Below are 54238 nucleotides of genomic sequence, written 5' to 3' on the forward strand. Positions count from 1 at the left end.
GTGGGTGGGGTTGGGTTAGATACACTTCTGAATCTAAGATACCTACTGGCCATAGAAGCGACTTCCGAGCGTGGAGTAGCATTTTACTATTTAGGGGGGGAAGGGAAAGATATTTAAGATTGTAAGATATCAGATCATTGTTATACTCATAAACGATTCCTGTTATTGTAATGTGAGGGAGAACAAACTCTAAAGAGCAAGGGAAAAAAAAAAAAATCTCTAGCATGCTCAGCGCAGACTCCTCTGAATAACCTCTTAAGGCCTAGACCCTGTCGAAATGCCCTCTCCTAATATTTGCTCATAGACCATACCATGGCACAGCCAATCTACTTCGCGCACTTTCTCCAGCTCTTCAGTCAACTTGCCAACCTCGTTAACAAACTCGGGCATTCCTGCACCGGCCAAGCACTGGCTGGCCGTCGTCGTGGTTCGAATCCTCTCGGCCGCACTTGAAGCACTAAGGCGAGAGAGAATATGGGCGCGCAAACGGGAAAGAATGAGCCGCGCAACAGGGTCTGTGAAGCTGGCCGCACCAACTTCACCTCTATCGGAGTTCACCGGGTTTTGTGCCACCGCTATCTCTCGTACGGGCGCGTCCGTATGAATCTCAACCGTCGTCTGTGTTGCCGCAGATGGAGAAACAGCAGCGCACGCCTTGGCGACCGGCGCCAGTACCCGCCGGATGGTCGCCGCAAGTTGAGCGCTGGCATTAGAAGGCATTGGGTGTGTTGACTCCAGAATCGACTTTACTCGATTAGGTTCAATATCACCAAAATGCAGAGACATAATACGATCCGCTTCAGCCTTCCATTGTGATCGCACGTCACGCTTGAGTAAATTCTTAGCTGCCAGTAAAATAGACGCAGTCGCCACAATTTTGAATGCTTGCGCGTGCAGTCTCTCTAGTCGTTGGCGGTCCAGCTCTAAGGTCTCAGGAACTAGGTCATCACACACGGGTGCATTGCTCAGAACAAGATCCACGAGACCTTGAGCATAAATCTTCGAGGGAGGCGGCTGAGGTTCCCCGTTGATATTCTCCGGATCACGCTTCCGGATCTCATCTACAATGATTTTGTGATGTGTTCGCCAGAAGCGCCTTGCTTTCCTCAGGCTCAAGGATCCGTCACGAAGGCCCTTCTCGAAGGTTCTCTGCTCATACCCAGGCGCCTCTTGGATAAGTTGGGGGGCAGCAAGTTGGATCATAAAGTTCGTATGGTCGAGGGACAGCAAGTCGATTATCCCCATCAGCCTCGCCAGACGATCAATCGCATCTCCTGAAGTATCTTCCGTAAAAGCCTTGACTATAGGATCTCGGTACGGAGCACAAAGCTTCGGTAGGATGGTGTTCATGAAGTTGAAGAAGCTAGCGTAAGAGAAAGCACCAACATTACATTGATTCTCAACCAGCTTTGGGTCTAGCACTTCGCTAATCAGCACATGAAGCGAGTTACCCGGGCGGAGCGAACGTAGTAATCGATCCTGAATTACTGTGGCCATAGCTACTGTCCAGTTCGTACCTAGCCCAGCGTCCACATCTTTGCGCATCATATCACACATGTGATTCATAATTTGTTTACGCGGCTCCGTATACTGTGTCTCTTCAATCTTGAATTCCTTGTTGATGAGAAGTTCATGCACTAACGCACGGTTTTCTGGGAGTGCAGTCAAGATTCTTGTGAAGCGTTCATGCGGGGAGATCCGCTGCCTGTCCAACTCCCGCAAAACAGTACCCTCCACATTGTTAAAAGTGTCGCTAATAGGAGACGCAACACTCTCCGTGAGCGTTTCGGTCGATGAAGGCGTGACCTCTGCCGACCGTGGAATGGCCTGCCTGGAGGCAGTACGTTTCGTCTCGCGCTTAGCCTTCTTCAAAGCATCTCGCACCATCTGCATTGCTCTTTCCGAGCCGGCTAGGCGCTTCAGCCGGGCGAGAAGCAGGATCTGATTTTGCCTGATGCCCTGACGATAATCATCTGCCACACCACCAGCTCGATCATTCTTGACCGTTTGCCAGATTAACTCCAGCTCAACAAATTGAGCCAGCATGATTTCGATCAGAACGCTAGAGTCATGAGTCTTCCAAGCATGGAAGGCAGAAAAGAAGACATTGTAAGCCTCACACACTGTCTGAAGCTCTGTAGAATTGGCCGGCGTCAAGCGGCAGCCAGATAAAAGCAGTGGCATGGCTTGCTCAAACGCTAGAATGAGTTCACGAGCCTTCGCAATCAAATCCTGCTCCTGTTCACCGTTGCTGCTCAGCACTTCAGCGGGATGAGTTACGATTAAATAACTGCTGAGAAACGTGCGCACAGCGCCCCTTCCGCCCATTGTACCACTTTCCATATCTTGTAGTCCACAAAGTCGAAGCACACGAGCTGTTACGGTCAGGACTTTATTCTCCGAAAGCAGGGCTCCAACATCCTCAAAATCCATGTGCTGAATGCGGTTGGTTGTCAAATCTAGCGTTCGAAACTCCTGTATAATCCTCCTGGTATGATAGGTTCTCCATATTCGCTGGATAGTCCTCGCGGCTGCATCATGCGTAAGTGGGCTGCTAACCACCTTGCCCATCTTTTTCTCTTCGCTAGTAGGTAAGCTGCTTGTGCGGTGGCGTCGATGATTTTGCTGATAGAGTGCACGCCGCTTCTCGGCCTCTGCAAACTTCTCTGCCATTTCCAAGCGAAGCCTGGCGTGCTCTGCAGCTTTCCTCTCCCGGTTATCTTCAGCCTTCTTCTTCGCGCGACGAACTTCTTCTTCACACTTGGCGGTGATCTCCGCCAATAGTCGCTCCCGAGCCTGCTGAGCAGCCAGGGCTCTCTCTTCCCTTTGCAAATTCCTGGATGCAGCTTTACTAAGGGCAGCGCGAAGCCTTACCTTCTCTGCATGCAGAGCACGGTCTGCGAGCCTCGCTTTCCGGCTCTCAAGAATGGAAGTTCGCCGGAGATGTTGCGCGATATTATCGGTGGGAGATATGCCATGAGATGAAGCGCTCGAGTGGTGTGAGTGTAAAGATGAGATCGAACTTCGACGAGAGGAGGCAGCAGAGGAGCGTCGAAGCACATTCGGCTTTCGAGAGAAGCGGGCGGCGAGGCGGGTGGGTAAGTTTAGTGGTGGTGCTTGCTCCCCTGGCAGCATTTCTATGTCTGCTTCCTTCACAGAATCCGCAGTACCTGCAGCACCTGGGAGCTGAACCTCAATATCTGAGTTGCGGCGGATCATGATCTTCGAGAAAAATGAGGCTATGCTGCTCGCATCCAAGGCAACGGGCGGTTGTCGGTAGCAGGGACCAGAATATATAGAAGAGTGACGTAAAGTATAAGCCTTGATCGACAGAAACAGATACTACTCTCTCAAGGTGGCACCTAAAAAAGGAACTCAGGGCGAATTTCGTGAACCTGGGTCTGCAGAGAGATGTATCTCGTTCAGAAGGGGGCGTGAAGGTCAAAGAGCTGGGGGTGGAAGTGACTGGAACGTACTTCGTGGTAGACGATGGTGAGGGTTCACAAAATATGTAGAAGAGAGATAGAGAGAGGGAGGTGAAGGCACCCATTCATTCATATCGCAGAAACAAAGTTGTTATCTAATCTCATTCTGAAGAAGGCCATCGAAGAATGCTGCCTGAGTAATGCAGGCCGCAAGCAGGTGGTTGGCTTAGGTAAGCATTGGTAGCTGTCGACTACAGTCAGACGAATGACGCTACTAGCACATGGTCAGAGTGGAAGGCGATAGATTTCATGTTTCTTCTGGGCCAAAAGACCTTGACCAGCGAATGAGCGACTCAAACATTGTCGAATACCCATTGCCTGAGAATGCCGCAGCTCTAGAGGCTGACCAATGATAGTTATATGTAAGATGTTCGAGGTAATTTGTACTACTAGTTAGGTAGTCGTTGATTCCTACTGTGTATGGTTGGTTAGTTAAAAGTTAGTCACCTATGTATTGTTAGTCAACTAGGTACTCCGTATAACTATTGAACTACAGTGGGGGGCAATTACTACCTAGGTACTAGGTAGTATCTAGAACACCCGTTTATAGATTAGCGTTAATTTGGTAGACCGCCTACACTTCTACTATAGTAAGCGGGACGGAGGCACACACTCGAATCACATGTATATTTTGGAGCTCAGGTCGACGTAGTACCTAGGATGTCAACGCTAAACCATAAATGGGTGTTCCAAGTGGATTAACCTTGGAACTTGAATTCCCTCCCACTGTATGTAACTTAGTTCAAACTAACACACGCAGAGATTAAACAAGTTGGTACTGTCTACTACTCTCTAGTATGTAATAGTATACAAACAAGAAGCGTTGTTCTTATTGATATATATAGGTGTATATAAAGATTTCCAGTGCTGAAGTTGTGTGGTTTCAGTGATAGGCACAACAATGTCTTTATTCAAGCCCTAGTCGCATATATGATCATTTTCAACCCACATCTATACACAATCTCTCAGACATGCTAGTTCCTGTCCATGTAGCGTTACCGTAGATTTTTTGGTAAATTTGTGAATGTCCCATCATAAGCTCATACGAGTCCAACGCTGTTCTCCCGGCTGATAAAGGGAGTTTTCAAGCACCAAAAATTGTTTGTGCAGACAAGCCCCGGGACACTTTATAGAACTGCTATACATGTTCATCGACACTAACGTGAGGAAGGGAGAAAAAGAAAGAAGCACTACTCTACCGTCATACAATTCAACCTATTACTAAAAGCGAATGGGGTAGTAATGGTGTGTGAGAGAAGACTGGCTATTTTCATCGTCGTCACCTATGACCAAAGATATCTATCTTCTCATCATCATCATCATCTTCCTCTTCATTGTTTTCCTCTGAGTTGCTGCACCATGACCGCTCATCATCATCCTCTTCGTCGTTGGCTTCTGAGGTTCCATCTACCGACTCAGTCCCTCGACTAAGAAATCCATACCTGTATTTGAATTTCGCACCCCAAAAGCGGATTTCCCCGTTACTCTCATTTTCATTCTCCTGGGGAGCCTGGCCATTAGAAAATGACGTTGACTTTCGTCTCTCAGAGCCACGATCGGGGGGTATGCCGAAATAGTTACTGATCACTGGGGAAACAGCACGGCCACGACTGATGCTGTAGGAGAACCGCCCACTTGGCTCAGTTGATACCGGGGCGTTGGGTGGTGCGTTTGAGTATAGATCTTGGCCAGAGTTGGTGTCAAGTCTCGACGTTGTTAATACTGGGAGCGCAATATTGCCCGCGCCTTGAGATGATGACCTTGTTCGGGATGCTATGAACTCTTCTCTCGCATAATCATCCTCCGCTGAAGCCAGTACGTCTCCGTTCAATAATCGAATTTGAGCAGTGTTGTATGATTCGCACCTGGCTCGTTAGTCCGCATCAAACTGGATCATCCTAATAAGCTTACATATCACACCTCAGTCCCAGCCAGTGGTACTTAACGACAGACTTTGCACCACAATCGTTACAGTAAATTAAAGCCTTTGTGTCATTGAATTCAGCCGGCATAGGTTGACTTTGGATCGTACGGTCCAGGTTTCGAAAGGTAGACTCCATATTCGTAATGGTCTTGCTGCATATCGGACAGCGATATGAACTCTTTGAATACTCGGAAAGACACTTTTGGTGTATGCTGTGACCACACCGCATGAAGACGACGGTCTCAGGAGAAGTAAACATGTAGTCCCCACAGATAGGGCAATCACACTGCGTCGAGCGCTCAATGCATCGATGCGTATTCTCGATCGAGATAGGCAGGCAGACGCAACAGGTCTAACATTGTTTATTAGCAATTGCCGATGAGCGTGATTTCCCTTTCATTGGGTCATTGTACCCTACCTTGCAGTGAAAAAAGTCTTTACCTAATCCTTGGCCGATTCGACAGATTCCGCAGTCATTGCAATGGTAGATACTTTTGCTAGTGTCGTTGTCCCAGAGCTTGCAGATGTTGCAATAGTACTGCGAAGATTGTTCCCCGCATTGCCTACAAAACTGCGTGGCAGGTTGAGCATGCCCACATAGCATGCATAGCATGTTTTCTGTTTTTGGCCGATCGAGGTGATGGTCTTCTGCCTCGTCGTGGCAAAACCGACAAGTATACCATTTTTTGCAGGCGTAGCATTGTAGTTTGACGTTCCTTTTATAATGTTGACAACCTAAACAAGCCTCTTCGAATTCCTCAGCATCCGTATCATCAAGATCTTCAGGAGGTAGTTCTAATTCATCTCTGGGGGAAAAAGTTGGTTTCAAATCTTCAGCTGTCAGACAATACTGATTTTCCTGATGTGCGATCGAAGCTGTGGCAGGTGGGGTTAGGCATTGTTGGTCAAATGATTGACTGCTCCAGCCGTAATCTGGACTGACAGGTCGATCCGGGCTTCGGAGCCTGGATAGTGACGGCATCATTCTTATCGTCTGGTTACCCAGATTACTTCGAGAGGCATTATAGTTTTCTGTCATTAACTCGTGGATCATACGTGCTTGCTCCATGTTACTGTAGTTTAAATCCCGGATGGCATGAATCTTTTTCCTCAAGGCACCCATTCCATCATCTTCTGGAAGCGAAGACTGTCCACCCGTATCAACTAGGTCAAGATGACTGTGGGATACTCGCTGGGCCTCCCGCAAGGTTGAGCTTGTCTGTTGAGAGGCATCTTGTGTAGAGATAGCAACAGGGGTGGACTGCCGTGGTTCCGTCAAATCGATCCCATGCATGATAACCGCATCATTGTCTGAAACTCCAGAACCGTTGTTGTCGGTGATCTGCCTAGTACGGTGCGACAGAGGAGATATTTCGGTTTCGTGGTTCTGATCGTTGAAACCAGTCGGCCAAAGCGTAACGGACGAGGGGCTATCTTCGGAGGCAACATTTTCACCATAAGCCCCTATACTAGGATGTATTTCTTGCTCTGAATATGACATAACACCTCTCGCGATGTTATCGCAGTCGTCTTCACCACTGTCTGAAGAGCACCGATCATAGATGCTCGAGGCTTGAGTAGCAGGCGGGCCGGATTCCTCAGTCTGCTGTGACAGACGACGGGCTTGCCGAACGACGGGTTCGATCAGCAAAGAAGTGATGAGCCCGCTCATGAAGGGCCGGAGGCAACATTTGATTGAGAATAAAACATAGGCTGTATTGATCTTTTAAAATGCAGAATTCCGGAATTTATGTTGCAATCTCAAGGAATAAATATCCTGCGAAAGTGCCGGAATAAGGAAGGCAAAGCATGTGACAATTAGAAGCCGGGATCGACCGCTGATTTGTTGCATGACTACGAGTCCCAGATCGTTCTCATGGCGGAACCCCGTAAATCTTAGCTTAATTCCCTGCTGTTGGTTCCAAATGAGAATTACCTTTTCTGTGATGGTTATGGCTTGGTAGTAGCCCTTACTACTTGTGGCTACTTCATAACTACTTAAAAGCTTACCATTATGTGCTGCCATTTCTAGTTTACAGTAATGTCGTCTTCCAGGTTTAGCCCACGGAATTAGCCCATCACCGTAAGGAGTACTCATGGTATTTAGGGAAAGCCAAGTGAGAGACGGGAAAAAGGGGAGGAATAACTAAGGTAGGCATTAACACTTCTCTACTGTACATAATCATATATTGTATTCAACAGGGGTCATCACTAATGTGTTTTCAAGTCGAAAGACGCAGACTGTAGATGCAATACATCTCTGTTGGACCAGAACTCCTCCGACTTTCCAGAATCACACAATCAAGTGCGACTTTAACCAGTGGTTAGAACGAATAGTAACATTATCCCTTATTATTTGAGGCATGTCCCTAAGCTCTCATTCAGAAGCATTAATGTCAGATTAAATTGCTCATTGGCATCTCTGCGTAGACTGGACTCTTTTTGGTCAATCCCTAGCCCTTTCAATCTTCACAAGTTAGAGGTAGCACTGTCGCAGTCCTTTCATTCTCTCCATATGTCACCTACAATCGCAAATCCTTTCTTACTTGGGGTTGCTCCCAGTACCTGACCATCATCAAATTCTTCACGATCTTATGTTCCACGCCCGCGGTGTCGGCAGCTCGCTGGAGGAAGCGTAGAGTGTTGGCTATTCTGTGTGGATCGAAATCATGACGAGAAGATGAGCGAAACGAGGATCGCAAAGTTCGGAGAAGAACATGGCGCGATGGCGTAGAATAATTAATCACCCGCAGTCCTTGCCGGTAAAGGTGACGGTAGGCCTGAATGACAGCTCGCTGATCCACATGGGCGGTACTACTCATGGTGTTTAAGGTTGTAGTGAATGCTCAAATGACCGCAATGTTCATGGCTATGGGTGACAGTCTCAAGGGAACAACATTCTCTGGGAGCCAGAAAATGTCCTAATATCTGGAGAAAGAAGCTGGAGCGGCGCTCAGTTAACAACTAGTCTAGCCGAAATAGGTAGGCGCCTCCCGCGCGTTAGGCCGCAAATGATCGGCTGGTTGCGACCCTCCGCATCTTTCTTTCTATCTGTATGATGGTCCGCGGCGCGGCACTGCAAGCATAGCTTCATCAATTTGTCCACTTTCCTTCCTCCCTTTTCTTCCATTTGAACGATTGTGAAGCAGAGACCGCACCGGACGGTTATAATATCCAGCCCTATCTTTCCCTCTAGAGCTGCTCGTGTTTTGTGTAGAGATGAATCACTAACTGGCTTTACCAAGCTATGGCACGCTACTGATTGCTCTTTCTTCTCCCGAGCTACATGGTCAGCTCGTCGAGCTCACCTGGAGTTTATGCACTGCGTGCTTGAGGAGATACTGTTATAATGAAATCTTGTCTTCTGTAGTGACTTGAAGACCAGACATCCACCTCATGGCCCGAGTATTTCGAAGGCCCGCTTCGGCCCTTGCCAGGCGTGCTTCAAGTAGGGCTGCTCAAAGGGCCGCCCGGAAGCATAAGGTGATCATGGAGTCCGTTACACAGGAGAAGAAAAAACTTCGGAGTGTTGTATGTTATTGTATCGCTAGCTTTGCTCGGGACGATCTTGACAATCATGGCAGATATCTTTTGAAGCAAAGGCCCCCCTTGGTTATACCTTCATTCCCGCAGGCAACCCTCAGCTCACCTCTGCATGCAAGGAAATATGCCGGAAAGATGGTCTCAAGGTTTTTGCTGTCACGGTAGGCCAATAGACGTTTCTCCACTCCCCCCCTGGGTCGCCGCTCCGTTTTTACTAGGCCTTTAGCACTTCTCTTCTCTAATTCTTAATCTTACCTAACAGACAACTCCACATATGCACACCCATAATCTTTCGCAGCATGTGCACAGGATTGGGTATCATTTTCCAAGTGCTATTGTTGCGACTGTTTGTATGGATTTAAGTCTCTATCTTACGCCAACAGGCAAGGCAATGCCATTCCAAAGCATTGGCTATACACAAACTCGCATACGCACTAACTCGGAGTCTTCTCAAACAACCATTAATACTGAGGCCCGGGACGTGTTGAAGGATCTCTTCCCTAATATACCAGACAACGATCTGAACCAGATCATCAAGACTGCGTTTCAAAAAGTATGTGAAACATTTCTGCACCAGCTAAAAGCAGGCGCGAGATAATCGTACTAAATCAACGGAAGGGTCAACGCAAAGTGGGCACGGCAGTTGAGCTACCCCTCGCTCGCCGAGCGCAACTAGCAGTTGTGGCCCATATTCGACATGTGTATACTGATTACGATCGTCTTCTCAAAACCACCTCATTCCATGAGGCTAGAAGTATTGTTGAAGAACCTACCTTAGCGAAATTGGTGGAATGGAGAGGCGATGATGAAAACGGGAAAACAGTCCTAGAGGACGTCTTCCGTGAAGTCATTGTTATTTCTGATGATGAAGATAGTGATACTGAAGGTGACATACCTCAGACTATGGATCGGGACTACAGTATAGAGATCGTTTCGAGCCATCCACATGCAGAAGACCTTCAGACGAAGCCAGTCTACTACGCAAACTCCACCCATCGAGAACATCACCTGGAATTCTCGGATGAGGAGGCCCCGCCGGGTTTTCATTTCATTCGAATAGCTCCTAAGAAGCCCAAAATTGACCGCCGCGGCTTCAACAGATACCAGGCCTGGGATCGCGCCATCCACCGGTATAGGAATGCAGCCAATGGGACTGACCAACGCAAGCTTCATGCCGGCTCTACTAATCAGGGAAGACCTACATATGCTGCGCAGCAGCCTTGGCAGGATACCTTCGGGGTTAATAGGGACCCTGCTCCAGCCCAAGCCGTTCTTCATCGGCAACTTTCCGCAACATCATACGGGAACGCGATAACTGAGCCGAACATATTAGCTATCGACCCTGTGGTAGAACGCCGTGTAAGTTCTCAAGGCACTAGTTTTTCACTTAATATAACTATTCTTGTCAGTTAAGTATTAAAACGACGTCTTGCTAATTTTAGAGAAGCCATATGAGGTATATCCTATAACCCGATCACCTCGTCAAAGAGAGGCGGTGCCCAAAGTGGTGCAGGCTCCAGAGTCTTTTGGGGCTAAGAATCTACTCCATCAAGGTGACCCACCAAATGCCCCTGTCTTCGTTAGTGGCCCTAAGAAGGTTCTTGGGAATAATGGGAACCAACGTGGATCTCAGAGACCTTCAGGCCCCATTCAAGGCAGAGCAAACGTTAACCCACAGGACTGTGCCTTACCTTCTATTGAATCTCCTTTGTCACCGGAAAACAATACCCTGGACAATGGCCTGTTAGACCACATTCCCGGAAGGATGTCGGGAGGGTGCTCTATTCGCCCACTAACACCACGTCGTCTCCCATACAAGAATACCCAACGCCCATCACTTGAAGATAGGGTGCAAGATCAACTACCTAGAAGAAGGTGTGTGGCTTACTACGAACCTGTCAATGTCGACAGGGGCCATTCTCACAACGCTCGTACCAGCAATCCGGCGAATGCTTTCACGGGGGAACGGTATATGGCCTTAGGATATCCACCGAGACAATCTCCTGCTCAGGGTAATCTCCATATTCGTAAAAGATATCTTGCACCGTTTAATCCTATTCCTCAATCAGAGCTCCAGCTAAGGAAAGTCCAAGTGTCCAATTTATCTGCCACCCGTCTTGATCTTGAACCAGGGGCCGTGCTCCCGGAAGATTATGAATCTGCAGGAGGCCAGTCGCTACCTCATAACCAATCACTTGAAACTCGCAGGCAGTGGAGGTCTCAAGGACAGCTCCACGCTTTGCCAGAAGCCGGAACTGCGTTTCCGACGACGCATTGCTCTGATAGAGCTGTTCTTGGGTGGTCTTCTAACCTTAGTGAACAGAGGATTTGCCGTCAAGATCATTACACCAATGAGAGCAGGAGACCATTCAATGTATCAGAATCTCATAAGTCTACCCGAGGGCACACTAACGATCACAGTCTCATGGAGTTTGGAAAGGCCCAAATGCGGAGGCACTATGCTGATGATTTTGTTCGTACTATTGATTCGCAGGCCCCAATTCCAATGGAGTACCCGCCACAACATCACCTTTATAGGAACCATTCCCGGGAGCCCCTTATGCAGCGGACCTATGTTCAACTCCCTCATCATCCTTCCTGCAACACTACTGTGCCGGGTAATATCAGCTCAAGACAGCCTTCTGTTCGAGGTCCACTGCATTCGCGGGTGGCATCTGCAGCCCAATCCTATGCTACGATGGCAAATCCGGACATGAGATGCCATGATGCTGGGTTGGTCGAGTCTACAGCCACAGAGCGACCATTCCAGGATTCGCATAGTTTTTCACGGTATGGTTTTGACTACAGCAGTCTGTTTACGAAGTCCTCTCTACACGTGCCCTTCGTTTCTCAACTCATCTACCCTTCTTTCGATGCCACGAGCACGTTGGCTGACCTTTCTTCCAGGCGAATATGTGAACAACACTCACACACGCAATACACACGAGAACTAGCCTACCCTACCTATGTGAGGAGAGGCGATCGATCTCAACCGTGCCACTCAGTGCCTGAAGGTAGAACAGTTGTTATTGTGGATTAGATGGGTGAGCTGGTCTGTTTATGAGCGCTCTGTTGCATTGAATTCTACGGAGCTAGTCTCTAGTGTAGACCCCTGCATGGATACTGTACATACATATGATATCATAAGCATAATACCCAAATGTGTGCCACTTGACATCGTGATGATTAACTACTCCCATGATAATAAACATGTCTGCACTTGAGTATTCAGGTCTATTAGGTACCCTTAGGGCGACCGAAGGTAAGCCGCTTGCATTCGCCTCCTCAGAAGGGAGTAAGAGAAAGATTTAGATTGTGAGAAGCAGAGGTTTTATGAGCAGCTCTGTAGTGAATATCTCAAGAGAGACTAGATCAAAGAATTTCCTGCCTCAGTAGCAACATATGCCTGTTTGCTATCCATCGATTCATTGACCTGAATTCTTTTAAAGTGTGGCCACATGTCGACAAAGAGTTCTATTCAGACAGCCATCGTTTGCCCATCTGCTTCTCCGGCAGTGACTGTCTTCCCAGTCTTCTTGATAGTAGCCAAGACAATATCATACGACACAGACGGTTCTGTCACGACGGTGGCAGTTTGAGAATCCAGGCTGACGTCGAAAGATTTGACACCTAACAATAAAAGAGTTAGTGAGCTGCGAGTTGTCTATATATTCATATATTGCTCGGTAGGTCTTCCATTGTCGTGGTCAACTGTTTACGTATCACCAGTATACCAAGAAGTATTTTTCTTTTCTTTTTTTGGTCCTTTTTTCTTCCCTCCCTCTCCATATTTGCCTTCTCCTCTTGGTCTATTTCTGCATAATTTGGGGGTTCCAGTTGAGGTTCAGGGGATGCTGGGAAGGAAGGGAAAAGGAGGGGACAGAGAAACAGTAACACCTACCTTCCAACTTCTTCAGTACCCGTTCTACGGCTCCTGAGCAACCGCCACAACTCATGGTGACGTTAAATTTGTACTGGTGTTCAGACATGGTCGAATGATCGGTCCGTTTTGATTAAAAGGAAGATGGATGGGAAATGTCTGTTCTGAGGTTGTGTTAGGTGAGGGTTTGGTGGGAAACAAGACAGTGGGCCAGAGCGGAAGTGGGCAAGCCAATATTATCGGTGTTGGTAAGATGTAAATGATGTGATTCTCTCTACCCAAGCCAAGACTACTTACATATATGGCTTCGGCCACTTTCTCAAAAGAAAAAAGCAGCAATCACGCATACCCTCTACTTGAAACAATGATGATACATAGTCTAGTTGATCTATTTTGGGTTATAAATATCATATCATTCCTCTTATTTATATCTTTCTCATTTCGCTGTCCATTTTCAATGACGACAAATGAATATTAATAAATGTATATCCATAGTTATAGTCATATCCCTTCCTCCCTTTTACCTCCTTGGCCTTTTATTCCTCTCTTCCTCCCCTTCCTCTTTTTCAGCCTTCCTTGAGCAGAGGAGACCAAACATAGGCGACTAAAAGCCAGCCGGTCGCTTCTTCTTTTTAGCCTTCACAGTACTTTTCCTCCCAGGTTCTCGACCGCCAAACGCCCCTCGCTCGACTTGGGTCATGGGAAGGTTATCATCCAAGACCTGACTGCTCTGAAGTCGCACCATGGGCTGCTCATTGATCTCGGGCTGGCTGCCCCATTCTCGGACAGTAGGTGCTGTAGATGTCACCGGACGAGGGGCGAAAGAGTCTACTTTCTTTTTCTTCAATCGGCGCTTTGGAGTCGTATCTTTAGTGTCCCAATGCGATTCCTCCAGTTCCAGCGCTTGTACAGTTCTTTGCCAGTCATACGTAGCTGGGTCTGCCCCCGGTTGCCAGTGTTGTAATATACTTGTCACGTTTGGAGACACAAACCGCTTTGGGTCAGTATTGAAACTGGTAAAAGCAGCTAGGGTGGAGTTAAGAGATCCCGGTTTTACATCAGATGTTTCATGGCCTTCGGTTGCGAAGCTACTCCAGTCACTTTCTCCAGCGGTGACAGGCGGGAAGAGTGTGTGTTTCCCGCTCCTGGATTTCGAGGTAAATCTCGAACCGGATGGTGACGTACCCTCCTTTTGATTTGATGATTGTGAGTTAGTTCTATTTGATTCGTGATCTATCCTACGTGCTGCGGCGACCCGTGCCAGGGCAAAATCTGCTGCAACATTTCGGATAATTTTCTCCTTTGTGATCCGTGCGCGAACGGGTATATTATGAGACAGGGTAAGCCAATCATTGACTGATTGGTCATATATCTCTATCAGGCCAGACTTAAAAGGCTCTGTTGATTGAACAGGATTGGTAGATCGTGAACTTAGATGGCCAGGTAATTGCATGACAAGTTGTTGGTGTTTGTGGGTGTATGCGTTGTCTGTTAAGAGCGCAGATAGCAAGTCCTCGACATCCTGTGCATTCTGGTCAACATCATCCAATGACAAGCTGCGGCCAAGGATTTCAAGCCTATGGGTAGTCAGTATCATGGTGTTCAAACGATATATTTCTTCATGAACCATACAGAGTCTGACTAGTCAATTGGCTCTCTGGGATTACAGGAATCTTTCTTTTCAACTGTTCGAGAGACTCCGGGAGGCTTTTCCCATGCCTCTGACTGGAATCGCTCCCTGGCGAAACCACGAGCCTCCCAACAGCAACCTCGTAAGCATGCGAGAAGTCGATTGTCCATTGGGAAATTGCAAGTGGTGAAATATTAGAAATCCCAGTATCTGGCAGAGTAGGCGTTCCAGGGCCCACTACAGACTCGTCGCAGTCATCAACTATGAAATCCCCGTAAGACAGAGATGAATGCAACTGCCTTTGGCGTGTCGTTGGGTAGCGTCTTTTCAACCGGATGATATCTTTTTCCAGGTCTTGCCTATATGAGGCACCGTTATCGGAAGGTCCAACATATATTGACTCATGTATAGATAGGCGCGAGTCTAACACGAAAAGCTTTATAAGCTTTAGACCCGGATCATAGTCTTTTCTCCCAGCCGTCGATGGTAGATGCATGATATTTTTGAAAACAAGCGATGAAAAATGTGCAGTACTAGGTTGAGACTCGACGTTATATTCAGACCCCAGCGGGATGTCTAAAACATAGGGATCGGGCATAGGTTCTATGTCTTCGTGGCCGGAGGATACTGCGGGACAATAGAAAGCTAGTGCAACGTGGCTTAGCCTTGAGTATAGCACAAGATAGAGGTCCTCATATATGGGCAGATGTGTCAATTGCAAAGTGGTGTCTTCCGGATCTCGAAAGTGACACCAGGACAAGCGAGGAAAGAGGGAAGGCTTTGTCCCATCTTTAGGGGATACAACCAAGTCAGTGTTGACATCAAACCAGAAGACCCGTGATGTCGTTAGAATGAAGATATTGGATACGTTGCAGGCGCTCCGCTTAACATCCAAGATCCACTCTGACTTTTTTTTCAGACCAAGCTCTATAGGATAAGGGCATGCCTGGTCGTCTTCCATCCGATAGAGCATGGGACAACGCCTATCAGCGACAACAAAGCTATTGACATCTCCAACCCACTCTATGGTCGCCCATCCATCATGTCGAGGATAACCGTCCATATCATGGCTGTCACAAAGATCTAGCCATGGCAGTGCGCCAGATTTGACGCATGTAGCAGTCCAATTACCTTTATTTTGTCTATGGCGACCAGATATTTCCCAAATGCTCCAGTTTCCCCTCTCGTCAACAATGCCAATTTGCTTCTGGTACCACGGATTGAAAGTCACAGCTGCATGTGTAGAGCCGCCGGTTTGGGAATTGGATATTTCCACCAATGGATTTGCATCGAGGCGGGAATTACGGGGTCTGCTTGGCAATATCTGATCGCTGTTGTGGCATATGTGAGCAGGAACAGGCGTCCTATGATGGAGTGGCCGAAACACCAAGGTAGAATGAGGAAATCGAGCCGCCATCCACGTTGGCTTCTCTTCCACGGTGCGCGCAAAACATATCTGACGAACAGGGGCACCTCGTGCAGACCACTCGGCACCTCCGGTTTCCTTGATGGAGGGAACACGCATACGGACTGTTGCATCCAGTTTCAAGTCCACACAATCTTCGTCTAGTTTGTAAAAAGAAATAGCATTGCCACACTCCCCAGACGCAACTACTGCGATCGGAACAGTTCGGCTCCCCGGCTCATCGTTCTCGAGGTCGACTGCATACCCCAGGTCTAGGAGTGAGGAGACTAAAGGGTCGCATATTTCGCTTGTAGTTGTGATGGTATGGGAGAGAGTCTCATTGTTAACGAGCGGCCAGCATGCTGTAAGTTCAGGGTAAACCTTTGGCATGAGACTTTTATTCTCGATCTGTGATGATTGTGGTGCTGTAAGGGGCGATGTGATAGTAGTCTTTGTTGCCCCAGCGAAGGTTATACGAGGTGCTTATAACAGGGTCAGTATGAGGGAAATTAGAAAATGGTTCGCATTGTCCAGAGAAGCTTACGCGGAGTCAGTGTCCGAGGGAATTCCCAAATCTGTGTCTCCGGACGGTATATCGCTTTACCCAAGTGCCCATACTGTAGAGCACTGGTAGAATGTTCATCCATCGGGGTTCTCTTGGCTCCTAACGATATGTACAAGCCCTAGCCTTGCAAGCATATCGAGAATCGACCAGTAACGCGTTAAACGACGCAGTTCACGTTAGCCTAGAAGGCACAAGCAACCCTCTTGTAGGTTGTGGCTAAATATATGCGTCCCTACCGGTTATTGACAAGTAAACATATGGAAGGGTCGTCAAGCATAAATATATTTACATGTGCATGTACAATACAAGTTGATTGGGTGGGGGGTGGTTTTTTTTTTTTGTTGACACATTTATCTGCCACATTTTACCGCCATAAGCACGTACCAGGTGTCCTGTGTCGCCGCTGCTACTCGTCTAAATATGATATTGCATGCCTAACCTTGAGTTTACGAGGAATTATAGGTTCAATCTGCTTGAATCTACAGGAAGCCGCAACTCTTTGCACTCCATACGACTTACAATCTCACCTTTTCCTTCCCATTGAGGGGTTGTCATACTCGTGATCACCTGATATATATCCACACTCCAAAGTTACTGCCAAGCCTTAGTTCTCCGGTTGCATCGCAACAAACAGTTCAGGCGAGCATTACCACATTGTTCAGTAGAACTGTACCCTTACCTTGTTTATGACCAAAACGCGAATGATATCAGAACTAGACGTGGCACTCATCATGACTTCTTCTTTCGAACCCTCATTATCGACTAGTGGCATGCGTCCACCTCTCACATCAGCAGATGCACCTTCGATGGCGGATTCACTGCCTAGTATAAACTTTGGTTTCGAGGATCTACGCAATCGCATGGCCCAATTCACTGCTCGGTTTGATGCTTTCATTGAAAAAGGTAGAAAGCAGATATTGGAGGAGAGGAATCAGTTCAAGATCGGGCTGGCAGAACTTCAGGGTGTGTAAATGTGAACATTCAAAGGCACTGTGACTAATTCATGCTTAGAGGACCAACGGATGAAACAGAGAGATATAGAGATCTTGAATCTCAAGTTACAAACTCACGACCAAACTATCCAGAAGGAAGCCGCTGAAGCCGCTGAGATGCATGGCACTATTTCATCAGTAACAATGGAGCGCGATTCTCGTCTCGCTAAACGAGATCGTTTAAAGCAACAAATCAACGAGACACAGAAGGCTATCAATCAGAAAGTGGATGCCCAGAAGGCTCATGCCCGGCATCTCGATGCACAGGCCCGCCTAAACATACCAGAACTAGAATTTTGGCAGGATTATCTTTGTCTTCGTATTGAGGGAGCCGGGCGGGAAGATCGCCTGAAGTTCGTCTTTAGCCACCTACTTGAGAAGGACTGGGAAGCTGAAGCCTGGTTTGAACTCGGCACATCTAATCGAGATTATGAAGTGTTCCATACACGCCCCAAAGTGGAGAGGGATGCTCTTAATAGGGAGTTAGACAATTTAAACGAGGATCGCGACTTTGGTGCTTTTCTAAAAAGGATGCGCCGTCTGCTTGTCGAAACAATGAAATAGAAAAGGCCCTCTAGTTGGTACGGCGGCGGGCTTTGACCATGTTGACGACAGCATAGCATAGAGTTTCATGCTGATGGGCATGATTTATGGCCTGGTGTACGTCGAGAGAAATGCATTTTCAAGAAAGAAGGGTAACGAAAAGAGTTTTTCACACAGTCAACAACCCGCAGGCAATTTACTCGGTCTGTCGTTTAGTAATTTGCAGAGGAATGTCTAAATATCATGGATTGTATGCGTCAACAAATCAGCCGCCTGTAGCTTCCCTGTAGAATGATATGCTACGGCTTGCCCCAGCCGTGGCAAATCCTTCTGACTTCCCAATCTTCGGTAGCCATTTGACGTTCCAAACGGCTCTCTCTGTTTCGGAATGCGTTGCAACACATGTTCTGGTATCGATCGACCAGACTTTCACTTTTCCATCGAATGATCTTCTTTGTCGTTAGCATAATTTTGTTAAGCAGTTCAGGTGTTAAAGGAAGGGTTTACCCGCTTAAGAGATATTCTCCCGTGTGGCTCCAAGAAAGCGATAAAACCCATGCTGAATGTCCCGAGAGGTTAGCCACTTGCTCGCCAGATGAAGTGTCATATAATACGATCACGTTAGAGTCCCCAGCAGCAGCGAGGAACTTTCCCCCTGGAGAGAATGCAACAGCTCGCACGGGCTTCACTAGGCCTAGAAGATATTAGATATGCCCGTCAATGATATGTGAGAGATTATAGGGATGCATGTGAGGCATATACCTGATAAGCTGAACGGCATACGACCTGTTTCCGTGCTGAAGATATAGATGCTGCCATTTTCATGCCCGCTAGCTATGAGGCGACCATCTGCCGACTATATGAGACTGTCAGCGCGACCGAAAGAGGTGGAAAACTTAGTAGGCAGGTTACCAAGTCTATGCAGGTACCAAAGCTACCCTTGGTCTCATAATCACGTATTTGTTTGCCACCGGCATCCAAATCCCACACTCGAATGTGCCCATCCTGGCTTACACCGGCAAGATACTGGCCATCGTCTGACAAGGCGATTGCCCATATGTCGGTGGATCCTGCATTACCAGCTGTTCAGATGTTAGTGTAAGGAATCATATGAGGATTAAAGCACAATGGATTACCTGAGGCTGTCTTATTTTCGGACCAGGTCCCATCATGACAGGACCAAATCTTGATCTCACCACCAAAACCAACACTCACTGATCTCGACCCGTTGCCATCGGTTACTACATGATGACACCCAAGTTTATGGGCCTCATCGATTGATTGTACCAATGGGAAATCAGAGTGAGCGGTCGAGTGAACCTTGAGAGCAGAGACACCAGAAGCCGATAAAATCTGCTTGTTGGTTACAGCCAATGAGAAGATATCAGTAGGGTGTACTGTACACTATTAGCACAATGTTAATAAGGTAGGGAATTGGAGAAAACTGGGGTGGTGGAAGAATTAGGAGGGAAACAAGCTGGGGGAAGCGCAAAATGGAGGATCCCTATATATACCATTATCTGCGGAACCGCAGGATAGATATTGTTTCGACTATTATTGGGTAGCATGTCAGAATGCGCACGATAATATTCTTCATTTCTTAGGCTTACCATCGTAAAATGTCTTGAACCATGTATGGGGACAATTTAGTTTGGAGGCACCAACGCTCCGCGGGGATGAACAGAGTCGATGTACGCCGTAATTCGCGACAATAAATAGTGGGACAATTTCACCGTCGGGTGAGATCATCCAGGCCCGCCTTCACAGGAGCCAACAATGGCATTCTGAAAAATCTGCATACTACGCAATTTGCAGGCATTGGCAATAATTAATAGGGAGTACGAGATGGGGCCATTCAATTGAAAAGGTTTTGGTAAATAATATTGTAAACAAACACGTAAATTTCCCTGTCAGAACCAGACGCCCAATGCCATGCAGCATACATATACCCGACACTTTATGTATATAGTAAAAGTACAAGCCTTAAGAGCACATTTAACCCGATCGCTTCCTCGCCTTTATAGATATCGTTCAATTTTCATTTTAAGCGGTTTGGGTTTGCTTCCATTGCTTTTTAATGTCTGTCAAGTCATTAGTTGTCAAATTCGAGACTGATCAACACAGTGGTGTGAAGTCACGTACTTTCAACACAGTGTGGGCACAAAACATGAGCACGCTTTATTTGACCGCACCCAGGGCAGGTGTTGAGGCTTTTGACATCCTTCAAAGCCTTGCCAGCCATCTGTCTATGACGTTTCTTCATGTGGGATGTTTTCTTTTTCGGTACGGCTCGGAGTACAGAGTCCCAAATATCGGACAGAAATCCGGGTATATTCAATGCCAATGCGGCGGGCTTCAAAAGGGTTGCAGAGATATTGGGGGTCGTCTGCGCGGAAGTCTGCCAAATGTGAGAGCATCGTCCTCTGACGGAAGACATAGCTTGGGAGGCCATGAAGACACGCGGCATAATCTGTGAGGAAAAGGTGAATGGAAGCGATCGCAGTGCCATAGTGCCCAAGTTTGGTAGTAGACCAGCGGTAACGATGGTAATCGAAGGGAATTAAGCGTATCTGATATCAAAAAAATTATGGCTCTGGAAAGTGAAGCTTCCCGCCGACATTGGCGGGTTTGCTGACTTGGGTCCGGAGAGCGACCTAATCCCGAAGTAGACTAGTGACCCCCTGAGAGCGCAACAACAATTAAAGGGGCCCATAACAGTGATGGTCTGCATCTCTCCATCTCTAGTCAAACTAGCAACTTGGGGGTGGAAAACTCATCTTTCAAGCACTAGACTTTCTTGGTAGTCTACTCGTGTTTGATATTTCAGTCTTCACATTCACCTCAGCCCCATTGATCCCGTCGCTGCTCGCTGAAGATAACCCCAGATCAACCCTCTTCGTTCTCCCTCCACCATGGCTACCACTACTACCTCGACTTCAACAACCCCGGCTACCGTTTTCCCTCGCAGCCATGTCGGTTTCGACAGTATCACCTCCCAGATTGAAAGGAAACTCCTCAAACGCGGTTTCCAGTTTAACGTGATGTGTGTTGGTAGGAGCTCCCTGATCTACTTGTATATAGATAATTATTGACCGTCAAACTGACTGTTAAAAAAGGCCAGACGGGACTTGGAAAATCGACCCTAATTAACACTATTTTTGCTTCCCACTTGATTGACTCGAAGGGTCGTCTGACTCCCAATGAACCTGTGCGCTCGACCACGGAAATTCAGACCGTCTCCCACAGTAAGTCATTGTCACACATTCATGCAAAAGGTATCCAGTTAATATTCAGCAACTAGTCATTGAGGAAAATGGCGTACGTCTCAGGCTAAACATTGTTGATACTCCTGGATACGGTGATCAAGTAAACAACGATAGATGGTATATGGCACTCCTCACATGTTTGCATTGGTCAAGCTAATCCCTTACCAGTTGGGACCCTATTGTGAAATACATCAAGGACCAACATTCCGCGTACCTCCGAAAGGAGCTTACCGCTCAGCGTGACCGTTATATTCAAGACACCCGTATTCACTGCTGCTTGTTCTTCATCCAACCCTCCGGCCATGCGTATGATTTGAAGCCTCTGGAATTGGCGAAATATGACCGAGCTGACTATACTCTAGCCTCAAGCCCATTGACATCGTCGTTTTAAAGAAGTTATCTGATGTCGTCAATGTTGTTCCTGTAATTGCCAAGGCCGATTCGCTTACTCTCGAGGAACGTCAGGCGTTTAAGGAAAGAATCAAGGAGGAGTTTACTTTTCACAACCTGAAGATGTACCCGTATGATAACGACGAGCTCGATGACGAGGAGCGCGCGGTCAATGCCCAAATCAAGGTCTGCACCTCTCCGATACATGTGCTTAACCTGCCTCTGATGCATAAACAGGACATTATTCCATTTGCCGTGGTCGGCAGTGAGAGAACTATAGTTGTCAATGGTCAACAGGTTCGCGGCCGACAGAACCGCTGGGGTGTTATCAATGTGGAGGATGAGAATCACTGTGAATTTGTATACCTGAGAAACTTCCTCACTCGCACCCATCTGCAGGACCTTATTGAGACAACAAGCCAGATCCACTACGAGACCTTCCGTGCTAAGCAACTTCTTGCTCTGAAGGAGAGCAGTGCAGCGGGAGGTCACAGTGGTGGCAGCCGGCCCATCAGTCCCTCGGCTGACAGGGAGCTCAGCCGCAACTCTCAACGGATGACCATGAATGGCTATTAACAGCGCATAAGAGCGTTAAGCATAGATCTCAATGCTCCATGGAGCAAGCCGTCCATGCCAGTTGTTTCCATACATAGGTGCACACGCAGACAGCTTAGGAGCAATGTCGAGCGTCCCTTTACTTTTCTTCTTATTTCATACATAACTCATCGTTCATACCAGCATGTTCTTACAGATATCCTTTTAACTTCTGATTTATCCTTGGCTTACTTTGTTGCCTATTTTGCTATCTCCCAAGGTGCTTTTATTCCGTTTTCTACGATTGAAATTGTTATTACAGACCAGAAAGCGGCTAGCAAAGATAGCGCTAGCATCCATTTTAATTGTCTCATGTACTTAACTTCCTTAATCAACACCCCACGAGGGAAATACAGTTGATATAACCCAGAGGTGCTGCCAGATAATGCATTATAAACAATAGAATCAATCACCGTCCATAGCGTTGCCAATTCGCTTGATCAATGATGACACCCCTTCTGCAAAAAATCTTATCCCATAGGCTGGTTGGTTATTGCTGGGCGCCGAATCTACCACTGTCGACAATCCAGTCCCTCAACTCAGTATAGGCCTCTTCCAAAACGTTATTGACAACTAGCTTGTCATGTGCGCCGGGCTCCTTGGCATACTCGAGCTCATTTTTGGCCTGTGTTAAGCGTTTACTGCCGAAGCTGCGGTCAATACCTTCTCGTATACAACAGAAGAGATGCGATCCTTCCGATACAACTCACCTCAAGCTCTCTTCGGACTCAGTACCTCTACCTCGCAACCTCCGTTCTAGTTCTTCAACCGATGGCGGGGCGAGGAACATAAAACGAGCGTTCAGGTCAGTACGCTTCACTTGCTTCACGCCCTGTTCAATTAAAGCCATCAGTACGACTGTCTCGGCCTAGTGTTCATCCTCCGTGAAGCTCATGGTTTTGACACCCGTGGCAATATGTGGACTCAATTACCTCCATCTCAATGTCGAGGATACAAATCCTACCCTTCTCTGCAATATCTTTCACGGCCTGGACACTGGTACCATAGTAGTTCCCTCCAAACTGCGCATGCTCAATGAATCCATTTTTGCTCACAAGGTCCAGGAAGTCCGCTGTTGTTGTAAAATAATATTCGCGCCCGTGCTGCTCGCCCGGCCGTGGAGCTCTGGTGGTGTCTGCACTCGGTAAGCAAATGGTTAGCTTACAAGAAGTGAGACACAGAATTGTTGTTGAAAAGCCAGAAAGGTTGGGGACGGACGCGAAACAGAAAAACCAAAGGTGTCAGGATAATCAGCAAACAGTCGTTTGAGTAGAGTTGATTTTCCAGCACCAGAGGGGCCCGATACCACTACTGGGCGAAACTTTTGCACTATATACAAGTCAGTATCCTGGTAAGTCCACGCGCGTTGAGGGGTATGCGCTAACGGGATTCGCACCAGCACTGGTTGACATTGTCAAAGCTGAGTGGCGAAGGAACAACTGGATGCGTCCACTATGAGAATGCAAGGTTGAGCGAGACTTTAAGAAGCCTTGCATAGACAGGAAGCACACAGGGAAGAACTGGAAACGAGGTCTAGACCCTCCAGAACTGCCGCTTTTTGACTCTGAAGATGAATTATCTAAAGGCGGTGACCACAGACTACAGCAAACACCACAAACAGGAACCGACTGTTTTCATTCAATTGCATGTAAATTCGGTCATAAACAAATAATTAGAAGTACACGTTTTGATAAGGTCCTGCTTATCATATAGCTCGCGGAGAACTATCCTAACAAATTCCTGACACAGTATATGTGAGCAGCGACGGATGTGTATCGAATGTCTTCTAGATACCCCACAGCATTCAGGGTTTTGGTTGTATATATTCCTGCGCAGTCTGAGACTCCTGCTCAAGAAAGTTAGACCAAAGCTCCGCCAGCGACTCCTTGTTTGAGTTCCCATTATCTAAGAATTCAGTAGCCAGCGTTGGAGTGCTGGGGGTACGATGAATAGGTGTACTTGGGACTCTAAGCTTGTTAGAGGTACCTGAAGTTCCTGGGCGTGCTAGACCAGCCTGTTCTCGCTGTTCTGGTGCCGGTTGTCAACTCTCGTGTCTCTGAGGGAGGGAAATCGAAAATAACATCACATACCATCTGTCCAACCTAAAAGAGCCGAAATAAGTTGCAATATCTGAAATTTCTTTGGGTCTGACCGATCAAGAGCAAGGAAATGTAGAAAGTGGTTCGTAACAATATGCCTAACTGAATCGTCAGCAAGTGTCAACAAAGCTACTGAGGAGCTTCTCTGGTATGGTAAGTCTCGACGTGCCTGTCAACATTATCCTCAGGTTTCCCTTTCTTGAGAAATCTCAAGGCCTTGGTCAAGTGATCGTTCAGTGTCACTGCCTCATGTCTGAGTTTGCCAATGAGGAGATTCTTTTCCTTTACTTCTTTCTCAAACGGCCCCACTCTCTCCAGTTCTTTCTGTGCACTTCGGAGAGCTTTATCAGCGTCCAACGCCTTTTCCTCCGCACAATGAAGGGCCTGTTTTAATTCTTCAAGTTGAGCGTCTGAGCTCTCTACGAGCTCACGAAGTTCTTTTCTGCGAGCTGAGACAGGTTAAATCTTTCATCCATGACAATTCATATGCAAGGATTTGCTTACCGGTCTGGATTTCCTGCAGGGCTCGCTGTAACCCATCCACGGCGGCTAGTTGAGAATCGCGTTCATCGGACGTTCTTTCATAGGCATTTTTGAGGCTAGCAAGCTGCTCCTCAAGGTCTACAACTTTCTCGCCTAGAGTTTCCCTGATAGACCGCTCTTCCATAGCTAGAACTTCCCAGTTGTGCATAGCCTCCTTAGCTTGTTCGAATTCGGATTGAAGATATGATTGTTGCTCTAATAGTTCTTCCTTCTCCTTCAGCCAGTTCTGTTGTGACAAGTTCGTCCGGTCTCGTAATGTTGATATCTCCTTCGACTTGTGTTCATTCGCTTCCGAGAGCTCTGTCAGCTCAGAGCATTTCACCTGGAAATTCTCTTTCAGCGCTGAGTTCTGCTCCTCCAGCTCCCCGATTTTCAACCTAGCTTGAGCAAGTTCCTCCTATCAAAATGTTAGCTACAACTCAACGGTTCTGGGTAAATGTGGATGGGCGCACAGCGTCTTCTTTGAGTCGTTCACCTAGCTGCGACTTGATTGTATTAACACGCTCCAATAGCTTCTGGAACTGTGATTCCGCGTGCTCTTTTTTGCCCTCTGCATCGTTCAGTTTGTGCTGTAGAGCTTCCATGTCCGCTCGATGCTTAGATTGTATTTCTTCTAAAGACCTCCGCATGTCCGTCACCTCAGCACGTAGTGAGTCCCGATCCCGTACAAGAGCGTCAAATCGTTCTTTCGATTGGAGTGCATCGGGGGGTGAATTGGTCATACTGCGAAAGTTCTCCTTTTCTCCATATCGGGACACTGCTTGTCGCTGGTCACTGTAGTCATTTCTTAAACAATCATTGGAAACGCTCTCATTTTCACTCATGGGAACCTTCTGCTTCTCCGTAACCCTCTCATCGGTCGAATTGGGTACGACGATCTGGTCTCGTTTATTAGCAATCGCAGAGAAAATCAAGTAGGTGCACCCACGCTTGAATTTAACAAGTCGGAGGATCCCTCCTCCCATAGTTTTGCAGACACGTCCTGCTGCTCTTCATTTTTCTTGTCATTGCCTTCCCCGTTCTTGACGGAGCCCTTGTTCTTCCTCTTGTTTCTCGGGTTGCTGTCTGGTCAAGAGTGATTTGTGAGAACGGCACTCGGGGGAGTGTGCGGAGCTGTCCGTTAATCAAATACGTACCTTCGGGCATTTTTCTTTTGAAATTTTCGGGATATGTTTTGTCTTTTAAGTCGATGATGGCGGCCACCCGGGAGTGGTTACAAGATCAACCATAGCTGTCAACATCCTTTAGCGCGGCCGCAGTTATTCGCTAGCTCCCGAACCCCGAACCTCTCGCTTAGGTACATACCAGGAACGACGTAACTACCTCAAATATATTGAGCTGCGAAATCACCACAGACTTAACGAAAGCAAGAAAGTGTTTCTATCAATACATATGCTACTATTGTGGTATTGTTTCGAGTTTGTGTTATTGGGTTCATGTAATGTCCAGTCTTTTCCCATTAGCTACCTACATCTCAGCGCCACGTAGTATACTTCAAGAGCGAAGGTTAAATAAAACAGTACACGGAAAACTTACCATGAAGGATATAATTAAACCAGTCATGGCCAGCAAAATCGCTAATAAATCAAAAAAATATATACAATAAAAATATATCAACTAACCAGAGCTTGCTTTGATTTCCGATGAGAAACCAGGTAGAACCGGTGATCAAAATGGGAATGTTCTCAGGTGTCCAGTAGTATGTCTAAGTCGATGTGGAGGTGGAAAGATTGGTTTGATATATCCATAGAACGGTTTCCCACGGAAGCTGGATTTTTGTAATCACATGAAGTCATCAAGGAAGTCAGGATCCCGATCTTGATTGCTGCTTCCCTGGACGTTCTCCTCACTCATCAGATCATCGTAGGCATGCTCTTTCTGCCACTTCAACTGTTCCCTTTCTCTCTTTTCTTTCTTTTCTCTTGCTCGCTGCTCGTCTCTGGTCTTCCTCTCCTCTCTCTGCTTCTTTTTCAGAGATTCCTCTTTCTCTGCCATAAGATCGGGATGTTTTTCCACGCGAGTTTTATTAAGCCGGTTGACTATAATATTCTCCCTTTGTCGAACGAAAACTTTGCGCACCAATTTGGGATTGTGAAAGGAGACTTGACCAGTAGCCATAGACCCGTCTTTCATCAAGTTCGACCATGGTGTATAGATGATCGTGATGTTATCTTTTTTATTCCCTGGTACGTAAGTTAGCTTACTGTGCATTGGTAGCAGTACAGTATATTGGTTATGAATGGAAAGATTATTCACCCTCGATCGAATTCGCCTTCGTAAGCTGTGCGCAGTCTTCTAGAAGGGGTTGTGGGATATTGTCCCATGATTCACTGTCACGGAGGCGAAGATAGACATGTGCACTGGACAGATTATCAACATGAAACTGATCACAAAGTTAGACGGCATTCAAGAGGGCTTTGCTGTGTAGATGTAATGATAGCGAACCCTGTACAGGCCATCAAGACCAGCGACTGTTAGCATGCACTGCCACGATGAAGGTCAAACAACGGTGACAATACCAAACATCCTTCTCTAATCCATATTTTATAAGATCCTCATCTAGTTTTTAACCATTGTCAGACTTGTACCATGTCCTTGAGCTTGGAATATGGCCATCATACTCTCAAATTTGTCTTTCCCGACATAGATAAAAGCGGATGGCTCAACCACATTCGATGTGAAGTAATATACCATATTGCTGCAATTATCTCTCCCGAGAAATCTTCAGTCAGATGACAGTAAAAAGGTATTTAAAGCCAACTGTCAAATTGTGAACACCGGAGTGTGTATTGGGAAGTGGGGTGTAGATTTTCCTCTAGTTGATTTTGTGGGGAACTCCGTTATGAATACTTAGTTATACACATAAATATATAGATTAGTCATTTATTCTTGGTGTATTCCGACCTGTTCTTGGGAACGCGCATGTATCTGGTTATGCTTTGATAAAACAACACCCAGTGTACGTGCACATGAAGCTAGCCAGACTAAGGTGTATGAGATTCTCTCGACGGCTAGTTGAAGAATTGATAAGGTATTATAAGCATATAATCTATTATACTGCTAATAGTAATACCCACATGCATAGCTTCAAGCAACCAGCATGGCTCCCAAGGAGTTGTTCAGGACCTAGGCAGCCTGGACGTTTTCCTCTTATTTTTGGCGCGTTTTATTGTATAGCTCGCTGTAATAATGCTCTCAACAAAGGTCTGAGGTTCTGGGACACAAATTAGGAACGATTTCACTACTACCGTAGTAGATGGTAAATCACATACATGCCTAAGTTCTTTCCAAAAAAAAGTAAGTACTCGAAACAAGTCTACTATGTGAGATAACTCCGTGGCTAAGATTACATCATGATCCTATCATTATTCAAGCCTCCGAGTGGTCAGTGAACAAAATGGAGCTGCTTGGAACAAAACAGAACCCCACGGTTTGCTCTTGCAAATTGGACGCAGGGTCGGCTTGAATATATATTGTCACCCGATGTAAGATGTCCCTAGTATGTGTGTTAAGGCTCAGAACGCCATTAAAACTGAAATTTATATGGTAAATAATCCTCCCCTGCCGGCAGATATATATAGGGGGAGAGTGCGTGTGTGTTTGTATTATATTCATATCAACCCCTAGAGGCCACGAGCAGCTTGGAAAGCAGTCATGGTAGACCAATCTTTTTTTTTTTAAAAAAAAAAAAAAATATTATGTATCAATAGTAGTCATGGGGATTATTTCCGACATGTATACTTCTATGTGTATCTTATATGTGAAACGAGACAGCAGTGGAATAGAAGATATCTCCCAGTAGGCCAATTCAATTGCTAAGTAGGCGGTTTAGTCATTTCATATACCTAAATGAGACCTAGGAATTGAGGACACTTGTAAACATCGAGGTTCCCGCTAAAATATGAGTCCGGCTGGCATGAAGTGGCTGTCCCACCTACAGTTAAGTGTAGGTATTATATCTACAAGCCTGCAAGATCATATGATAAACAATTATCCTAAAAAGCAAACACCCCGTTACCTATTCCACTATGACTGAAGCGATATAAATAAAATGAGACGCTGTATATAGTGTTGTACTCTACAGTAATTACACAGCATAGACATGTCAACTAGTAGCTATTTGTCACATTCCCATTCGACTGAGCCTGGAATGATGGGCTCCAGTAGACTCTTCGGAATAGATTGTCTGTTACCAGAAATATGCTACCATCAAAACATTCTGGCATTGGTGCTACAGCGCTGCGAGTCATGTAACAGCCTTCCACTGACTGCGAGGAAAGGCTTCATGGCATACCCACCTAAGCCCCACTTTTCTTATGCACCGGACCATACAGGCAACCTATATATAAAAGGAGGGTAAAAAAAAGCACACACACACACACACACACACACACACACACACACTCACTCACTTACTCACTCACTTACTCTGTACAGCGTACACACAGAGAGAGGGGGGGGATTGGGGGAAAGATGGGTAGAGGGAGGTCAGCTTCGAGCTCTTACTGCCATATATCGACCACACATTAAACAGTCTGCCTGGCTAAACATTATCTTGAAGTAACTGTTCTATTATAAAAAGGAGCGACAGTAACTGCAAATAAAGAGGAAGTACAACTACCTACTATTATTTGTCCAATGCAAGCCCCGGTTGTACTCAGGTTGTTGACCACAGCTGGAGACTATAAATGCATAACTAATTAGTTTGCAACCACTAATTGATCGTGAGGCAGCTTAGAAGACCATTGTGCTGTAAAGCCCTGTTAAACCCTACTGTGGAGCCTGAATCAGATCCTTTCCCAACAAGAGGAGAAACCGTTACGCCAAGAGTTAAGTAGCAGCGCTATAACGGGTGAGCCCGTACAAAACCCCACCCGCCACATGGCTCTTCGGAACAGGTTCCTCTTAGATAAAACCAAGCAAAAAGTTAAAAAAGGAGGGGGAAAATAAAAGTGAAAGAGAGAAAGAGCGTATATGTGTGTGAAAGATGGATGTTGGGGGAAAGAAGCAAGACACTTCTTCAACAAGCATTTATACTTGTAATATGCTCAGCATTTTCTTTTGAAAGGATTTCGACAGAAGTGATCTTTGAATAGCCTTGGTATAGAAGAATTCGCAAGTACCCCACCATAAAAAACCCTAATGTGATCTATTTCGGTATGAGATAGAAAAGAGAGAAAGACGCTTAGAGACAAAAATAAGAAGAAATACAGGGAAGATTAATTCACAACTGTTCTCTGCAATGCCAACAAAGTAGTTGTGATCTTCGTCACTCGTAGAAAATGCGATCCACACCCTTGTGCTCCACCTAGAGTGTGTTAATTTGATAAAAGCCTGGGGCTTGCCAAAAAGCGAAATTTCTACCTTTCTTTTTTCTTTCTTCCTTCTTTTTTTAATAGGGGGGTGGAAGGGGCGGTTGATGAAATATTTTCCCTTTGCCTTTTTCCCACGGTAGATTGGATCTGGGCTGTTTCTGTGTTGATTTCTACCATTTATTTTATTTATTTAATTTTTTTAAAAAGAAAATTAAATAAGTAAAGTAAAGATAAATAGAAATATAGAAAGGAACTTCTCCCATGAAACTCTTTACAGATTACAACACCAAACAGCCCATCAGAAGAACTAAACCCCCAATGGCCAACTCTACCTCTTCTGTAATGCGACCAAACGTCCTACAATCGTTGGAACGAGCCAGGAATTGTGAAGAGAATGATGATGATCGCATTATCCTTGATAATGCTGTCACGGAGCTATGGCGAAGGGTACAGAGTCAACCGGACACTTATGTGTTTACCCCAGATGAATTCGCTCTCTTCAACTATTTTATCGCCCGTTTTCAGGGTTCGCTTGTCACTCGAGGAGCAGTGGCGCGATTTTGGGACAATTATCGGCGAAACGGCTCGGGTCTGGACTGAAATGGCATGTCAATACCTTCGGCGCAGCGCCGGCTATCAACATGTGGAAGCCCATTCCAGTTTGCAGAAGAAGCTGGTTTCGTATATCAGGGTCAAGCAAAGATGCAACCACCAGAGTGATATGATAGATTTTCTCTCCCTTTTCCTTTTCCTATAGTGGTTGGAGGACCAATGATACCCGCGCCTGGTTGCGATTTGACCCGTGCATAGAGAGACGCGTGCGATTATTTTGGAAGTCATAAAAATAGCGGAGATCGACATTTTTTTTCTGAGTTGCATCTTGAATCACCCGGATTGGACAGGTTCTGACGGTACCTGTCGATGGCGCTTATTGGAAGATTGGCTACGAATCTAAATCCAATATGAGTCGATTATACCCGAGTGGCTGAAAGGTTGATATCCATGATCTAGCCATTCATTGCCTGCATCGGGGTGGTTGGCCCTTACGTTTCCTCGTCGCCTTGACTTTTGCTTCCTTATCTGGGTTTCTCTCTTCTTTCAAATCCCGCTCATTCAATCAAGGAGTTTACAATTTCATTCCAATGTCTAAATTACTGAGCTACATATGTTGAAAATTAAATCTTTTCATTTATTTGGCTTAAGTGAGATACACGCTGTCTTGGCTCCACCACCGACCCCCTTTTTTGCCGCCGATTTCCCTCCCATTCTAATAACTATCGATATTTTGCAGTCATGCTCTATCTCTAGTATAGATTGGTATACATATATATTTTCGTCCAAAGTAGGATAGAAAAGTGACACCTTGAACCGTGTACTCTTAAGAAGACATACACCCAATTTAATTGTTAAATAGATTATAAGAAATATCCCAGAGTACAGGTAGCCTTTCGGTTAGTCAATCACTATCCATACAAACATCAAAAATCTACATATAGCTCGTGAGATAGAATTTGTGTGGTCACAGGAATATCAGATAGAGTTCCAATATAAAGATCCCAGTTGGGTCGGTCTATCGCAACTTGGAAATATTTCCATTTAACCCATAAAAGATGGTGTATCTCTACACAGTTACGCCTTGTTGAGGAAGTCCCAAAACCTTTGAACTGATAGGCAATGTAAGCATCTGTATATAGTTATATAGTCATGGATACACATAGAGTTCTTAGGTACTGAAATCTACCCCTATGATTTAACCAACTAGTAACTGGCCATAAAACCAAGGGCATAAAGTGCAGACAAAAGAGCAAAAGAACCTGCACGGGTCCTTTATATAGGCGGCGACAGTTAAGCTTGAAGCCATAGATAAATAGACTATGAGTCATGTGACCACCAGATTCCCTCCTTGGGGCTATTTGTAGCTACATTTTTCCTGGTCAGCAAATTTGTCTGTTACAATCACATCATAAGATATCTCCCAGCGCGAGCTCCATTCCGTAACTTTTCCATTGACTGGACTGAGGCTTGGTAGGTACTCAATCTACCTTTCTGTTCCTGGACCTTAAGACTAGTACTCAGTATCATGAATAAGTGTATATACTACATACAACTACATACATAATATTACAAGTACACTGGTACCCCATATTAAGGTCTGCCTCTAGGATATATTTACAATCCGTTCTTGGTGCCCATTCCAGTCAGCCAGACTAGATCCTCGATCACGTACTCTTCTTATATAAGCGTCTGATAGCGAGCCGATAGAGATACCCTACAAGCAGAAACTCCCATTTAAGTCAAATCTAAGAGCATGAAATATCAGACCAAGTCCAAAGAGGAAAAGAAAGAGAACGCTTATAACCTCGTTGCTTACCCCTTAGGAAGTAAGGTTGATTAAGTCGTCAGTTGACCAGCAGCTCCATTAGAGGAACGGTTCTACCATACTGTCAATGATTTCCCAAAATCATATACATCCACTCGTAGCAAAACTCATAAGAGGCGCGAGGTTGCGGGACGGGGGTTATATGCCTCAGTCTCGTTGTCAATGTGGTATCCCAAATCAGCTATGCGGATGAGTCTGGCCGGTGACAAATGACATCTTGGACTTACCCTTCGAGACAACCCACAAGTATAGAATACGGAATGGGCGACAGGAAACACGTCTGTGTATGTGTTATGTCCAAAGAGGACTTTCACCAGTTAGAGAACATCAGGATATGGTCACCCGACAAAGAGCTATCTATATCTAGAGCATGTGAAACTTAGCCACATGCTTCGTGATGTATGTCTCTTGGGCAATGTTCTGCATGGTCAACCCTACTAAGAAATCAGTGGCGCGGCTGTCTGAAACACGCATAGACAGATCTGAAAGGCACGTTAATGACAACCATTGTACATATTCTTCCATTATGACGGCTTTATTATACACTTATACACGACCGCTCTATATATCATGATTTTCTATTTATTCGCAGCGGATTCAGAACTTATCAAGTGACTTGATGCTTCAGAAGCCACAGAAGTCTCAGGGCGGAGGTCACTATTAAGCACATCTGCGGGGGGTCTGAGAGATGTATTAGTACTATGAAGCTCTTTCCATCATGGATTTTATTTACGTACCAGTTCTGGAGGACGCTTGGTGCACCGCAGAATCCACCTGTTTCACTTTACCCGCCTCGACCTGAGCCCTAGACAATCCAAGGAAGTTCTTGGGGAGCCCCATTGATGAAAGGAAACTAACACTTTCTTTCCACTCGAGGTCTCTTCTTTTGGTATCCCAATTGAGTTCCTCGCTCATCAAGTCAATGATACTGGGAAGGGCTTCCAGCGCTGCCTCAGCGTTGAGGAATGCCAATCGAGTTCTGCGAGCAATGACATCAACGGCAGTTTGAGCGTATTCATGGCGAACAGCATAGCGAACCTCGCCATCGATGAAGGGGTATAATGCAGAAATACGTCGGCCACGAATAGGGAAGCGGGCGTTTGTCGGTGAAGACAACGCTGCCACCTGCCAAGCGCGATCACCATATGATTGCGTTAGATGCTGGGCCACATCGGTCTCGAGACCAAAATGTTGAATGAGGTTGATAAACAGTGTTTTAGAATACCCGTGAGCTCCAATCAAGCGGACCTGGTGTGTCTGACATGACCCGTCAAGAACGGCACCATCAGCCACCAAACCGCTGCCTCCAACACCACTAATATCTGGAGCTTGGGAGACATGGCGGGGCGTAAGATTGAAAACACCAATCGCCTCGTCTACAGCTTCTTCTGCCATTTGGCGGTAAGTCGTCCATTTCCCTCCCGCACATGTCAACAGCCCAGACGGAGAAACCGTAATCAGATGGTTGCGAACCAATGCTTCGGAGCTTTTCACTTTAGGATCACGAACCAAAGGCCGAATTCCAGACCATGCTGCCAGCACGTCACTCCGCTCAACGTTGATATCAGGGGCTATGTAGCCACGGACTTCCGACAGAATCCAGTTGATGTCCTTTTCAGACGGCTCTGGTTGAGTCGTGATTTCAGTAGGTTGATCAGTGGTCCCAGCAATCGTGTTCCCCTGCCATGGAAGGAAGAAGATGACGCGGCCATCGGACGTGGAAGGGTCAATGAGACCCATGTTCGAAGGACTATAATATCCAGGTAAGATAACATGAACCCCAGAACTAGGTGCGACAATTTCTTTCACATTAGGCTCATCCATCTTTCTGATGGAGTCGGTGAACGGACCGGTCGCATTGATAATGCCTTTGGCCCGTATAGTAAATTCTCCTTCCTCTTGGCCATTTTTTCCTGGTATGATATCCTTCACTCGTGCCCCGTTTAGCTTGCCCGAGGCATCTTTGGTGAGGCCTGTGACTTGCATGTGATTCACAACAGTGCTTCCATACAATGCAGCTGTCATCGCAAGAGACACGTTCATACGAGAGTCGTTGTGAGCGCCATCTGTATATGCTATCAGTAATGCTAAAGTGTCGATGAATTCAATAGGCAGCGTTTTTGGTGAGGTCCATACCGTAGTAAACCATGGCACCAATCATATTATCTTTTCTCAGCATAGGAAATGCATCAATAGCCTTGCTCTTAGGCAGGAAATAGGAGCTCTCAATTCCTTCCGACCCAGCCAAGTAGTCATAAAACTTAGTACCAACCCAGAAATAGGGAGCTTGCCACCACTTCTGAACGGGAACCATGATAGGAAGCCAGCTGGAGAGGTGAGGAGCAGTGTTCAAAAAGTACTTGCGCTCCCTTAACGCTTCCTTGACAAGTTTGTACCTATGTGGGAAGTCAGTTTTCATCCTATAGCATGTCTCACTTTTTAACAATTATTCACGAAGACTGACTGGCTATAATCTAGTTCCCACACGGCCTTTTCCAGGTAGCGGACGCCGCCGTGTACCAGTTTTGTGCTCTTACTGCTTGTCCCAGAGCTGAAGTCGTCTCTTTCGACAACCGCCACCTTTAAACCTCGTGTCGCTGCATCTAAGGCGATGCCTGACCCAGTGGCGCCAGCACCGATAACAAGGAGGTCATACACATCGGAATCATCACCACTGGAACTGCGCCTCAAATCCTGAATCTGTTCCAGACGCGATTTAATTGAGGGAAAGCTCGGCGGCACAAGTTTCCCCTCATGATAACCCGGGGGTGGTACAGCGGGAGCTTCCGAGCCAGGGATGTTGCGAGGACGGTAGGAGATGTACAGAACACCAGCTCCTGCAGCCGCTGCGGCCGAAGTATAAAGCAGAGGCCGTAAGAGTCTGCGGGAATGACGAGCGGCCATTATGTCAAGGGATAAGCTATGTTACAGGAGGTCCGGCGAAAAAATTAAGGCCAGGAAGATTCCCAGTAAATCAACCTCAGGAGTGCAGGAGAGGAGCGCCAACAGAAAATGTATACAGAGCACGTATTTGCGCAAACCTTTCTCTGTTTTAACGTGAGTTGATGGTTTGACAAGTTCCAAAACACCGAACGTGGAAGTTTTTTGACAGTGACTCGGGAAATAGCATTTACGTACCTATACTGCTCGGGGGAGGCGGGGCCACGACTCTCGAGAAGAGACAAATGGTCGTGAAACAGAATAGGCAGGCGACGAAAAGATTGAGGGAGTAGGGAGGTTGAAGTTTGAAGGAAAGGGGACAGGATGGATCGCTTAGAATGGGAGGAGGATGGGGAGAGAGAGCCCAAATAAACCTACCTAGAGACGGAGTGTGAGACAGTTTGTAATTGGGGAATGCGCGGTCTCGAGTTGACGGACCGGGTAACCTTCCAAGTCTTTCTCGTCTTCGTCATGCGTCATGGGCATTTTCCTTACAAGAAAATCCGGGAATGGTTGGAGCAGGACGGGGGCGGGTCCAGATGACGGCAACACGGCGCAAATCAGATTGTCCCACCAATTAAAAGCTCGGCAGCACCGGGACCTGGGTGGGACTCACTAGATGATATAGGCGTCGTTCCCGAACTCCGTACCTCCATGTGACCAGCAAAGTTTTGTTGCCATTACCATTCCTGTACTTAGTACGCAACAGCTTCAGGCGGTCCAGACCCTGGGGCTCAGCACATGACCCCTTGTTGCATAGAAATCTGGATAACAGAGATCGACTAGCGGCAGACTGTATATCACGCGATTCCTGTCCCTGGCAGTAAAATGACCATGTTTTCGCGGCTGCCCTTTCGGGGGTGACAAACCCATTATAATGCCTATTTATGTCGACGATTGGCAAGAAGCTTGATCCCCAATGCCGAACTAGTGGCGTGTGTTCTATATATAGGAAAAAGTGTACTCACATATATTTGGTAGGTATATTTTCTATAATATAAGGCCCATATGATATAAAAGGCCAAAGAGGCGAGACAAGAAATAGGTACAATTCCCTGATCCCTTAGACAAAGCTGGGGCTTCATAGTCGGACAGACCATTACGTGGTAATCAGTTTAGTAGTAGATTGGGAAGTTGATTTTGTTTGGTTTTTATCGATTTCCAAGACCTTGGCTAGGGGGATCGATCCACTTATCCAGCCAGACCCTGACAGTGGAGTATCTCCCAGCTACGCAGTATGTATAATCATCATTACTACCCATATTCACCAGTCACCGATAGTGTCCGCCCGATGTTATCGTCAATTATCTGTAAAGTACGGATGCACCCACAAGAGTGTGATTATGATATCGTCGAGTGTGAACTCGGCAAAAAAAAAAAAAAAAAAAAAGGTCGTGATCACCTCTCCAGTGCACATCTGAGGGCCTGTAAAATACTAATCAGGCTAATTGTGGCAAGGACATCGCCGTTCATATCATTTGCTATGGTCGAGTCAATACATATCTAGCAAACTTTCTAAAGAAAAGGATGGATGAAGTTTAGTACTAACCCCCTTCACATATATCAGTTGCCCAGTAATAAAAGACTTTTCCAGGTGCAGTCGGCATTGGTGCAAATTTTTAGCCATGAAAGATATATCTGTACTAAATTAGGGCATGTGGATTAAATACTTACGTCCCGTTATCTTAGTTTTTAGTTTCTAATGCTTATCACCATAGATCCAGGTCATCCCCTATCCGCTGATCATATTGCATCTACTTGGGCTACAGCTCAATACAGATACTTCTTAGAGGAAATAAGGTCTAAATATCGACGACACAGATTGAGTTAGATATTCACCGGGTGTATGTATGTACTTATATATCTCTTATCCAGGAATTGGCTGTTGGCGGAAATATTCCGGGGGCGGAATTCGCTCGGCTGTAATAACAACAGATGCATCAATTCCGCGATGAATATCGGATCTTTTTGTGCCATACCCGAAATACTTTGTCTATACAGAAAACGTGGGGTAGATTTGAGCTATAGATCCTTCTTTTATATGTCTAACAGAACGGAAAACTTCCTCCTTTGCGGCCTGCGAGGACTTTTATTTAATGGCCTTATGGACGTGTGGCATTCTGTGTCACTGACAAACCACGACATTATTAAGATAGTTCAGCATGGCCATAACAGCATCTCTGTCCTTTATACAGCAAAGCCTCATTCTTATCCCTCTACGGTCAATAGCTATAGCAGTTCTTCTCATCCCTTTTCTTTATTTCATTGTTAATGAATTCATCCGTGCTTCCTCTCGTATTCCTGGATTCAAAGGGCCCCGTGGTCTACCTTTAATTGGGAACATCGCCCAAATTCGCAAGAATGCTGCTGAACAGTATCGCATATGGTCCAAGACCTATGGGCCCGTTTATCAGATTCAGTTGGGGAATATTCCGGTAATCGTTGTGAACTCTGCCGTCTCTGCAAAGGCAATTTTTGGGCAGAATGCACAGGCCTTAAGCTCACGGCCTGAGTTTTACACCTTCCATAAAGTAGAGTTGACCCGATATCCATTCTCACGAAATACACTATTGACAGATTTGGATACAGATCGTGTCCAACACTGCTGGCACAACCATCGGGACTTCTCCCTACAGTGACTCGTTGAAAAGACGTAGGAAGGGTGCCGCCTCAGCCCTTAACCGGCCGTCGGTAGATTCCTATGTCTCGCATCTGGATGCAGAATCCAAGGCATTCGTGGCGGAACTTCTTAAGTATGGAAAGGGTGGGAACGTACCCGTGGATCCCATGGCGATGATCCAACGCCTCAGTCTGAGTTTGGCATTGACTCTCAACTGGGGCGTGCGTGTGGTATCACAGGAAGAGGATTTGTTCAATGAGATCACCTACGTGGAGGAAGAAATAAGCAAATTCAGGAGCACCACGGGCAATCTGCAGGATTACATACCTCTCTTGCGGCTAAACCCCTTCAATACTAACTCGAAGAAAGCCAAGGAGATGAGAGATCGGCGAGATAAGTACCTCAATGGACTCAACCGTGATCTAGACGATCGTATGGAGAAAGGAATCCATAAACCCTGTATCCAAGCCAATGTCATCCTTGATCAGGAAGCAAAGTTGAACTCAGAAGAACTTACCTCAATCAGCTTGACTATGCTCTCAGGAGGGCTTGATACTGTTACTACGCTTGTGGCTTGGAGTATCGGTCTCCTTGCCAAGCGCCCAGACATTCAAGACAAAGCCGCGGAAGCGATTCTGAACATGTATGGTCCTAACCAACCAATGTGCGATGCTGCAGATGACCAGAAATGCGCCTATGTTGCTGCGCTGGTACGAGAGTGTCTAAGGTTCGTCATCCCTTGTGCCCAAATTGAGTGGGTTACCTAAGTATTGTATAGGTACTTTACGGTCCTTCGCTTGGCTCTCCCTCGGACATCGATCAGAGATATTACCTACGACGGCAATATAATTCCTAAGGGAACAGTTTTCTTTCTAAATTCGTGGGCTTGTAATATGGGTAGGTGATTTTTTATTATTCCCTTGCCTTGACCTTCTGTTGTCTATTAGGCCACACTTAAGTAACACTATACCTTGCACAGATTCCGAAACCTGGGGCGACCCGGAGGAGTTTAGGCCAGAAAGATGGTTTGAACAGCCCGATGCGCCTTTGTTCACTTACGGGCTAGGCTACCGCATGTGTGCAGGCTCACTCCTTGCTAACCGCGAACTGTATTTGATCTTCATGCGCACCATTAACAGCTTCAAGATTGAACCATATGACGAGATCAACTGGCACCCTGTCCATGGCAATTCAGATCCTACAAGCCTAGTGGCAATTCCGAAAAAGTATAAGGTCAGATTTATTCCCAGGGACAATAAATTGCTTGAGGATGTTCTTGGTTCAACGTCTTCATTGAAGCATGCTATATGAGGATGGTTCTTGCTGCACGGATGTTTTATACTGATATATATCCTCCCTCCTTTCATTTCATCTTCCGCATGTTCATCCCTTTTTTGAGCATATTATGAACCACCCTTGATATCTTACTGTGCCTAAAAATATACGCGGTTCTGCTTCTCCCCGTTATCTCACATGAAAATCAGGAACACCACACATGTTCATTGTAACATGGTCAAGGACCTGCGATCAGTCTTGTGTTTTTAATTTAACTGCTACTGGATAATCATGCTTTCCATTCCTACAGTATGCCCGGCAACCAAAGATAGGAAGGGTGATTCCATATAGGCAGGCGCAGTGGCTATTCCAAAAGCTACGAGAGCAAGGTAGCTTTATTCAACAATGAAGGGTGATGCAGATTCGGCGAACCATGTCCTTTGGCTAATCTCGCTCCACAGTTCTGCATTTGTGATGATTAAACAGGAAAGAAAATAAAATAGCAAACTTGCAAACACAAAGGCACATAGGAGTGTTAAATTTATATTTTATCTGTTTGCTAGCAAGGTCTCGAAGTAGATTCGGATGTGCAAATTCACAAGCATCGCAGTCATCATGAAGTTTCATGAGGCTAATTATCTCTTTAAGTTACGAACCTGGCCAAAACAGGTTACATAGTCACGCAACTGATTTTGAATTCGATCAGATATTGTAGGGTCATATGATAAATTGCTTTTAAGTGAGGAAAGAGAGGTTTGAGAAAACAACGACGAGATTATCTGTGATGATGTAGAGATATTATTAGATGGTAGAATTGAGTCCCCGATATGGCCCTGAACAGTACTAACTCGAGGGTACTTGGCTGCAATTTCTGTTGCAGTCGTGTCAATCCTTTGTGGGTAGATTGACACAGGAGTACCAATCACCACAACCTCCTCCATGAGATCTAGCTCGGCGAGTCTACAGGATTGAGAACAGTAGAGCCCTCCCAAGGCCTGTCGGTCACAAACTAGACAAAAGTCAAGAGACCATCCTGTGGCCATTCTGGTCTATATGACCTTGGAGAATCGAGATGACGAGGGAGTATAGAACAATCTGATGAGGCGCTCTTGGGGGGCGGCGCGAGGTGACTAAAGATGAAAACTCAGCTACCAATCAAAGACCGATGTTGGAAAGAGGAGTACCGGTGTGATCTTTAGGTTCGAAAGCAATGGTGGGAGTGAGACTTTCGGAAAGGTGTAACTTAGGAAATTCAGTAGGAGAATAAGCAAGAGGACAGCTTAGCACAGAAGATCACTATTAGTATATATTTAGCACAACCCGCTATTGGAATATGACTGTTATAGCCATAACACGCCATATAGCCCATTCTTATTCAAATTATTAGGTGCTTGATATTATCTATTGAGTCGTATCTCACAGCTCTACGCCCAGTGGAGTAGGAGGGGTGAACTAAACTTATCCTTGGTAGTACAGGTATACCGATGTCCACTACGTGTCTAGTATATAGGAAGCATGCTTAGGTAGCAAGGAAGAGCCAAATAACAATAAATTGTAGATATTTCTCTTTTTCAGGATATATTTTGATGTACATGATCAAAGATCAAGTATGCAGCAGTGGTTTGGTTTATACGAAACCAGGTTGTTCCAGCAGTGGTCAGAAATCCAGTGGTATCACTACCTTGTGCAACTGTTCATTGAAAAAAGTCTAATCTGACTGGATATCAATATAAGATTGGATGAGTAGGAATGTTGTACGTGTAAGATCAGTGATTGGAGCGACATACTACTCTGAGGGTGGAGAAACACAGGCCCTCCTCTCCAGCTACCCTCCATACAAATAACAAAACTTAAGTACGATTACTTGTTCTGGGTTTGATTGGATTGGATTGTGGGGAGTGGTCCACGGGTACACGGTGATCAGGTACTAAATAGTAGTACAGAGTAGATTTATGCTCTACGGAGTACTGGCGGCCTCGAAACAAGAAAATGGACGTAGACTAAGACAGATGTCGTGTATCGTCCAAGTCGCTCATCCATGCGGTAAGGTAGGTTATTTCAACTTGACTTAGGGTAAGTTGAAGTTTCAGAAATTCATATTACATTTATATACTCCGATTGTATAAAAGCGGCCCAATAATTATTATTCTTGCCATTAATTACTTGGTAAATTCAGCCACGTAAAAAAGGTGGATTTAATAAATTAGGTACGGAGTATAATTATAGCCTCACATTGTATTGTGGAGAGTTCTATGTGGTGGCTTCAGCAATACTTGTATCAGTCTACTTCTTCTTTCTATGTCCTCAACGCATAATATATCGATAATATTGGTTTGTTATTATTACCCTTTCCATAAAGCCCAGTAACAAATATCCTATGAGGCGGGATGTTCTTGAGAATTATAAGATAAAATGTTGTAGTTGTACTTGTATTGAGTAGCACTTAATATAGGATAGATATTCTGTTGCAGTGCACCTTGTATCAGAGTTATATTGCCAGATTTTAATATATCCTTTGCCGCTTCATCTGTGGTATCTGATTATTTTCTAGGCTTATACTGTCATTTAGTGTATATAAAATAATCTTCAGTTCTTGGTATATTTTTTCAATTTTCACGCGCCATCTTTAAAAATTAGCCATTTTCAAATACTTATAACTTAACTAATTCTTTATTAAATTGAATTTAGATTAAAGTTTTATAATCAGCGATATTCAAATTAGAGAAAGACTTCTATTTTAAATAAACTAAAGATAGTTCAAAAATATCGATTCAATGGAGATATATACAGTACAGTATTTCTAAAGTCACTAGATTGTTGAAAGGGTATGCGAATCTTGTGTATCTGCCTCACTCAGGAGAATCTTGGGTAGGGTTTAGATCTGATCATTCCCATTCCCAGTGAGAACATATGAATATCCCTAGAAAAAAGAAAGAATACAGAAGGAATAAGAGAGGATTTAACAGAGGAGACTTCCTTGCTGGGCCGGAAAGCAAAATTGAAACTAAACAACCTTCACATACTAGATTAAAGGATCTGTGATTTATACTGATATACTAATACCTATTTGGGATCCTTCAGTATAATTCAGTAGATTCAAAGAATGAATTCCGGAAATGAATTGCATGCCTACTGATATTCTGTTTGATCCCATGTTTAGTTTACTATCGATAAATGAATGGATTCTGTCCATCTTACGGCTTCTTCTCTCCTTCCCTCAATTCCTTCCCAACAATACTATATTAAAGAATTATTGTAACTAGCAACTGAAGACCCAGTACAATCTTCAATAAGTAACCGACCTCTACACTAGAGTTCCGGGGTCGGTTAGTAGTTTTAGCCACTTGTAAAAGGTCACAAAATGGAAATTATATTGACAGAGCTTTGTTAATCTGCTACTTTGGCCAGTTCATAAGTTCCCCAGGCTTACTCTCTAGCCTCCCTATTCTAGCATAAACATGTCATGGGAAATACATATCGAGATTTCTCGTTATAGACATTGGCAATGGTATGTGTGCATGCTGGCTGAGTTATACAAGAATTGCATACCCTGTCCCGGTTTATATTAACAGGTAAACAGGAAACAACTCACTTATCCATAAACCGGGCTCGTTGTCTATTTCAGCCGGAGTGAAATATACAATGATGCACCCGTCATGTCAGTTTTCCAGGACAATGATAACAATCAGTGTGCATAGTATGCCCCTGTTGCTTGGGTCACACTACAGTAAGTCCAACAATGTATTAAGTTTATAAAATGAGCGCTCAGTATCAGTTTTATTGGCCTTGTGTCATGGTGTTTATAATTTTGTACAGCGGTACCAGAAGAGGCACAACTTATAATGAACACTGCAGGTTTAACAGAAGCCGTGCATTAATCTCTCGTCGTTACTGCTTCTGCTGGGATTCGGACTAGAGTCGCAGGCATGGGGTAATCAACTGCTTTATCATCCTCAGACAAGGTGTTGGTATTTTGCGTTATCGGTCTTTGAACAGTTACAGCTTCTGCTGTTCAGGGAACCAAGGGGTCAGCAATGTCAACCAGTGATAAAGATTTCAGCGGTGCTAGTACAAGTAAGAATAAGGTGGCGAACTTACTAGAGGCCATGCTAATAGACCGCAGAACATTGTCCCAGTTAGCAAGAACGCAGGCAACAGCTAAACCCGGCAAGACAGCAAGCATTAGCATGAAGCGTGGGTAGTCAATCAATTCACTGAATTTTGTTTCCTTCAAGGAATCGCAAGAGCGGCCTCTGAGGGTAAACTGGCAGCATGTGCAAGCCGAAGTTAACGAACCTTCTGTGCCATCCTTAAGCGTCCCTATCTTCTCTTCTAACACTTGCATTTGCATCGCTAGTGCACCACTCATTTCGTGAAGTTGCTTCAGATTATCTAGCTCGGCCTTCTTCGACGCGATTCGGGCTGCCAGGGCCGACGATTGCTGCGGCGCAGCATGGTGAGTACTTGGCTGACGAAAAGATGAACCTGTAGAAGACACTGACGGAAGCATTGATGTAGGTCGCGACATGTAGGTCATATCAACAACGGTATCCGAGTTAGTCGAGCAAAGTACCTAAAAGATAGTTTCTTATCTCTGGATTCAAATCAGATGATAACTTCCACAACGGTAGATTGTCAGAGATACGGAGTATGTAATACGTCGGTGGTAGTTACTAGTTAACTAGAGTCCCAAGCAGTCAACCCACTTTACCCGCTAATCCTAGTCGGGGCAAATATCAACAACTTAGTAGCACTCTGTTTACATGCTCTTTCAAGTAACTTACCCACAAGGAAGGAAACTCTCCACCAACCATCCAACGACCAGGACGGGGGCTTCTCATTTCTTCATAGTCTAATCTCGTTTCAAAGCTTCATCACGCCCCCCGCAACTGGCTTGGTCAGCGAAAGGAAGGCAAGGCAGACAGTGCAGTCTGCATCGGCTTATGAAGCATGGCTCGCTTAAACGAATCAACAACCTCGACGGAATCCATTGAAATATGTGAGTTATATGCATTACCTCTCTTAGATTACTAGTGTCTGGTAAACGGTCTGGTGTTAACCTCTCCAATACCTCAGTGAAACGGCGATTCGTGCGCCAGAATCGCGAAATCGCCCGAGTGAATTCGATACAGTCCCTTCGAATCCGCAGCCTTGAGTCAGAAGTTTCGCATCTCCTTTCAGAGAATGTTTCCCTCAGAGAGCGAGTCATAAATCTTAGCCAAGAAATAGAGAGATTCGAGGCGGCCAAGTTGTTCCAGGATGGAGTCTACGACATCAAGGCGAGACTTGACAATAAATTGATGGAGCTAGGAGGCTTAGTAGCTGATTTGGGCGCATTGCCGCGCAAATTCAACAAGCCAGCCAGCGGGATAACAGAAGTTGCACATCAGGAGCAATCAGGCTCGGATCCCAGACATAACATAGCTGGCCTTGAAGCTTATCCCGCACTCGAGCAAGACGGTAGGCTTCCGGTTATACTGGAAGACAAATATTATCCACGAAAGACACTAGAGTAAGTGAGACATGGCATTTCTCGCGGACCGTCAAGGGCTTTTACTGAATGCCAGCAGGCCGCAGGAAATGCAAGAACTGATGAACAACAACATGAATGCCCCGCAATCTTCGGGCCAAGAGAACCCTTCGATATTCCAAATGGACAGTATGGACGATGATCCATACTCGACATTGTCTGAAGCCGTTGCGGATACCCAAGAGTTTGACAGCTCCCTAGGCCCCAGTGAAGCTATTCTTCCCCCAACCCTTGAAACAAGGAAAAAGAGGAAGGCTGGGTCCGGCAAAATACGCGAAGATATTCTCGATATGAACCCCGGAGAGTTTCCTGCACGAAGGGAGTCAAGTTTCGTGCTAAATCCAGGTTCCAAACGTAAATTCTCTGGTAGTGACGATGGCGATTTTGCATTTGCAGCCTCAGATGATGACGATTTCCAATTCACTCGACCTACCCAGTTGCCACAGTTGATGCGCGACCAATTACTACCGAAATGCAACGATCACTCGCCAGTTGAGAGGCAAAGCTCTCAGAGGGCAGGCTCCAAAGGTGATAGCCGACCTAAGCGAAAAGTGCTCGAGCCGAGTATGTTGCGATTAATCCCCTTCTATGAATAGTGCAGCTAATGTAAATATAGAGAGCACAAACTTATCTTCAATCGAGCCCCTAGCTACTGAAGCCCATGGACAAGATTGTAAGACCCCCGCAAGAAGGAACAATGCGACAGACGAGAATAAGCCGATAGATCCAGCCCGTTTGAAGGGGGATATACACGGTCAACAATTAGCCCCAAACGAGAGATCTCATTGCAATGACTCTGATAAGGCTAGGCAAGAAGAGATTCAAATTCACACTCACGTGGCTGAAGACACATCGCGCCCATCTTCGCCACCCGTTGCAGTCTCTCAAGTACAACATGAGCCTGAGACATCCATATCCTTACTTAATGCTTCGTCTAGACCCACGAGGCGCCAAAGATCTGTCGTAAGCTACGCAGAACCTAATCTAAGGGATAAGATGAGACGTCCAACGGATGAATTCATAGCAGCAGTGGGAGGCGACCATCATCTAAGGAGGACATCCGGTTCCAGTTCTGTTCGAACGAATTCAAACGGTGAATTTGAAGAGCGTAAAAGTGGCAAAATAGTTGCAAGAAAAAAGCGAGACTCAGATATGGGAGGCAGAGACCCTACCACACTTCCGACGACTTCTTCCGATAACCCCCCTTGGCAACCAGCGAATATGATGTCTCGGAAACAAAGGAAGGCCTCACTTGCAAGTAAAGAAGATGCACCGCCTGGAAATGATCCTACGAATGAGATAAACGAGCCCCATTCCTGTCGGATATTCGAGGGCTGCGAGCTAGTTGAGGTCTCAAGTGATCAACCTATGGCCGAGGTACAAACGGGAAGCACAGGGAAGCATGGATCACCGACTGCAGTGGACCCTAGTGACATGCCGAAGGAGTTATCGAAGAGTATATCTAGAGCAGCGGCAGCAGCAGTCCCCAGCAGGCTGTCCCGACGGCACTCCTCAAATCCCAGATCCTCTGGGCGGTGTCATTATTCCCCCAAACACGAGATGAGTGTTTCAGGTACCGAGCAAGAAAGTATGACAGGCTCTAGAGCATGTTTGGGAGGGTCTAATGATACATCAATTGGGAATATCAGCGAACCGAGGGCATTCATGCATGCATCAGAATCTCCCCCATCAGCCATAGGGCTAGCAATAGGTGCTAGGCAAATGAGGCGCGTGCCACGCGCCGCTGCTAGGAGAAAAAGTATGATGTTGTGATCAGTTAATCATGTCTGGAGACAATCTGCATCTACATGACCCCTGGATCGAAGTTTGTTAGACTATGAGATAGATACCCCTTTCCGTGTTTAGGCTACTTCTGTATAAATCCACAGTATTCTTAGGGGCTCAATGATCACTTGAATCCTTCACTATTGATTGAAGCAGAGCGCTACGAACGGCAACACTTGTTTCAGCCCCATCACTTTTTCGTAGATGACCAGTTGAGCTGACAAACCTTTGCGGACTGCAAAGGCTAACTCTGCACAACATATACTGACAAGATGCGAGAGCTGGTCCAGTTGAATTTTGCTGAGTATTGTAAATTAGACAAGAGTTGGATCCTTTAGCGCCCTTTTGTCGTCCTAGGCATCTTCTCGTAGGCATTGGGACTTGGTCTCCTCCGCTTAGGCTTTCTGTCGTGATTTGGGCAACATGGTAGCTGCCCTCTTTCCCTGTCATGTTCGGATTCATGGTCATGAGACTGATTGTCGGTATTACGATGCACCAACGAACGGCCCAGGATGTTCCTGGGATTGCCTATCTCATTATCGCTATCAGAGTCAGATGAATTAGAATCAGAGGACTCAGACTCTGAACTACTTTCACCGACTGGTCGAGCTTTATGGTAGATGCAGCATACTACGTATCCATTACGATTCACCATATCCGTTAGCCTTGGATGACAAGGAAAGCACGATGCAGAAGGTCACGCCGTTTGTAGCGTAGCGGTACTCACCTTTGGAGCTCTTTTTCCCCATTCCTTCATTATCTATGACATCCTCACTCCACCGTATATGCCGGTGCAAACCTCTGTTCTCAGTGTTAGACTCGACCGTTGGTTCATTTTCTGCCCTTAATCTGAGTGTTCCTGGAACTCGAACTGTTGATGTATTGTTAGGCTGTTGAGGCACCGATTCGACCCGGGATGTCCCACTTGATGCTATTTGTCGGGATCTAGACATCATGGGAAAGACTCATATGGTTGAAAAGAATATCTATGCGTAGGACAATTGCTTCAAGAAGAATATCGATCGAGAAGAGTCCAAGCCACTGCAGACTGATATGGCTCTGATGCTAGGGCATTTGAATTCTGTAATGCTAAACTAAACTTAGTCAGGTCCCCAACCTTTGAGAGAAATTCTTGATTGGCGGCTCACCGCCTATATTTTCGCTCATTTGTTCGTAAGATTGCCATGGGTTAAATACTTCTGCGGTTACAAGCAACAGAAAATAAATAAAGGAACCTTAGGGTTGATACATCGCATCTAACCTTGAGGTTTGTGATGTGCAACTGAAGCTACATAAAGACTCGCTGAAGGAAAACATGCAGCGAAAGATTTTACCAACTTGAAAGGGCCTATTAGTCGCAATGGCATAGACAACAACTCGCCATGAAAGCGGCTTGAATAAGTGAGCTGCAGCTAATCGGATAGAGATCCAAGATTGATTGCATATAACAGCCAGATACTAGAACAGGAGTGAGGAAATATGGGGCAGTTTATCACCTATGGCCGAGAGATGAAGAAAAGAAAATGTGGGGAGGAAGATAATATAAAACACATCAGACCTAGCAAGAAGGCCGGATCTTGACCTTGTTCAAAGCCCATAACAGGCCCAGCCGTCTAGCCGGTCTTCCCCTGACATAGCCATCGGCTTTTTCGGGTGTTCTGTGGCGCCGGTGGATAGGAACGGGGCAACCTCACAACGTAGTTCCCTGTCTAGTCATAGTTCATCCTCTTGGTCCATTTCTGATGGTTTCAGAAGGCCCCCAACTTTCATGGCACGATCCCGTTCTGCAGCTTTGGCATCTCGTAGTGCCTGCTCTCTCTCTTCTGCGTAGAGCTCTGCATTGTCCCCAGCAAATTCCTTCAGTGAGATCAAAAAGTCCCGCAAATGAGTCTTGAATTTATTGAAATCATCATTAAATGCAAACAACCCGATGACAAATTGCTTGATCTGAATTCTGTAACAAAGTCAGCACATCTAAATTTATCCGGTACAGTCAGTGAGATAGAACATACTCCTGTAGATTCTTGAATGCGTTTTGCAAAAGATTTGCAACATATTCCTGGAGGAAGTCCTTATTCGAAGTCCCTAGTGGTGCTTGTTCCGGGGAGTAAATGGGATCTTGCACCTTTCCAGCTTCAACGAAGTAGAACATACGCGACAGGAGCATCGCCTGAGACTTGAATCCTGTAAGATAGTTAGTAACTCCTCACATCTAAGTTCAGAGTGTATATACATACCGGCTTTATGGTCGCTGTCGGTGAGCACGAAGAAAACATCTTGCAGGATTGGAATGTAGAATTGCCGGAAGAAGATATTCGAAGTCTGAGTATCTGTCTCGGCCATATTATTCATGAGCTCAAGGCACATCGTAAGACCCGTGTTCTCGACCTCGCGATTGTCGTGTTTGCTGGCCCACATGCAAGAGTCGATTACGAACTTGAATTGTGTAGCATCAAGTTTGAGCAGGGCTGGGAAACAGTATAGGTTGATCGCTTGGAGCAGCTTGAAAAATTGGACCCGGTGCTCCGGATATTCGTGAAAGTCTTTGTTAATCATTTCTAGAGTGCATTCGAACACACTCTCCATGATAAGGGGAACCTTGTCTTCCATCAAATTCTGGAAACAGGTCAGTTTGTTGTTGTTGCACCCAACAAGTTATCCACAAGGGTCTAGAAAGCACGCCAGAGCCAAACATACATGAAGCTTGTGGATGATAGTTGTCATGACATTCAGAACCTCTGCTTCGCGCGCATCTGGAACGTTACGATTGTAATCCACCAACACAGCCTCGAGCAGAGGCGGGACCATGTTTGCATTGACCATTTCTAAATCGTCCGCCTTCTGGACGTAAGTATCAATGAGTTTGAGGATTTCCTTTTTAATCGTCCTAAGTCCTCGGACCTTGGGTGTTTTTGTCGCAATTTCTCCTATAAGACAAACAATTAGCGATTATCTCCAATAAAAGGAGAGCAGTGCCGTGATCATTACCATCCTGCACAACAGCATCGCTAATAAGCTGGCTAGAAGCTCGAAACATGTTTAGCATGTCATGGTAAATGCGTCCTAGTTGAGAGTAAAAGTAGGTGCCAATTGACGAACAGGCAGCGACGTTCGTTTTCATGATATTGCCAATGATCTTAATCGTTTCTCCATCTTGGAGGATCGAGGGATCCTGATTTGCCTGGCCTATAATAGCATCCCAGGCAGAATTAGGCAATGACATTAAATTCTCAATCAACCGGTCTTGGAGGCCCTTTTGACCCTGTGCAGAGATCATATAACCACATGCTTCGTAGAATGTATGGACCTGCTGCGGCGAAAGGTCACAAGTAATTTTCCTCATGCTCCGAACGATTTCCTCAATGAATGGCTCGTTTTCCCCAGGCTGAAGGGCAACAAAATGGCGTCTGCATTTATTGGCGATCTTTATGAAGGTGTCGCAAGCCATGTCCTGAACACCTATTGGAAGTTAGAATCAAGGCTTCTGGTAAAGTGATTGAATAGCCAACCTTCATGTGTCTCATGCATAAACTCAAAGAGCTTGTTGACAACTGTCTTCAAAAACTTCCAGTGAGCCTTCAAAAAGCGAGGGTACTGCCCCACAATGTACATGATGTTACTGGCCACAACAGCCTTGTTATCTTTTCCACGCTTCATTTCTGTGAGACCTAATAGGTCCTTAATGACAGTAACAAGAAAGCGCTTCTCGGTCTCTTCGTTCATGGCTCCGGAGATTGACCCAATAGCCCAGCAAAGGGTATTACAGTTGGCCCATGACCATTCAGACCCATCGACTTGTTTAGCCAATTTCTCGATCATTATATTCTCCGTATCAACAACGTCGAGATGTGTAAGGTAGACCAAGCACTCCCGGATTGTCTTGTAGAGTTGGATCGTATCACTCTCTTTGACGAACTCGCGGACGATTTCACCTTCATCGTTCTCGACGACCAGGACCTCTTCTGGGCGTACCATTTTCTCTATCATGACTGTACGCAGGCTTGATAAAACTTCTTCATATTTGTGCTTGCGGAGGGGGTAATTGGCCAAGGTGCTGGGATGAGGCGCTCCACCGTTAGATAAGCCACTGACGCCCATGCTCACCAAAGGATTGATATCGGTAATTGGGAGCTGCTGCATCTCTTCATAAAGCTCCTGCACGAGACGCGTCCAGTATTCTAGGCAAATCTTGAAAACTTCTCTGTCGTCAATTTGACTAATGCGAATAAGATAAAAGTGCGCATGAGTGAGATAGTCACGATTTGGTAATTTTTCAATAACCTGGGTAAAGGGGAGGAGAGCAATAAATATCAGTGACTCTATGAGCGTTTGGGAGCGGGAAACTTCCGAAACTTACATTGAGATGGGCGCTGAAGAAACTGGAAAGGAAGAGCGCAAGGTTGAGTACAAACTCTTGATCTCGCGAGTTGCTCTTGGCATATGTCTGTTTCAAATCCATTGATAGTGGGATTATCTTGGAAACTATCGTCAAAGTCTCTGTAAACATATGTACCAGCCTCTCATCGTAATTATAAGGGTTACCGATCTGTAACCCGCCAATTTCAGTCAGGCATTTGAGAGTCACATTGCGAAATTCGGGAACGTCCAAAAACCGTGTCAGAAGGGTACTTATGATAGGTGTTTCAAAGATATATCCCAGCGGAATCCAGTTCAAAAAGCGTAGGAGGGTCTCCAGTGTAGCTTTAACCAAGCTAGGTTGGTTTGCGGTATTGAGCACTTCGGAGCACAACTGGAAGATTGATGAGAATTCCTGTGTCATAGAAGTCTTCAGATTCCTTGCTTTTACGGAGGTCATCTGGTCTTGAGAGAAGTCGAACACTTCCTCCGATAGCAAGCGAAGGATTGCCATGTTGTTCTCACAAATGGAAAGGCTTGTGTGGCAGGAGGAGATAATTTCGTTGATAAAAGTCGGCCAATTGTGAGGCCATTCCTGCTTCAAAATGGAAACAAGAACCAGATTTAGTTTGTTCAAGAACGCTCGCTCGCTCCTTAACTTTTCTTCCGAGCTAGAGTTTTCAATGATAAAGTTAACGATAAAATTTCGGATACCTGCAACCGTCAGACAAACTCAGACAGACCCGGATATGAAGTCCTAGAAAGGGATTACCTAGGCATTGTTCTCTCGGTAGAACCTTCCATCGAGTCATGATTACATCGTCAAGAACTTGGAGAGCAAGATCTAGCATCATCAGCCCAATCCCAATTAACATACTCAAGGGTCGATATCGCACATTTGGTCTGTGGATACGATGACTCCTGGAGAATATTCCCTACAATTAACCAGGCATCCGGATTTTGCTTGAACTAGCAATACAAGATAGGTCAGATAATCCCTTTCATGCGGTGTATATCAGCGACTCACTTCTGTCAGTGTCTGCTGGGCTTGCTTTTGCTATAATTTGCAATTATATCATTAGTGCTCTGTATCGTTGCACAAGGATCATAAGATAGATAGAGGGAAATATAGAGGGCTACTGGAAGGGGAACGCAGGATATGTTTGGGATAACATACCAGATCTCCTTTGCCTTCATAGAAGGCTTGGACAGTGTTGTCCAACTCTTGTATGGATACCGACATTCCGTTCCCAAAGCTGGCGATACGGCCCTTTGCACAGCTTGTCAACGCGTCCCGGACACAGGCGCAGGTAAAGGGGAGCTCAAGTTAACCCAGTATAGAATTTGCACGTATTATGACAAGTACAGGGTAAAGCGAATGGGTGGAATGTTTGGTGGGGTCAAGGCTCTCTTTTAGAGGGGTTGGCCGGAAGTAAGCTCCTCAGAACAAATTACTACTGTTTTGACGAGAGGCAAGATGCCCTGAGGTAAAGTGGGGCTGTATGGCCCAGCTTGATGCAGGCGCGGGTTTAGGATATGGATAAACCCAAGACGGGGTAAACAAAAAAATCCGTGTAGACTCAACTCACTGGCGGTGTGAACAGCGTTGCTCAAGTTATTGGAACTCTATCGGGCACAATGTAACTAAACTCGTTAGTAAATAATTAACTACGTCCATAAATGATTAGTCAGCTGCGTTTTGTATGGAGAGAGCGTTTGACCCGAGGAACTTCCAAGTTATCTAAGTCTACATCCTAGGATTCGAATCTACCTTGGTCACGGTGTTCTAACCCGTACACCATTTTGGTATGTAGAACCAAGGAACACTAGGCTAAAATTGAGAATAGATACCTCTTACCATGTGCTCCTCGGACCACCTTCGTGTCAGTCTCGTACAGATATTTTTGCTGTCTATAGCTAAGAGCGTTTAACAAATGATTACCCTTGGCTTTCGGGGCCTTGAATTTGTATAGAAAGGTGAATCCAGTCAGGCAGGATAAATGAGATACAATTTGCCATCGGATTATTCCTAAAAGTATTGACTACACAAGAATACGAAGCTGAATCTCAAAGGAGCTTCCGGCTTTGACAAAAGTAAGAATGAGAAGGCGATAGATATTATTACGGGAGCAATGATAAGTAGATCCCAAAACATATTGCAATCATGTATATGAGTAAATTTTTTGTTGGGGAAGAGGGGGAAGTGAATGTGACAAATTCTGATCAGATACTCTGTTGGTATCAATGACCCAGGTCGAGTTGGGTGCTGTGGTACCTACTAAGTTAGGTCTGTAACCGCGCCTGCGGTGCTGTCTGGCGCCAATGACGAATATCTTGAGGAAGAAGACCTCGTAAGCGACCAAAATCAAGCGGGAAATTCCTCCCCCACAGAAAGAGGTACGTATTCAAGTCACATTGGAAGTCGGTCGGACCCACTAAACTCTACACATTCCCCTGTTGCCGCCTTGCCGCGCTTCCCACGCTGATAGAGCAGGTGGCAGCAACCCATTACAATCCAAGTCTGTCCTGGGGCCTTGTCGTGGCGTGTCGCCTGAGCGCCATCACTCGCAAGCATGAGACCCGACGAAAGGCCGTCATAGCCAATCATTTTCCTTATGTAGCCATCGCGGGATGGTCGATCGCGCGGTAACTGCAATCCAGTAACCTCTCAACAGCCAGCTGGCAGCCGCATTCCTACCATGAAGCAAGTAAGAACAGGAGCTAATACTGCCCAGTGTACTTTGGAATCCCCTGGTCAGCTTGCTCATCACCTCAACACCCCCCTACCCGTGCTAGCTTTTGGTTCACATTTGAGGTAATTAATACCTTTCTCATTTACTATTGGATTGCCCTCCAGTAGTTTAGTTTTTTGTTTTCCATTTCATTTAGACACCCTCCTCTGGTTTCTTTCTTTTCTTTTCTTTTCTTTTTTTTAATATGTATATAATTGAATAAAATAATATAAAAATAAAGAAGGGAAGAGAAAAGATACCTTACTCGCTGTATTCAGCCATTGTTATCGCTTACCATTTCTTCTACCTTAGTAGTAGGTTCCCTCCACTACCAATACGGGTCATTAATGACCCCTCTTGCTTTTGCCTCTTCCCCTCTCTTAGTAAATACCAGAGTACTCTCAGCTACCTACGTCCGTGAATACTTACTCTCCTCTCTCCTGTTT

The 54238-nt window shown here is 45.7% G+C and overlaps 15 protein-coding genes across 15 annotated transcripts; 5 read left to right on the forward strand and 10 right to left on the reverse strand.

Annotated features, from left to right (window-relative positions):
* Positions 1-255: 255 nt before the first annotated feature.
* ANOM_006805 (IQ calmodulin-binding motif domain protein) lies at positions 256-3219 on the reverse strand (the record flags this gene model as incomplete). The annotated part of the gene is made up of 1 exon (XM_015552061.1): positions 256-3219. One exon carries the CDS (start codon positions 3217-3219, stop codon positions 256-258), a length of 2964 nt encoding a protein of 987 aa, XP_015405398.1.
* A 1545-nt stretch (positions 3220-4764) lies between these two features.
* On the reverse strand, positions 4765-7081 carry ANOM_006806 (RING finger and CHY zinc finger domain-containing protein; the record flags this gene model as incomplete). The annotated part of the gene is made up of 3 exons (XM_015552062.1): positions 4765-5350; positions 5397-5761; positions 5828-7081. 3 exons carry the CDS (start codon positions 7079-7081, stop codon positions 4765-4767), a joined length of 2205 nt encoding a protein of 734 aa, XP_015405400.1.
* Positions 7082-8805: 1724 nt separating this feature from the next.
* ANOM_006807 (DUF2293 domain-containing protein) lies at positions 8806-11992 on the forward strand (the record flags this gene model as incomplete). The annotated part of the gene is made up of 5 exons (XM_015552063.1): positions 8806-8940; positions 8994-9113; positions 9215-9505; positions 9571-10311; positions 10400-11992. 5 exons carry the CDS (start codon positions 8806-8808, stop codon positions 11990-11992), a joined length of 2880 nt encoding a protein of 959 aa, XP_015405399.1.
* Positions 11993-12430: 438 nt separating this feature from the next.
* On the reverse strand, positions 12431-12941 carry ANOM_006808 (copper metallochaperone ATX1; the record flags this gene model as incomplete). The annotated part of the gene is made up of 2 exons (XM_015552064.1): positions 12431-12582; positions 12854-12941. The coding sequence occupies 2 exons, from the start codon at positions 12939-12941 to the stop codon at positions 12431-12433; spliced, it is 240 nt and encodes a 79-aa protein (XP_015405402.1).
* Positions 12942-13436: 495 nt separating this feature from the next.
* Positions 13437-17294, reverse strand: ANOM_006809 (uncharacterized protein; the record flags this gene model as incomplete). Its single annotated transcript, XM_015552065.1, has 4 exons — positions 13437-14409; positions 14465-16349; positions 16412-16550; positions 17112-17294. 4 exons carry the CDS (start codon positions 17292-17294, stop codon positions 13437-13439), a joined length of 3180 nt encoding a protein of 1059 aa, XP_015405401.1.
* Positions 17164-17988, forward strand: ANOM_006810 (kinetochore Spc25 family protein; the record flags this gene model as incomplete). Its single annotated transcript, XM_015552066.1, has 2 exons — positions 17164-17395; positions 17444-17988. The coding sequence occupies 2 exons, from the start codon at positions 17164-17166 to the stop codon at positions 17986-17988; spliced, it is 777 nt and encodes a 258-aa protein (XP_015405409.1).
* Positions 17989-18152: 164 nt separating this feature from the next.
* ANOM_006811 (SKI complex subunit WD repeat protein SKI8) lies at positions 18153-20476 on the reverse strand (the record flags this gene model as incomplete). Its single annotated transcript, XM_015552067.1, has 6 exons — positions 18153-18416; positions 18475-18661; positions 18730-18823; positions 18880-19049; positions 19104-19364; positions 20110-20476. The coding sequence occupies 6 exons, from the start codon at positions 20474-20476 to the stop codon at positions 18233-18235; spliced, it is 1263 nt and encodes a 420-aa protein (XP_015405410.1). The 3' UTR covers positions 18153-18232.
* Positions 20477-20678: 202 nt separating this feature from the next.
* On the forward strand, positions 20679-22462 carry aspD (septin aspD). The gene is made up of 6 exons (XM_015552068.1): positions 20679-21018; positions 21084-21212; positions 21269-21350; positions 21402-21539; positions 21596-21809; positions 21861-22462. Exons 1-6 carry the CDS (start codon positions 20880-20882, stop codon positions 22197-22199), a joined length of 1041 nt encoding a protein of 346 aa, XP_015405407.1. The 5' UTR covers positions 20679-20879; the 3' UTR covers positions 22200-22462.
* Positions 22463-22707: 245 nt separating this feature from the next.
* ANOM_006813 (putative Golgi matrix protein) lies at positions 22708-26005 on the reverse strand (the record flags this gene model as incomplete). Its single annotated transcript, XM_015552069.1, has 11 exons — positions 22708-22867; positions 22928-23049; positions 23150-23352; positions 23436-23546; positions 24204-24245; positions 24308-24414; positions 24450-24765; positions 24821-25256; positions 25312-25737; positions 25788-25924; positions 25996-26005. 11 exons carry the CDS (start codon positions 26003-26005, stop codon positions 22708-22710), a joined length of 2070 nt encoding a protein of 689 aa, XP_015405408.1.
* Positions 26006-26641: 636 nt separating this feature from the next.
* ANOM_006814 (putative DUF814 domain protein) lies at positions 26642-27580 on the reverse strand (the record flags this gene model as incomplete). The annotated part of the gene is made up of 4 exons (XM_015552070.1): positions 27481-27580; positions 27345-27418; positions 27116-27242; positions 26642-27042 (listed from the first exon to the last, which is right to left on the reverse strand). Exons 1-4 carry the CDS (start codon positions 27551-27553, stop codon positions 26642-26644), a joined length of 675 nt encoding a protein of 224 aa, XP_015405405.1. The 5' UTR covers positions 27554-27580.
* A 5448-nt stretch (positions 27581-33028) lies between these two features.
* ANOM_006815 (glycerol-3-phosphate dehydrogenase GUT2) lies at positions 33029-35829 on the reverse strand. Its single transcript, XM_015552071.1, has 6 exons — positions 35693-35829; positions 35552-35601; positions 35019-35509; positions 34691-34950; positions 33292-34620; positions 33029-33235 (listed from the first exon to the last, which is right to left on the reverse strand). The coding sequence occupies exons 3-6, from the start codon at positions 35456-35458 to the stop codon at positions 33162-33164; spliced, it is 2103 nt and encodes a 700-aa protein (XP_015405406.1). The 5' UTR covers positions 35459-35509; positions 35552-35601; positions 35693-35829; the 3' UTR covers positions 33029-33161.
* A 1827-nt stretch (positions 35830-37656) lies between these two features.
* On the forward strand, positions 37657-39425 carry ANOM_006816 (cytochrome P450; the record flags this gene model as incomplete). The annotated part of the gene is made up of 4 exons (XM_015552072.1): positions 37657-38025; positions 38084-38841; positions 38893-39011; positions 39094-39425. The coding sequence occupies 4 exons, from the start codon at positions 37657-37659 to the stop codon at positions 39423-39425; spliced, it is 1578 nt and encodes a 525-aa protein (XP_015405403.1).
* A 3702-nt stretch (positions 39426-43127) lies between these two features.
* Positions 43128-43964, reverse strand: ANOM_006817 (DASH complex subunit DAD2). Its single transcript, XM_015552073.1, has 3 exons — positions 43686-43964; positions 43488-43547; positions 43128-43397 (listed from the first exon to the last, which is right to left on the reverse strand). Exons 1-3 carry the CDS (start codon positions 43924-43926, stop codon positions 43264-43266), a joined length of 435 nt encoding a protein of 144 aa, XP_015405404.1. The 5' UTR covers positions 43927-43964; the 3' UTR covers positions 43128-43263.
* Positions 43965-44339: 375 nt separating this feature from the next.
* Positions 44340-46692, forward strand: ANOM_006818 (shugoshin family protein; the record flags this gene model as incomplete). Its single annotated transcript, XM_015552074.1, has 4 exons — positions 44340-44388; positions 44466-44901; positions 44960-45483; positions 45536-46692. The coding sequence occupies 4 exons, from the start codon at positions 44340-44342 to the stop codon at positions 46690-46692; spliced, it is 2166 nt and encodes a 721-aa protein (XP_015405411.1).
* A 1725-nt stretch (positions 46693-48417) lies between these two features.
* Positions 48418-52450, reverse strand: ANOM_006819 (exportin CRM1; the record flags this gene model as incomplete). Its single annotated transcript, XM_015552075.1, has 11 exons — positions 48418-48658; positions 48717-48888; positions 48942-49320; positions 49402-49631; positions 49693-50163; positions 50214-50985; positions 51062-51774; positions 51833-51904; positions 51957-52029; positions 52088-52117; positions 52238-52450. Coding segments are annotated over 11 exons (3264 nt in total), but the record flags the coding sequence as incomplete, so codon positions are not given.
* Positions 52451-54238: the final 1788 nt, after the last annotated feature.

Source organism: Aspergillus nomiae, assembly GCF_001204775.2.
Source record: "Aspergillus nomiae NRRL 13137 chromosome Unknown contig00205, whole genome shotgun sequence".
NCBI classification, from domain to species: domain Eukaryota; kingdom Fungi; phylum Ascomycota; class Eurotiomycetes; order Eurotiales; family Aspergillaceae; genus Aspergillus; species Aspergillus nomiae.

Coding starts and splice junctions, on each gene's coding strand:
- aspD (XM_015552068.1), top strand. CDS start 20,880: ATGGCTACCACTACTACCTCGACTTCAACAACCCCGGCTACCGTTTTC. Junction 21,540..21,595: donor ATCCAACCCTCCGGCCATGC/GTATGATTTGAA, acceptor ACTATACTCTAG/CCTCAAGCCCATTGACATCG. Junction 21,810..21,860: donor CGGTCAATGCCCAAATCAAG/GTCTGCACCTCT, acceptor ATGCATAAACAG/GACATTATTCCATTTGCCGT.
- ANOM_006815 (XM_015552071.1), bottom strand. CDS start 35,458: ATGGCCGCTCGTCATTCCCGCAGACTCTTACGGCCTCTGCTTTATACT. Junction 34,951..35,018: donor TGGGAACTAGATTATAGCCA/GTCAGTCTTCGT, acceptor CTTCCCACATAG/GTACAAACTTGTCAAGGAAG. Junction 34,621..34,690: donor TGGTGCCATGGTTTACTACG/GTATGGACCTCA, acceptor TAGCATATACAG/ATGGCGCTCACAACGACTCT.
- ANOM_006817 (XM_015552073.1), bottom strand. CDS start 43,926: ATGACCTACATGTCGCGACCTACATCAATGCTTCCGTCAGTGTCTTCT. Junction 43,548..43,685: donor GCTTAAGGATGGCACAGAAG/GTTCGTTAACTT, acceptor TGCCGGGTTTAG/CTGTTGCCTGCGTTCTTGCT. Junction 43,398..43,487: donor GTCTATTAGCATGGCCTCTA/GTAAGTTCGCCA, acceptor TTCCCTGAACAG/CAGAAGCTGTAACTGTTCAA.